The sequence below is a fragment of the Biomphalaria glabrata genome, chromosome 17 (assembly GCF_947242115.1).
Source record: "Biomphalaria glabrata chromosome 17, xgBioGlab47.1, whole genome shotgun sequence".
Taxonomy (NCBI): Eukaryota; Metazoa; Mollusca; class Gastropoda; family Planorbidae; genus Biomphalaria; species Biomphalaria glabrata.
This window is the reverse complement of record NC_074727.1, coordinates 9,262,970-9,335,058: the sequence shown is the minus strand read 5'-3', so window position 1 is coordinate 9,335,058 and position 72,089 is coordinate 9,262,970. Positions and strand designations below refer to the sequence as shown.

The following is a 72,089-nucleotide window of genomic DNA, read 5'->3' as shown; positions in this document are numbered from 1 at the left end:
GTAGTTCTTAGAAAAACTCTGTTCAATGCATCTCTAGCACCAATTTTGAATACAAATGAACATTTTCGTCATGTGGTTATATATTAAGGTATTACATTTATATTAAACCTTCATCCCGTGATAAAATATTATCCAGTAACTTAATACTTTTCAAAAAGTTGAAATTAATTAACCAATTCTAATCTACATGTTTCAGAAATTAGACTTATAAACAATGAGAGATTGGCAATACAAAACAAGGTACAATTAGGAATTGTTAAAAAAGTCTTTTGAACAAAGAAATAAAATATATGTCTGTTATGACAGTTACAACTCCTTATTCAAATCCATTTCAGTAAGAATAATCTTTTTCTAATTGTATAGGTGACTTCAACAACAGTACATACTAACAACAGAAAACGATATGTTTACAAATGTACTAAATAAAATTAATTTCTAAAACAAAGTTAGCATTACCGAAATGTCTACTCAAAAAAAAAAATCAGGAATATGTTATTAGCATGTTTGAGTTACATCAGACTTCACCTTGCCTCTTACATAGCTAAGTAATGACGTCATACATGTAGGGTTACTCTCTAAACAGCGTCTTCATTTACATAAACTGTCCACGCTAAATCTTGCCACCTAAAGATTTATCAATGAAGACTTGTACTTATGCTAAATAGTTGTTGTGTTTCTAGCCAGAGATATAAAGATTGTGTACATATATTGCATTGTTTACACCGTCCTATGTCTGTTAGAGTCAGACAAGCGTTTATATCTCTCTCGCTATTGCTACAGCGTTCTTCCTTAGCATCTTTAAAGTTGCTTAGCGACACTAAGGACTCTTCAAGCGATGACGGGATGGTAGGTTTTTAACAATTCTTGATATATCAATATATCTGATAAAAGAATCCTGAAGGCCATCAGAGCCTTCGTGGTCAAGAAGATCTTCAGATTAATACAGATTGTCTCATATCATCCATATAAAGTAAAGTTTAAAAAGTTCCCTTTCAGATCTTGTTATCTATAGGGTAGATCTGTTTCTGGGCCCACAGTTAACGAGGGTGTCATGTGGCCAGCACAACGACCTTTTATTTTTCCCTAATGTCATGTACCCATTAGAGCTAAGTTGACTCAGAGGCGCCCATAATTTAAAATCCTAGTCCTCACCAGGTTTCGAACCCGGGACCTCCGGTTCAGAAGCCAAACTCTTTACCACTTAACCACCGCGCTTCCATCATCCATATACCCGTCGATAAAAAACTCCCTCCACTAAAATCTTCTAGATCCGCCATTGTGCCAAGTGGCATCTTACGTTAGAGCCATTACTTAAGCACTATTTCTGTAACATAACATAAGATATAATATATAATATTATATATAACATTTAATCCGTAACATAACATTTAATCCATAACATAACATTTAATCCGTAACATAACATTTAATCCGTAACATAACATTTAATCCGTAACATAACATTTAATCCGTAACATAACATTTAATCCGTAACATAACATTTAATCCGTAAAATAACATTTAATCCATAAGATAACATTTAATCCGTAACATAACAAGATGCGTTTGAGTTAACGTTGTTTACAAGCCTGAAACAAACGTTTGATGTCTAGAGGCGGTTAACTCTCTGGTTGCCCCAGGAACGGGTGCCCTCCCAACGCACCAGTATTATCTACCACTCCCCATTAAAGACAATTCCATTGTTTCAGGCACCTTCCCCGTTCTGACGACCCCACAGAGCACTTTCACCTTGCTGGACTGTTTAGGCCTAGGGCGATAGACGCTTTCTTGTTCCTGCTTGCGGGACGGACCAAGCTCTGGTGGCAGTCTAGCCAATGACTTAACGTCAAGATGTTATGTTCTTTCTCCTTGGAAACCATGTCACCGGCGAACGGGAAAAAACGAGTGGAAAAAAAACAACTTATTCCCTTTCTCCGAATTGTTAAACTTAGAATTACCACAATATAAATAACGTGTTTCAGATAAAGAATATATGATTTAAGTTACGTTAACCTATTTTCTAACTTTCCAAAGGGATTGAGTTCGAATCCAAGCTTAAGAAGAATTGTGTTTAAATGAACGCCTAAGGACAGCACTCTCCCATTTCTGTCCTCTCCTCAAAAATGTCCCCAGAAAAGATTGGACTACAGTGCAAAGATCAGGCTATTAAATAAGAACATTAGAATGGCCCATGTAAAAAGAAAAGCCATCATGTTTTTCCCATTGTTTTCTACAAGTCTGATATTTCATTATAAAGAAAGATAGGCTCCAGAGTTGTTTTGAGATATGCACTTCTAAAATATTAGACTAGACTTAGGTTCTCAATTAAAAGATTCTAACAACTGGCGTAGGACAAAAAAATGAGATAGAGAGAGAGAAAGAGGGAAGTAGGGAGAGAGAGAAAGTGAGAGAGCGAGGGAGAGAGAGAAAGAGAGAGAGAGCGAGGGAGAGAGAGAAAGAGAGAGAAAGAGGGAAGGAGGGAGAGAGAGAAAGAGAGGAATGATTTTTGCTTTTTCAGCTGTTATCTGCTTTCCGGCATTCTTTCTGACCGAATGGAAATTTGAACAATGTCGCAATACACTTCTTTTCTTATATTATTTTCCAATATAATTTAGATCCATTTTATTTAACCCATTTCACTTCACATGCCCGTAAAATCATGAACTTGACTTTATTGTGTAAAGACTTCTTTTAAATGACAAAGCACTTTATCAGAAATCAATCAAATCAGAAAGACCAACCCCCCAGCTTCATGAAGTAGACATTAATATTCAGTAAAAAATTTGATATTTCTTTTGGCTATTATTGTTGCGCTTCCAAAGAATTATCTGGAGTTGTTCAATAGATATGTTCAATACATGTGTTCAATACATGTGTCGGAGTTGCTGTTTTACAACGATTATCGTAAGTCACTCTGTTTCTTTCTTTTTTCTTTATATTTTTTTAAACAGATTTTTCGACCACTTCTAATGATTAACTCTTTCTCTCCTAACTGACGATACCAGCGTTGATTCCACCAGAATGTGGTAAATAATTACGGAGAGAAAGAGTAAAATTGGCATCAAATTTTGCATCTGAGCTTATGCTCGTTCACAACACATGAATCTACAACCCCCCCCCCCATCCCCGAAAACTAATTAGTTAATTTTGTTAGTATACAGAAAATGTACTACTTTAATGGGGAGATAAGTCCTTAATGGCATGTGAGCAATAACACTAAACCCTGTGTGACTACTCTTGGCGAATGGTAAGGCCAAAGTGTGACACACATAAGTTCAATGTTTGACTCACAAACATTCTTTCGGACTGTTAAGTTGTTGGAAACTTAAGTAGCAATATTCTTTGTTCAGGCCTTTTACCTTGTATGTCTCTTGTATGTCGCTTGTATGTCTCTTGTATGTCTCTTGTATGTCGCTTGTATGTCTCTTGTATGTCTCTTGAATGTCTCTTGTATGTCTCTTGTATGTCGCTTGTATGTCTCTTGTATGTCGCTTGTATGTCTCTTGTATGTCTCTTGTATGTCGCTTGTATGTCTCTTGTATGTCTCTTGTATGTCTCTTGTATGTCTATTGTATGTCGCTTGTATGTCTCTTGTATGCCGCTTGTATGTGTCTTGTATGTCTCTTGTATGTCGCTTGTATGTCGCTTGTATGTGTCTTGTATGTCTCTTGTATGTCGCTTGTATGTCTCTTGTATGTCTCTTGAATGTCTCTTGTATGTCTCTTGTGTGTCTCTTGTATGTCGCTTGTATGTCTCTTGTATGTCTCTTGTATGTCGCTTGTATGTCTCTTGTATGTCGCTTGTATGTCGCTTGTATGTCGCTTGTATGTTTGGCTTTTTTATTTTTTTTTGCTGTCTCAACCAATAGTCATAAACTTTTGCACACAAAACCCTCACTCGGTAGCAATGCATTAATTAATTAAAAGACATTTATATTAAATAGCCCAAAAAAGCCGAAAAATAATGTTTGGCTAGACATCACAACACATTAAGCCAAACAAACAAAAAATGGCAGTAAACGTGAAACTCACCCCCCCCCTTTTTTTTTTCCAAATATCTAAAACTAAACAAAAAGGCGTTCACTGTTACTGATAATGACGTCACACAATGTAAAACATTACATGCAGTTAAAAGAATTGTTAAAAAATGAAAGAGATTGCTTTTATTGTATTAAACCAGAAATGCTTTTACAATGGCAGCTTACTTTTATTCATATTTTAGTTCTAATATTATCAAATACAACATGATATAGCCCAACACAATACAGATATAACTGTTCTGCTCACGAAAACGTGTTTGCAGCTGGTGAAGTAACATAATGAATTCAAATGTTGAAGTAGAGTCTAAGGATGAAGCAGCGGATGCGAGTGTAGGCGGCTTATTTTTTGTCCTGAAATAAGATTAAATTATTTATTATATTTTAGAAACTTAGTCATTGGTAGGCCTAATGTTATGATACATATTTGATAGTTATTCGTGTAGTAATCTCAGGACTATAAAAGTAGACAGAATAAGACAGGAAATAAGACACGAATAGAGACGCTAGAAGGAATGGACCTCATTCACCAATCGTAAACAAACAACATTTTTTGTTTTCATGGTCCAAAACGTCTTAACTTCCATTGTTTCTTCATGACATCTACTATTATTGGTCTAGAAATAATAATTTCATTAATCTGTATCGAATTTGTTTTGGATCATTGTAGATCTAGCTATTAACTAGAAAGGCATGCCTTTACTAAAAACACTAACTTTTCTGTAATTATTTTTTAATCAAAATTTAAAAAAAATAAAAATGACAAATTAGAAGAACTTTGCTAAAAAATTACTTCATTAAGATAAATAATTAAAAAGCAGCTCAGTAGATTACAGGTCAGTACGACGTAGCAACGAGCTATTGGTTTCAACTGCCCACAGTTTGTGAAGTTGTAGGTCAGTGTTCAGGCCCTTTATAACGGCTCTAGGTATTCGGGTGAAGGTCACCCTGTAAAGACTGACGTATTCAGCAGTGTGCACGTGACTTCATAAGATGCTAATATTTAGCGTCTTTTATATCAAATACAAAATAGTAACTTGGGATTATTCCACTTACCCAATCACTGATGACTGCCATCTGGATAGCCCAAAGTGGCAGGTAGTCAGATTCAGGCTATAGAAAGAAAAAATTCAAAAAAATATTTCATAAAAAAGGATACTAAAAGTCTAGGTAAGTCATTTTTACAAAATAAATCAAAATTATGGTTAATGATGTGTAAAGGAAACAAGTCACCTGATAATGGGAGGAGGGTAGATATATTTTGTTGCGACACAGTTACTTTACGGAATGTGTGGCCAACCGTGACACACAGTCAAGTGTTGTGTAGCTGGACAGTTAGTAGACTGGAGGGCAGTCATGAGTGTGTGTGGTCAACAAGGAGAAAGAAAAACATCTAGTCGATTCGTTTGAGTTGAATGTTAACCTTATGTGCATATATTGTTATTAAATTCTTTGCTAATAAAAACTTTATCGCCATATATATATATATATATAAGTGTTTTTGTCGTGAAAATAAAATCGATACCATTTTTTTTTCAAAATCAAACGTTTTGCACATCAACTACCTATGTTTGTTTTTAATTCAGCAAATGTGTCATTCGTTACTAAAGTTGAGTGGTTAAGCGCTTGGCGTCCGAACCTGGGGTCCTGGGTTCGAATCTCGGCGAATGGGTACCTGACCAGAGTTGGTTTCAAAAGAAACAGATGACATTAACATAATAATAATAATAATTTTTATTGTCCGTGAGGAAATTTGTCTTACAATTTGTGCATTACACCAAACAAAACATTGTAACTATAAAGAAAATGTACATTCATACCTGACTCACTCATAATTTACATGTGACAAAGTTTATATCAGATAGTTTCTATTTAATGATTTGATTGCCAGTGAAACAAAAGAGTGTTTGTGTCTGTTTGTCTTTGCTATCGTTGTCTTGTATCTCTTTTGTGATGGTAAAATCACAAAATCCTGACCCAATCCTGCTCTATATATCGCAAGGTCTGAAAGGGGCGCTTTACTTATTACTAAAGCAAAATGTCCACTTCCAAAAAGATATTTTGTGCAATTATATGAAGGTTTATATCCATTTATCAGTTTCATTTATCATCTCAGTTCTATAGAATGTTTTCCTTTTCTTTAAAAATTCCTAAAGCTGTTAACTGGGAGATTGTTTGAAGTTCTTTTTTTTTAACCTTTTGTGTAGTCATTTGTTTAGTATACTACAATTATCTACCATGTTATCTACCGTGTTTTCCTGAGTAAAAAATTATTGCTAAATTTATAATTATGTGTTAAAGGAAAACTCCGATGGCTTTGACAAATTTTAATGACAAATGTTTTTATGTACAGATATTGAATATAATAATACCTCAGTATTTGATATTTTTTTGTCTGGCGTAATTTTTCAGCGCATCCAAAACTGTCAGATTTTCACTGGGTTTCTAAGTGACGTCAGTAATGTTGATTACTTAATAGATTAGGCTTGGACTAAATGTGTATGTATATCTGACCAGAGAGTCACAATCAGCCTATTAATTTTTTTTTGTTTGGGGGGGAGGGATGTGAGGAGGGGGGAGGGTCAGAGATAAAGTTAAAATTAGAGTCTAGATCTAGACAGTTATCGTCTTTTGACTTTTAAAAATAAAAGGTGTCAAACTACATCAGTGACTATCATAACAATCCTATGGTCTAGGCCTAGCTGTCACTGTAGATATTAAGTGTTACGACACAAGACTCTTTGAAATAATAATAGACTCTCAGGTTATTACTCTATAAATACTTTAATATTACAACAAGTTATGTAAATACGAACAGTTCATTTCTCTTCCTGTCAATTACTCCCGGCTTCCCCTTTTCAACATCACTTCCATTCATTACACAAATTCGCACCATTATCCATGCACACCGTGCTGCGCTACGACCGTAACACCCCCCTTGTTTGCTAAGTTCGATGTACATCGAACGTCTTTTAAATATCAAATAAAATTATAAATCACTGTTCAATATAATTATATTATCTTCATTAATTCTCATTCTTTTAAACCAGGTAAAAACCAACGACAACAACAAAACCCTCCAACAGCAAAATTAAATATCATTATCATTCTTTACTTTATTATTTTAGGTTCAAAATTACTTACATCTATCCCAATGTATAATGTCCAGACTTCCCCAACGAACCAATTAGAGTAAATCTCATAATTCACAATTATAAACTATAATTAACTATGTACCTGTAATACTATATTTTACATTTCTAACAATGGTTTCATCAAATTCTCAATACAACACCATATATTAATATCTCGACACCTCACACATGTAACAAATCTTCGTCAATCCATAGTCTTCGAATACATATACATGTAATATGTGTATATTTACAAAATGTTCCAATCTGTTATAGATGTCTATTCATTACACTGCTATTCATTGTGTTCTCACCAAAATGATTTTACTGACATAATTCTTTTGACCAACCAACAGAAACAAAATTGACGTGGCCAAGCTCCTTTCCTTACTTCCATTTCTTTTCCTTCTTAGGTACACCGTGATAATGTGTCAGCTATCACATTGTCTTTCCCTGGTATTGTCCTGACCTCAAAGTTATAATCCATAAGTTGCAATGCCCATCTGGCTATTCTGTTGTTCCCTAGTTTATTTGTATTAATGAAGGCCAAGGGAGCGTGATCCGTCCATAGTTCAAATTTAGCTCCCATTAGGTAGAACCCTAATTTTGTTATACCCCATACAATGGCCAGTCCTTCCTTTTCAATGGTAGCATATTTCAAATCAGATGTTGTCAGTTTTCTACTCACATATAAAACAGGATGTGGGACACCATTCCATTTTTGCATTAGACAGCCTCCTATTGCAATGGCTGATGCATCTGTAGCCAAAATAAATTCCTTAGTATTGTCAGGTAATTTCAAAATCGGTGCCCCAGAAAAGAAAGTTTTAATTATGTCCAGTGCTTCTTGACATTCCTCCGTCCACACTATATTGTTAGGTTTTCCTTTCTTTGTTAGATTTGTTAGTGGTTCAATTATTTCTGAAAAATTTGCGATAAATTTTCTATAAAAGTCGCATAACCCCAAAAGGCTTCTAATTTGCTTCTTTGTCGTTGGTACCTTAATGTCCAATATTTTTGATACAGTTTCTTCCAATGGTCTAATGTACTCATTTTTAATCTTATACCCCAAAAATGAAATTTCACTTAGGCCAATTTTTATCTTTGTTGGTTTCAATGTTAAATTGTTTTCTTTGATAATTTTAAAAACCTCTCCAAGGCTTTGTATATGCTCATCCCATTGCTCACTAAAAATGCATATATCATCTAAATAACAAATTGTGTCTCTTCTATGGCTGAATAATTTGGCCATCATTCTGTTAAACGTGGCTGGAGCATTTACCAAGCAAAAGCTCATCACATTCCATTGATATATGCCCGAAGGTGTCTTAAATGCCGATAATGGTTTAGCTTCTTGTTTTAGAGGTACTTGCCAATATCCTCTTGACAGATCCAACGTGCTAAAAATCTTTGCATTTTATAGCTTAGTAAACATTTCTTCTGCTTGTGGCATTGGAAATGGATCAAATTGTGTGACTTTATTCAACTGTCGATAATCCACACACAATCTTAAGTTGCCACACTTTTTTTTAACAAGCACGACTGGTGCAGCCCATGGTGAACTAGATGGTTCTATCACTCCAAGTGTTAGTAGCTCATCAATTTCCTTCTGAAATGTTTCTCTGTGGTGTAATGGGATCGTATATTGTGGCAGTTTATTCGGTACTTTGCCAGTTAACTTGATATCATGTTCTATAATACTTGTTTTCCCAGGTAAATCCGAAAAAATATTCTTATACTCCTCAATTAGTGCCTTGATTTCTTTAGCTCTATCAAGAGAAACTCCATCCACCATGACATCCTTCCATGTTTGCCTACTTTCTGTTGCCACTGTCTCTATTGGTCTAAACTTTTCCTCTGTCTCCGTTTCTTCCGTCACACAGGCACTCATTGTCATTGACTCATCCTTACTCCTTTCTTCACTTCTTTGTCTTGGTGTCAATTCTTTTAACAAATCCACATGAAATATTTTTAATATCGAATCAATGTCTATTTCATAATCCATATCGCTAATTTTCCTTGCTACTTTGTATGGTCCCAGCCAATTTGTGCCCGAAGCATTATTGTTATCCTTATGTAAGACCAAAACATCTTGTCCTACCTCTAATTCCGTCATTTTTCTATGTTCATTCACTCTGGAATGTGTTAATTCATTTCTCTCTAGTATCTGTCTATCCGCTTCTTCACATGCCTTTATAATCTGATTTCTAGTTTCTGTCACAATATCATAACTGTCATTAGTTACTACGTGATCATGTGGAATTATCAAATCTTTCAATATTGTCATTGGACCTCGTGGATTTCCTCCATAAATCATTTGAAATGGTGAAAACCCTGTTATTTCATTACGACTCTCCCTGTATGCAAATAGTATTGACGGTATTGCCATATCCCACTCTTTGGGTTTATCATCCATTACTTTATATAATGATTTCTTTAGATTGACATTAAAACGTTCACAAGTGCTCTGTGAATAATACGAGGTTGTAAACCTTTGCTGGATCCCAAACATGTTCAAGAATGTAGTAGACAATTGACAGTTGAATTGAGTGCCCCTATCTGACAATATTTCTCTAGGAAATCCAAATCTTGTAAACAACGTATATAATGCTTGTACTATATCTCTGGCTTCAATTCGTTTGAGTGGGATAGCTTCCGGCCATCTGGAGCACACGTCTATCACAGTTAGGATATAACGGTGACCCCTATTTGATACCACTGGCATTGGACCGATTAAATCAATCGCTATTTTACTAAATGGTCTATCTGGTACATCTACCCTTTGTAATGGTACTTTTATGTTTCTTGCTCCTTTTCTAGAACATAGTTGGCACGAAGTCACATAACTTTTTATGTCCTTATTAATTGATGGCCAATAAAAATTCTGAAATATTCTTTGTTTCATTTTGTGTAGTCCCAGATGTCCTGTGTGTGCTATATCGTGTCCATTTTCCATTACAAGCTGCCTGAATTCTCTGGGTACCACAAACTGGATTACTTTTTTTCCATGCCATTCAATCTCTCTAACAAGAGTTCCTCTTTCTACATAGAATCTTCCTCCTCTACCTCCTTTCTTTGCTAATTGGCGTAACTCTGGATCATTTTTTTGTTTTGTGATAAATTTTTCTTTGTTAAATCCTATGTCTTTGATTTCAATTGTTTCTGTGTTTTCATGTTGTTCTTCATCTTGCTCTTTTTCCTTAGTTGATAACTCGAACAACTTTGCCAAATCTCCTTCCTCTACATCTTTACTACAGGATCGAGTAGTGGCCATTCCACAACAATTTTTCCAAACTGCTATCTCATTTTCCGTGCACTTCTTTATGTTTGGTATATTGCCAATAATCAAATCAATTTGATCATGGTCTATAACACATGCCTCTACGATCCCGGTATAATACGGTGTTTTAATGTTCACTCGGGCTACGGGTAATCGAACTGTTTTACCATCAAACATAATACATGCTTTGTTTTTTCCAGTATATTCATGATCTTCAACCAATTTTCGGTTTATTCCAACAATAGTGCTGCCCGTGTCCCTTATCGTTCTTGCAGCCTTATTTCCTACAAATGTTTGAAAACAGTCTAGACCTCCCGAACTCGACAATAACGACAAACTTTGATCTCTTCCATTTCTTCTGCTATCATATCTTCCCTGTCTGTTTCCTTGATATCTCCCTCTGTAGCTATTATACTGGCCTTGTCTACTATCTATTTGACTCCTTCCTTGTCCTCTAAACCTATTCTGTCCTTCATATCTAAATCTTCTATTGTTGCTATAACTGTCTTGTGTTTCTCTAGCTCTATTAAATGCTACTATTTCTTCAATATCGCTACCTCTGTTTAACTTTTTTTCAGGATGTGCCACTTTGTAAGCCCTTATTAATTTTAAAATCTCATCTACAGATTTTGGCTTTCTCTCCAGCAGGAATATTTTTAGTTCGTCCTGACTCTCATAAATGACTTTATCCAGCATAAGAAATACCTTTAGTCCATCAAACGTCTTCTCTATTTTTGATGACTCTGTCCAATTGTCAAAGTAGCTATTCATCTTGTCTAAAAATGTTTGGGGGTCCTCATTGGTTTCAATGGTGCAATGAACATATTGTTGACGATATTGTTGCCTCAGTTTTTCCAAATGTTCGTAGTAATTGCTCCTTTACTATTTGGTAATTATTCTGATTCATGCAAATCTTTGACGGTACCTCCGCTGCAAATGACTTCGATAACAAAAATGTCCATTTATCTTCAGGAAAAGCCAATTCTTTCATTTCAATTTCAAACTTCTTTAAGAAAATATCAATGTCTATTTTATTCTCATCAAACATTGTACCTTTATATTTTGCCAATTTATTTCCAGACACGTCATTTTTCATTCCAGTACCTTCATCTTTAGCTTTTCCTTTTTTTATTTCCAACTTTTCTTTCTCTATGGCTAACCTTTCTTTCTCCATAGCTAGCTTCTCTTTCTCAATTTCTTTATCCGTAACTAATTTCTCTTTACTGATAGCCAACTTCTCTTTTTCTATTTCCTTTTCCATGACTAACTTCTCTTTCTCTCTTTCTTTTTCCATGGCTAACTTCTCTTTCTCTATTTCCTTTTCCATGGCTAACTTCTCTTTCTTTATTTCCTTTTCCTTGACTAGTTTCTCTCTTTCTATTAATCTTTCTTGTACATATTTTCTCAGCTCTGCTCCTTCTAATTCCAATAGTCTCCCTTCTTCTTTCAAAGCAACTATTTCAGCTTTATCCGCCATTTGTAATTTTTCTTTATCGAGTTATCTGGCCATATCCATTAAATATATTTGATTCTCCTATACTTAATGCCTGGAAACAATGTTCATATCTAAATGTAATGTAATGAACCAAACGTTTAATGTTATTCGAATACAAATATGTATGTACTTCCCGGAATACTCTTCTTCCTGCTGGTATAACTTCCAATGCTAGTGTATATTCTCCGCCGGTGATATGAATCTTTCGTTGTTTGTCTATATGCCGTGGTCAGTGTATATCCGTTGATCCTAAATGGGCACTGTTCTCGACCGTAGTCAAAATTCACTAGTGTTGCCCACAGCAGTGCTAATAATCGTACAAATTTCCATTAATATTGAATGTTAAAGGTTATTGTTGAGAACTATGACCCGCCAGACCAATGAAGATGTACGTTTTCACATTGGTGAATGTAGAGAATGGGCCGTCATAATAATTATAATGATATAAATCTAGATTTAAATGTTAATCTAGTTGATTAATTCAGCAATAATGTTTTTAGTTAAGTTTCAACTAAAGGTTTATGTTTACCAGTGAGTCTAGTACATAGCTTTAAAGATTTAGATGACTCTACTCTCCCAATCTTAATAGATCTAGAGATCTAGAGATTTTGTTCCACTAGTACTAGTAATACCTCAGTAGACAGGAATTAGATACCGTTATAACGCAGGTCTTGCCTTTTCCGTTGGGCGCCACTTGTTACGACACAAGACTCTTTGAAATAATAATAAGACTCTCAGGTTATTACTCTATAAATACTTTAATATTACAACAAGTTATGTAAATACGAACAGTTCATTTCTCTTCCTGTCAATTACTCCCGGCTTCCCCTTTTCAACATCACTTCCATTCATTACACAAATTCGCACCATTATTCATGTACACCGTGCTGCGCTACGACCGTAACATTAAGCAATTATAACCTTCGCGACCTATTTGGAAGATGCTAAAGCGATGCGACTGGTTAGATCTAGAGACGAATGACGTAGGCATGTATAAAAATAAAATCTCATCCCCCCCCCTTTTTTTTTGGGGGGGGGGGGTAAATAATTTAATGTCTAGTTTATTAAATATACCTATTTCTAAGCATCTAATTTAAAAAAAAAAGCAACAGATGACATCATCAGCCCTATAGATCTTTTTTTTTAAATCTAATTTAAGAAATAATAAAAGGTTTGATACTATTATTTTTACGCAGAATTAGTAACTCGGAGTTTCCCTTTAAATCTCGTCATTGGAGAACATTGCGCCTGCCATTTTGAATTGCAAGGTCAGAGACTTACGTAGCAGTAGTATCTGAAGTTGACCGCCTGCAGGCACCTCAAAGGATTGTTAGGATTAGAGCAGCACTGTACCATCCAACTGCATTCCTCGTAAATATTTGAGCACTTTGCGAGAGAAGCAACAGATTTTAAAGTTTAAATCTTAAAAAATAGAGGTACTAGATATCTGTAAAGATAAGTTTAAAAATATAGATCTTACAGAATAGCGATATGCGAATACACAAATAGAGATTTAAGAATCTGTGGCTATTAGACAATGTAAATGTTATATTAAATACAATTCGGATAATACATTAGACTACACATGTGTAACAAATAGTGTACTACTAGACACACATTCGACTGTTCGCATCTTTGTACACACTATACATTGACGATTTTCATACCAGGTTATTAAGTCATAGTGCAATTATGTTTAGGTGTAAGTTAGGTGTAGGTGTAAGTTAGGTGTAGCTGTAAGTTAGGTGTAGCTGTAAGTTAGGTGTAGCTGTAAGGTAGGTGTAAGTTAGGTGTAGGTGTAATTTAGGTGTAGGTGTAAGTTAGGTGTAGCTGTAAGTTAGGTGTAGCTGTAAGTTAGGTGTAGGTATAAGTTAGGTGTAGCTGTAATTTAGGTGTAGCTGTAAGTTATGTGTAGCTGTAAGTTAGGTGTAGCTGTAAGTTAGGTGTAGGTGTAAGTTAGGTGTAGCTGTAAGTTAGGTGTAGCTGTAAGTTAGGTGTAAGTTAGGTGTAGCTGTAAGTTAGGTGTAGCTGTAAGTTAGGTGTAGCTGTAAGGTAGGTGTAAGTTAGGTGTAGGTGTAATTTAGGTGTAGGTGTAAGTTAGGTGTAGCTGTAAGTTAGGTGTAGCTGTAAGGTAGGTGTAAGTTAGGTGTAGGTGTAATTTAGGTGTAGGTGTAAGTTAGGTGTAGCTGTAAGTTAGGTGTAGGTATAAGTTAGGTGTAGCTGTAATTTAGGTGTAGCTGTAAGTTATGTGTAGCTGTAAGTTATGTGTAGCTGTAAGTTAGGTGTAGGTGTAAGTTAGGTGTAGGTGTAAGTTAGGTGTAGCTGTAAGTTAGGTGTAAGTTAGGTGTAGCTGTAAGTTAGGTGTAGGTGTAAGTTAGGTGTAGGTGTAAGTTAGGTGTAGCTGTAAGTTAGGTGTAGCTATAAGTTAGGTGTAGCTGTAAGTTAGGTGTAGGTGTAAGTTAGGTGTAATTGTAGGTAAAGGTGTAGGTGTAAGTTATTAAGAATATACATAAATTATTCAAGGAAATTAGAACGGAAAAAATATAGTAAAAATATTTCACCTACCAACTGTGAATTCACCAGGTTAAAGGTCAAGCAACAAGCCAGGAAAAGAATACGGAGAAGCATTGTTAAATAATTCGGCTGTGGTTAATCTTTTTTTAGGGTTGTTTGCAAAACCTGAGAGTTTCAATAATGACACAATAAAATTAAACTATGATTAAAGGAAAAATTAGGAAAATTCTAGATCAATATTAAGAATCACACAAATATATATATGTACATACCCAGAAGGGAAAAAAATATTTTCCTAAGTCAGAAACAATGGATGATAAGCTGGAGTTATATAGATCAGTCCTGACATTGCCTCTAACAAATTTAGATAAAACATGCAGATTAGCCACCATGACATTAAATTATTCACTTAACGTGTTCAGGCTGAGAGGTTCGAAGCTATAACTTTCAATGGAGCTGTTTAAAGTAAAGTGCTAATATTAGATGATTCAGTTTGTCTGCTGTATATAGAACGAATGTCTATATTAAATAATACATGTACATGTACAGCATGCATCGCAGCAAAAATATTTTGCAAACTATTGTGTTTTCTTTTATAGATTTATACATTGTTAAACACTAAACACGTGTGAGGTACAACGTTTTCAACCTTTGAATTTATGAAATAAAAAAGGTGAACGATTCGTATGATTCATTTACTACCCTTGAATTTAAAGTACAGACCTTGTTATACCCGGAATGGATCTTCTCTTTCTGTATTTAGCATTCAGTCATTCAACTTAGATTTATTTGAAATATACGAATAAAAAAACATAAAAAAGAGTTACTATTCTTAATGCAAAGTTTTATATTTATTTGTAACAAGATATTGATTGTAATCTCTTAGAAGTATGGTAGCGCGGTGGCTGAGCGGTAAAGCACTTGGCTTCCGAACCGGGATCGAATTCCGGTGAAGACTGGGATTTTTTATTTCTGGATCTTTTGGCGCCTCTGAGTCAACCCAATCAACTCTATTGGGTACCCAACAGTTGTTAGGGAAAAGTAAATGCAGTTGGTCGTTGTGCTGGCCACATGTCACCCTCGTTAACCGTAGGCCACAGAAACAGAAGACCTTTGCATCACCTGCCCTATAGACCACAAGGTCTGAAAGGGGAACTTTACTCTTTCCATGGACAGACGAGCCACCACCACACTCCTGACTTATGCGAGATCCTTTGGTTACCTTACAGCTCGACCTTGTCTCATCTTAATTTCTTCAATATTTGTCTTTAGTTGAGAGAGAGAGAAAAAAAAAGGACAAATAAAAATTCTCTACAAATGAACTGCGAGGCATTAACCTACAGACAAGGGGAGAGAAATGTTATCTGAAACAACACGATCCGAATGAAGCCTCTACTTCTCATCAATGCCCCCTGCTTATTTCCCCTCAATTTCTCGATCCTATGGGCACATAATTAACACTGTTTTCCAAACAAAACACGGGAAGAAGAATATAAGGACGTGTCATGGACGGCAGATATTGATTCCTTCAACCACGGAAAACACATTATACTTAACTAGAAAATGAAAATTCTTCATCTGTTCTCCAAGATGGTATTGGACATTAGACTGAGATAGTAATTTAATCCTTTGAGAGCAATTGCTAAAAATTTCAGGGTATAAGGAAAAAACAAATGATTTTTACTTTTATAAGTCAATACTCAGGATTTCAGAAAGGAGAAACTCCTTCATCAATACTGCAGAGAGATGAACGCTGGTTCTGTCAAACTATTAGACAGGATTCGTTCTCAAAAGTGATCCTTCAATGCAGAGTGGAGGAAGTACGAAGAATGTTTATTACAAAGGACAGCTGGCTGGACAATGCTAGAAAACGGACCGGTCTCTCTCTGGACAGCTGCTGACCGGAACGGGTGGAACAATTAGCTGATGCGAGCTGTGACAGCACCCCTACGACGAAAGTCAAGCGAGAGATAAGAGGTTAATTGAGAAAATATAATTTATATGAAAGAAAGGTAACGGACTCTCTTGGGAGATTGTTTCAACACAACAGCTTGATGTTGTCCTGAAGAACGTCACATGGTTCAAATCGGGAAATACAAAACTTTGAAGCAGGGAAAAATTATCTCTCTTCTGACACCAAACTTAAACACAGCAGTGACCAACTTTATTTCCATCTGGATCTCAATGTTTCCTACACTCGTACCACTTGCCTCGTCACCGTTCATAGATATTATGTAGGCAGAAATCTGAAGGAATAAAGAGCACTTTAAAATGTTCATGACAACTATTTATTTGTTCAACTCTTTATTGAATTGCGGGAATTCCCTCTAAGCTGTGCTCATCACAAGACAAAAAAACTAAATTTTTAAGATGATTACATGTTTACAATTATAACGGTCAGACCAGTGTTTGTACAGTGTGGCCAATGAGTAGTGCTTTATTTCTCCAAACTGTCACATTTCGCCGTTTTAATGCATTTTAAAAAGTTTGTAAGGCTTGAATTTGCACTCAGGGCTCAGGTCTCCTCAAGGGGACCAATTCAACTCATACCACAACATATGTCAAGAACGATTTCTTTCCCTTGTTTGATACACGTTATTTCTGACAAAACAAGAATTAATTTAAAAAAAAAATAAACACAATTTTTAAATTAATTCTTGTTTAGTCAGAAATAACTTGTTTCAAACTAAGGAAAGAAATTGTTCTTAATCACCTATAGTTAATTAACCAATTTTTGTTAAAATTAATTAATGTTTTGTCAGAAATAACGTGTACAAACTTTTTACCAGACAGACAGAGTTAATAAAAGCTTTATAAAAAGACTCATAGAAGGTTAGTATAGACATACTGTCTCAGACCGATACACAAGTGTAATAAACCTTTGAGAAATGTCTATTGCAAATACACATGGTTTCAGAATAAAGACTTGCTTTAAAATTTAAACTATTATCATTCTTGTTAAGTTTTGTTGTTAAAAGTCTTAGAAAAAAGCCATGAAATGGAGCAATGCTAACGTCTTATCCTTTCTCTTTCTCTCTCTCTCTCTCTCTCTCTCTCTCTCTATCTATCTATCTATCTATTTTAAATATTTCTCTACCACTGGCTTTGAAAAGCTACATCCAGAACTCAGACGAACGAGTATGTGATTATGTCAACACTTTTTACCCCACCCCCAAAGTTAGTCTTTTATTAGAGCAGTTATGAGCAATACTTTGTAAGCAATTCTCTTTCCTATAATATGCAAATGAGCAGATGTTATCATTTTATTGTATTTCTCCACATGGAAATGCATTGACCTTAACCTTGACATGTCCAGCAGAAATGAAATTTTATGACATTTTTGGTTGCAGTTTCTTCTATTAGCATGATAACTCTTCACGGGTTAAAAAAAATAGTCTCCAAACTAGAAACTGGTAAATGAACGGCGCTAAAGATTTTTCTTGGGGTAGGATGGGGAAATAATTAAAATAAAATAAATAAATAAGGAAAAATAATAATTAATGCTGTGATAAATTTGAGTGACTCTGACAGCGAGTTTTTGACTTGTCACAACCGGCAACACATGTCTTGCTTTAACTGTGAATATTCTCAATACATGCGTACGTGTGATAGTAACACTTTAATATTACGTTGCTAAATTGTATGCTGTAGAGCCTAGCGATAAGCATATAGATGACTCGGGACAACGCTTGACTCCGTAGCTGGGAAATGTGGTTTTATCGTTTATTGTGACATCTCTGGTGGAAAAGATTAATAAAGACTAAGTTAAAATGTTTGGAATGAATCCTGTATAAGAATATAAAGTTCGGGCTTAGGGATTTGAAGTATGTTGTCCAATTGAATTGGAGCATACAGTGCGTCTAATGCACCAGCGCCATAGTAAGGTAATTGAAGAACTGGGTTAAGGTGTGTCTTGGATAGTGGAGGGGCTTCCTTAAGTTAAGTGGAACATCGAGTCTTCCTGTATGTAACTGATCTTGTACAAAAACAAGCCAAATAAAAAAAAAGGCTTTAAAAAAAACACCAAAGCTTATATTAGGTGTATCAATTAGTTTGAATCAGTCATGTCATTAAGTTTGAACATGAGGTCCAAAAGACAATCTATAAAGGGGACTAATGCAGCTTATACCACCACTTCAGTCAGGCACTTATTCTTTCCATTGGAAAGGTGACTAATTCAGCTTATACCAACACATCAGTCAAGTACTATTTCTTTCCATTGGAAAGGGGACTAATTCAGTTTAAACCACCGCTTCATTCTAATACTATTTCTTTCCCTTGTTTGAGATATCAAACAAAGTAATTTATTACCAATAGTTATTTAACTAATTGGTTAATGTTTTTTTTTATTGATTCTTGTGTTGTCATGTTAAAGGAAAAATTGAGCGAAATTCAGCTTGATCCGAGGTTGGGTGTCTGAAGAGTAACATATACAAACTTTTGACGAGACTGACTTCTTGAGTAAAAGCTTTGTAAAACAAAAAATAAGCACCATGTAACTTGTTAGTCATTGAAGGCAATAAACAATTTTATAATGTAAACCTTTTTATGACTTCACCTTTACCTATGCCTTAGTCTGTGGGGCACCACACAAGATTTATCAACCAATTATCTTCATTCCTCTCTTTCTTTTGACTTGGATAGAACCTCTTTCAAAGGCTGGCCCGTGCATTTTTTTAATGTTTTCTTCTCACCGATATCTCGGTCTGACTCCTCTTCTTTTTCCTGGTACTGTTCCCTGAAGGAAGGTATTCGCAAGTCCCGAAGACCTTGTAATATGGCCATAGAGTTTTTTAGTTTCCGTGTTTTACACTAGTTATCAGGTCATTGTGAGGTCCAATCGCTCTAGTAACACTGTCTCTAATCTCTTCGTTTGTGATACAGCTTTACGACTTCTATTTTTTTTAAATTAATATCATGATGACACTTACCGAAAGTACAATTATCTACCAAAGCACTAAACGAGTGTTATTGTTAATGTTATAATGAAGAAAGTTAAATCTTTACCTGCTCGAACTAATTAAACATTTAACGTTTTTAGAGCATAGCTTTATGCTTATCAATTTTTTACCAGTCGATATTGAGTACTTATTTTATCAGTGGGCTTGATTGATTTATAGATCTCCATATCCGGACCATCTTTAAGGAGCCATGTCACAAACAAGTGCATCTATACTTTTTGTTTGTTTGCTCAGCTAGACCAATAGCTCGTTGACACGTCTGTACAGACCTGTGACGTAGGCGGCATAGTCGTCGACATAAACGATGAAACAGATGTGCCTATAATAAGAGGTAAAGGAAGCCGTTGCGGCCGGTGCCGAGGCTGAAGTGGACCAAGACCTGCGCTAACCTGGATCTTGAGGATGAACGACAGGCATGGAGGCTCCCGAATGACCTTACAAGGGCGAAAGAACCAAAGGTAGCAGCGCCCATACTAACGGCCCAAGGCATGGTGGTCATAGAACGTAAAAAGTCGGACACTCTAAAACGTGCCTTCGCGGCTATCTCTAAGTCAGCGAAAAGGAGTGACGTGTCGAAGGCCCTAGACGGCCTCAGAAAGGCCAAAGCTAAACGTAAAATGGTCTATGGCAGTGATGCTCAAACTAATTCGACCTGCAGGCCATTTTAACTTTCGAAACGCGTGTCGCGGGCCACATCAACAAAAAGGTACGAAAAATGAAATCAAAATTCACCTGAAACTATTTGAAACTATTGTTTCTGGTACTTACATTTATTAATGGGATAGTTAAAGTCTATAATTTTTTAAGCGTCTTAAAATGGTTTCATTTCTCTACTTAAAATGTGAGCAACATTTTAGCCACCTTTACCAACAACTTATTTTCATGTCTCTTTTCGGCAAATATTCTCCTCAGTCCTCCAATCTCCAGGGCGTAGTTGAACCAATCTTTTAGACACGGCTCAAACCAAGAAGACCTTCATATTTGTTTTATAATGCCGTTGTACATGTTTGTTTGTTTTTTGTTTGAAACAGCCAGGCTGTTGTGACACGGTTGCTATGTGTGGTCAACCGTGACACACGGTCAAGTGTTGGGTATCGGAGAGTTAGGGGACTTGCGGAAAGTGACGAGTGTGTTGAAAATATTCAGAAGGAAGTCATCTAGTGGAGTTGGTTATCTGTAGATAATGTTAGCCTTGTAAATAGGTTATGTTTGAATGCTTCACAATAAAGGGCAGTTTATACTTAAAAAGGACTTGTTTCTTCACAACGGGCGACCCCGACGAGATTTCTTTACAAAACAAATATGTTGGCTTATTATCATGTTCCACAAAAAAAAAAAAGATCCATTCCCTTTTCCTGGTAGATTCTACATTCAGAGTTCCATTTCATAAACTCATAATCGCACACTCGTTAAAGGTCATGTATTCATCCATCACAGAAAAGTGAGGGCCCTAACGAAGGTAAAAATACATATACAACTATTTGAAGGGGGGAAGATTATCTACTTTTTGTGCCGACGTTTCGGCGGGCCGGATAGAACCACATCGCGGTCCGGTTCTGGCCCGAGGGCCGTACTTTGGGCATCACTGGTCTATGGTGAAGATGAGGCGAACACGTTGACCAGTGCATTCACCCACGGAACCTGTTGGAATTAGTCAATCGTACCGTTTCTCGAAAGCTTGGCGAGTGGAAACCATTGTCCTCCTTCTCAAGAAGGGGAAGGTCAAAAACGGCTCTAACGATTTTCCTAGAAATTTAATGATATTGCTGAGAAAAGAATTAACAACTCGTTGCCCACACGGAGAAAACTCTAGTTTGACTGTTCTCATTTTATTCAAGTAAAAAATTCAATAAATTTAAATTTGGCTAGAGATCTATATTTAGGATTCTAGGACAAGATCCAACATCGATATTGAAAGGACTATCGCGTTCTTGAAAGGACTATCGCGTTGTTGAAAGGACCATCGCGTTGTTGAAAGGACTATCGCGTTTTTGAAAGGACTATCGCGTTCTTGAAAGGACTATTGCTTTCGGGAATTTCCGGTTGTAAGTTTTTTATATATTCGAGAGTTTCATAAATTAATTTTCCAGGAAGTAAGTCTAGACTACTCTTAGATCTAAATGCTTATGATTGGAGTGCTATAAAGTGGACTGATTCTATACATTCCCTTGAACAGGTTTTTTTTCACGGGAAAAGGGGGTAAGAAATTGTTTTTAATCTAACATTCATTAATTTTAAAGAGAAAAACCATCGCTCTATATCTGCTTAAAAGAGGTATTGTATTTTTTTAAAAGTATTTTTAACGTTTTAACGGACAAAGAAAAACAGGATTTTTTTTCCTTTCAAGGAATCGCCAAAAACAAAAAAATAAAAAAACACATTAAAACATAAAACAAAACAAGAAAAATGAGTGGACGTATTTTATTAAGCCTAAAAAAAATTTTTTTTCAAATATGTCGTGATAGTGTTTCATATTAATTATTTAAAAACCTATCCTTTAAATAAATGTTATGATTCTAGCAATGGTTTTAAAAAATATGTGACTAGCATGTCCAGTCTGTAGGTCCAGTCTGTAGGTAATTCATAATGGACACATTTACCGTTACAGCGGTAGCAGAAGCTGATTAAGACGAAACGCTAAGATTCAGACTTGGATGTAGACCTATGTTGCTAATCATTTCATCAACAAATAAGAATATTGACTAGAAATAGAGAGAGGGAAAACAAAATGAAGCAAGTAAAAAAATAATAAATGCGTTTAAAAAAAACAAAACTTATATAAAGTGAATTTGAATCAAGTATTTTGAATCTATCATTGTATTATTTTTGTTATAGCTTCAGACTAACAATTACTAATTTGTTACTAGTTGGTTTCGTTTCACTGAATAGTTATACATATTGCATACTCAGTGCGCTATGGTCTAATCACTTTTGTTGACCGTTGGGGTACGAGGGTAATTACTGCAATTTATCTAAAATTACAGGATTTAGCTCCATTTCCGCTCTATAAAAAAAAGAATTAATTAATAAGTACTAAGTGGTGAGTATGTTTGGATTGATTCGTGTATTGTCATTGACTATGAATAATAATGTTAAAAATCGCAACTTGATCTGAGAAAGGGAAGTAGGAAAAAAAAACATTCCAAAACGTAATAAGGGGATTAAATCCATACATACATCCACATCTCTTATTAAGTAGCATTTATTTTCCCTATTTCGATATCGTACAAAATAATTAATCCGCAGGTATTACATAGTAAATTGGTTAAATTTTGTGATTGATTCATGTCTTGTCAGATTTAATGATATATAATTGGGCAAAGTTGTTTTTTTTTACAACTTAAGGAAGTTTTATATCTTTCGGGTGTTTTTTTTTAGAATTGAAGCTAATCTAAATCTTAGTCCAAATCTCCCGCCTGACGACAGTGGATGGCATCGGTTGTCATTATCTTCAGACTTAAATTCTTTTGTTTGGACTCTACTTTACTTTTGTCATTTATGACCTCCTCAATTTTATTTAAGCAACACTGTACTCTCATTTGGGGGCCCCTCTCAAGTGGGGTCCCCGGGGGATTTATAAATTCTCTCCCCCCCTTCCCCAACATAGCTACGCCACTTATTCCTCTTATTTAGATATGAAATAAAATAATTAATCACCAGCAATATATTAATTAATTGGTTAATATTTGTGATTGATTTATGTCTTGTCAGATTTAATGATATATAATTGTACAAAAACTCCGCCATATGCCGGTCCCAAGCCCGAGTGAGAAAGGAGGAGGGTTTGGCGTGGGGCTAGCGACCCCACCCTGTAAAACCACTATTGCTACAGAAACAGCAAACTCGACACATAATGAAAACTATATATGCGGCGAGGGCGGCCAAACCCTGATGACGGTGTTGGATCAAAGCCAACTGGAAGTCCAATACCCGATACATGGCAAGCCTTTCCACGCAAGGAAACCGACTCTTATAGGCACGTGGAATGTAAGAACCCTGAATCTGTGTGGTAAACTGGCCCAACTTTTAAGAGAGTTTGACTCTTACCGGCTGGACATCCTTGGGATCTGCGAGATGCGGTGGACATCAAGTGGACAAATAATCAATGATGGCAAGACAATAATATATTCAGGACATGACAAGGAGCACATTGGTGGTGTAGGAATCATCATGTCTAAAATAGCAGCTTCAGCGCTAATTGCTTGGAAGCCGGTCAGTGACCGCATCATTACAGCTCGACTCCAAACAAAGCAAATTAAAGTCACTACCATCCAAGCTTATGCCCCTACAGAGGATGCAGAAGATACCATCAAAGATCATTTCTATAATCAACTACAAACCACTCTTGATGAAACACCTACTCACGACCTAATTCTACTGATGGGAGACTTTAACGCCAAAATCAATCCCAACCGAACTGGCTGTGAATATGTAATGGGACCATATGGCTCTGCAGAAAACATCAGTGATAATGGCGAGCGCTTGATTTCTCTCTGCGCATCCAACAGCCTTTCAATTGGAAACACATATTTTAAGCACAAACAAATACACAAAAAAACATGGCGATCACCAAATGGAGAAACCTTCAACGAGATAGATTACATTTGCATCTCCAAACGACGGAGGTCATCTCTGTTAGACGTGCGCACCCGCAGAGGAGCTGATATCGGCTCAGACCATTACCTTGTCAGTGGCAAATGTAAGCTCCGATTGAAACGCCAACCAAAACGAGCCACATGACCCCGCCCATTTAATGTAGAGAAGCTTAAAGACGGCAATACTGCAGCACAGTTCCAATTGAAACTAACGAACCGCTTTAAGGCTCTTGCAGATATATTGACCCTTGAAGAAGTGTGGGCCAACTTCAAAGATACCACTATTGGGTGCACGGAAGAAGTTATCGGAAGGAGGCGAGGTTCATACAAGGAACGGTGGATACAAGACAGAACATGGAAATTGATAGATGAGAGGAAAGAGGCCAAACGTAGACGAGATCAAAAAAAAGGAAACACAGGATCGCAGCCTAGTGGAAGAAGCCTATAGGGAAGCAGATCTGAAAGTACAGAGAAGCTGTCGGCACGATAAACGGGACTGGATTGAGCAGAAGGGACAAGAGGCACAAGCAGCTGCAAGCAGAAATGACACAAAAACCCTCCATCGTATTGTCCGAGATCTCACTGGAGCAAAGAGTGGACATGGGGCACCAATAAAAGACAAGCAAGGCAAAACTTTGTTAACCAAAGAAGAACAGGATGCAAGATGGGTAGAGCACTTTAAAGAGACCCTTAACCAACTGTCGCCAGACCTAATTTACATATTCAAGGACCCCTCTCCAGACAATGATCTCAAGGTCAAGACAGACCCAATAACTGCTGAGGAGGTTACCATGGCCATAGCAGTGCTAAAGAATAACAAAGCACCAGGACTAGACATGATATCAGCAGAAATGCTAAAATATGGGGGACAGTGCATTGTTAACAGAATGACTGATCTCTTAAATCTCTGTTGGCGAACTTCAAAAGTCCCAGAGGACTGGCAAAAGGGAGTGATTCTAAAGCTTCCAAAAAAGGGCAACTTGGCAGACTGCAACAACTGGAGGGGCATTACTCTCCTCTCTGTCCCAGGCAAAGTTTTCAGCACTGTTTTGTTGAGACGGCTTCAACAGTCTGTAGATGAAAGGCTCAGAGAAGAACAAGCAGGTTTCCGAAGAGGCAGATCATGTACAGAGCAGATTTTCGTTTTACGAAATATCATAGAACAAAGTCTTGAGTACCAACAACGGCTAACGATCAGTTTTGTGGACTTCAAAAAAGCATTTGATAGTGTACACCGAGAATCACTATGGAAAATAGTTAGAGAATACGGTATCCCAGAAAAATTCGTCCAGATCCTACGACACCTTTACAGTCAGTCTAGTTGCTGCATTAAAACAGAAGAGGGAACAACATAGTTTTTTACAATCGAGACAGGTGTGAGACAGGGGTGCATCTTATCTCCCTTCCTTTTCCTCCTAGCCATCGACTACATAATGAGGAGAGCAATGAACCAGACTGCCTTTGGTATTCCATGGCATGAACAACTCCGATTGACGGACTTGGACTTTGCTGATGATGTTGCACTACTCGGGGCTACAAATAAATGCATTCAAGAAATGACGGAGAGCCTAGACAGAGAGGCACCCAAAATTGGCCTCCGCATAAACTTGGATAAGACTAAAATTATGCGAGTGGAATATAAGGCAAAGGGTGTCCCCATCAGACTTGGCGAGTCAAAGCTTGAAGAGCTGGACAAGTTCACGTACCTTGGCAGCATCATAACAAATGATGGAGATGCTTACCATGATGTAGCATGTCGAATAGGAAAGGCAGGGAGCATTTTCCAAAGGCTGAAGCCTATTTGGACTAGCCAAGCCATTGGACTCGAGACAAAAATACACCTTCTCAACACAATCGTCATTCCAACTGCTACATATGCATGTGAGACGTGGAAGTCATCTGTCAAAATTGAGAAAAGACTAAATGTGGCTCAACAGAGATGGCTGAGATTGATTTTGAGAGTCAGTTACACAGACCGGATCTCAAACAAGGAAATCCTATGCCGAACTGGGAGTCGAACACTTAGTGAGGTTGTGACTGAGCGTCGCATGAGGTTTGCGGGACATGTTCTACGTCAAAATGAATTACGCACACCAAGAGTTGCGATAACATGGAAGCCAAAACGAGGAAAGCGCAAACAGGGACGTCCTCGTATTACCTGGCGACACACCTTCATGGAGGACCTCAGAACAGTGGACACCAGATGGGAGGAGGCTTCAGACATTGCCAGTGACAGATCATTATGGAGACAGCTTGCCGCCCAATGCGCCGAACGGCGCGGGAGGACCTAAGTCTAAGTAAGTAATTGTACAAAGTCTTAATATGATCCAAGAATGGGAAATGGGAGAAAAAACATGTTCAAAACTTTTACCAGACAGACAGACAGACAGAGCGAGTTGATATAACCCTAAGCTTTGTATAAATAGACAGTTGCCCGAGTCTCGATCCGAGGCCTCACGACTGATGGCCGACTTATTGCTTAGTTTTAAATTTTTAGCAGACGAATTTACTTTCAACATAGAGCTTATCTCCCTTTAGCTTAGTACATTATCCATATAAAGTTGAAATATTAAACTATGGCTAGCACAATATAGTTATCTGGGATTGTGATACTTACGATATTATATATTACGAAATAAAAGCTACATGCTACATACAAGAATTGATCATAAAATGAAATGTCTTGAGTCCAGTCATGAATACAAAGTACAAAGTATCATTTAAAATTGCCAATTATAATTAAAATGTTGTAAAGCTAATCCAACACATGTCATACTAAAACTACGTAAATACTGTCATGCTCATGGTAAATTGGTACCTCATTTTGTGTTTCTTTTTTTTTTGTGAATCCTAATATCTAATGCACTTTCTCCAAAGTCGCCCTCTGAAAACGTCATTTTTTCTGGTGTTTTTTGTTTGGGTGGCTGAACTTGCTGCAGTTTCTCTTTGTTGTTCCCCAATATGATACTTTCATCTTAAGCTCGTTCCTCCAGATAGTTATCATTATGATCATGTTGAGTGAAGATCACAAGGAATTTATGTTTAGGGACTCAGGCTTTTGCACTATGTAGAAGTCAAGATTGATCTGAGCGTGATCTGTTGTAGTTATATGGACCCTACTTAGCCATTGTACATAGACCTTTTTTTGGCTGTGGGCAGCGTGAGCCCGGAGTGTATCGCTGGCAATGTGTCTACGGTGTACCGTCAAGTCACTTATGTTATACATTTCTGTAGATACAGTAGGCTCGCTGAATTATTAATCAATAAGTTATATTAACTACTCTAGATCTAATTGATATGTATAACTATCATTCATGTCATGTCAGATCATTAAACCATTTGTTACATAAGCAATTGTTCTTATCTATTTTTGGGATGCTTTACATGTTTTGAATATTCCTCTGTGGTTGAAGATAATCTACCTCCTAGCCTGACGTGGTGGATAGCAGCGGTCGACATTATCTTATTACTTAAAAATGACTTATTCTTTAGTTTGGACTCTACCGTTGTCATGGATGACCCATCAATTTATTATTTATTCGTGGGAATGACCAATTTGTAGTTGAATGTGTAAGTCAAAAAACAATAGCATTCTTCGGTTGTCTTATGTAATTTAGGATAAGTGGATTAATTCCATACATACATCCACATCTTTCATTAACTTATTACCATTTATTGTCTTTTTTTTATTTCAAGCAAAATAATGGCCCGTACAAGACACTGGCTCCAAAATAGGCTAATAAAAAGAAAACTATATGGATAGCTTTCTGATTTGGAAACCTCTGCGCTGTTCATCTCATGTATTGGTCTAGTAATCTGAACGCTCCGACATAAAAATGAGAACGAGGAAGAAGAAGTAGCATAATTAAGTGTCAAAAATGAAATGAACTAATTAGTTTTGTTTTTCTGATATTGATTAATCTCTTCTCAGGTTTAATGATATATAATTGGGCAAAATTTTAGCTTCATCCGAGAATGGGAAATTAGAGAAAAAAAACATGTTCAAACTTTTTTGTAACCAGATAGACAAAGTGAGTTGATATAATTATACGCTTTTTAAAAAGAAAAAATTGCCCCAAGCCTAATTTGAGTCTTCACGATTGAAGACCAACCTATTGATTTAGATTAGAGCACTTAAGTATTCAATCCTAAGTTTAAAGTTTCAAACAAACGACCTAATTCGCTACACAGGGCTTATCTCCCTTCAGCTTAGTGCATTATCTATATAAAACCAAATTATTTAATTATGGCTAGTACAAAATAGTTATCTAATGTTGTGATACGTACCCTTTCTATATAATCCAATTCTTCTTCAACAGTCTATAAGACAAAAAAGGTTTAAATGTAAAGCTACATGCAACATACAAGAGTAGATCTTAAAAATAAATGTCTTGAGGCTGTACAAATATCATTTTAAATTGCCAATTTAAAAAAAATTGTGATACTTACCATTTCAATGTAAAATGGTTCTTCATGCGTGTATAATGGGGAAAAAAATTTAAATAAAAAACCCACATGCTGCATGCCAGAACAAATCTTAAAATGAAATGTCTTGAGTCCAGTGATTGATGCAGTCAGTACAAAATGTCATTAAAATTTTCCAATTAGAATTGAGATGTTGTAAAGCTAATTAAACACATGCTATATGATGAACTACGAAAAGAATGTCACCCTCAAGTTGAGTTTGTTCTTTCTTCTATGTTTCTCTCTTTTGTGATCCATAATATTGAATGCGGTGTTTCCAAAGACGCGCTCTGAAAACGTCATTTTTTTTTTAGTGGGGGTGGCTGAACTTGTGCAGTTTCTCTTTGATGTTCCGCAGTATTGGGTAACTTCAGCAATATGATACTTTCTTCTTAAGCTCGTTCCTCCAGATAGTTATCATTATGATCATGTTGAGTGAAGATCACAAGGAATTTATGTTTAGGGACTCAGGCTTTTGCACTATGTAGAAGTCAAGATTGATCTGAGCGTGATCTGTTGTAGTTATATGGACCCTACTTAGCCATTGTGCATAGACCTTTTTTGGCTGTGGGCAGCATGAACCCGGAGTATATCGCTGGCATTGTGACTAAGGTATACCGTCATGTCACTTATACATTTCTGTAGATACATTAGGCTCGCTTAATTATTAATCAATAAGTTATATTAACTACTCTAGATCTAATTGCTATATATAAATATCATGTCATGTCATGTCATATCTGTGTTACATAAGCACTTGTTGTTATCTATTTTTGTGGATGCTTTACATGTTTTGAATGTTCCTTTGTGGTTAAAGCTAGTCTTATCTTAGCCTGACGAGAGGTGGATGGCAACGGTCGTCATTATCTTCATACTTAAATATGGCTTATTTTTTGGCTTGGACTCTACTTGACCGTTGTCATGGATGACCCATCAATTTATTTTTATTCGCATGAATGACCAGTTAGTAGTAGTATGTGTAAGTCAAAAAACTCTGTACTATAAAGGTTGGCAATAGTATCTGTCTGACGCCATATATAATTTAAGATAAGGGGATTAATTCCATTTATACATCCACATCTTTCATTAACTAGCATTTATTTCCCTTATTTTGATTGAAAGCAAAATTATTAATCGCCAACAATTAATTAACTAATTGGTTACATTTTTGATTGATTAATCTCTAGTCAGGTTTAATAATATTATAATTGTGCAAAGTTTTAACTTGATCCGAGAATGGGAAATGGGAGATACATCATGTTCCAACTTTTTACCAGACAGGCAGATAGACAGAGTGAGTTAATATAATTATAAGCTTTGTAAAAATGAAAACAGCCGGAGCCTCAATTCAAGGTTCCGTGATTAAAGGCCAAAGTATTGCTTTAGAAGACTTGAGTAGTCAATCCTTAAAGGTTTTAGCAAACGACCTTATCCTGTACACATCTCCCTTTAGCTTAGTATATTATCTATATAAATCCAAATTATTAAATTATTGCGAGCACAAAATAGTTATCTGGGATTGTGATACTTACCATATTGATTGGAAATGCGTCTTCAATATTCTATAAGGAAAAGAAAAGTCTTAAATGTAAAGCTACAAGCTACATACAAGAATAGATCTTATAATGAAATGTCTTGAGTCCCGTCATGAGACAGTAGAGTACAAAGTGTCATTTAAAATTTCCATTTAGAATGAAGACTTTTTAAAGCTAATTTTAACACGTAAATACTGTCACGCTGATGTTGAGTTGGTTCTTTGTTCTTTTGTGTGTGTGTGTTACTTAATACCTAAAAGGGGGGGGGGTTGAGGGGGGGGGGTTCTGAAGTTTATCTTTGCTGTTGATATATTACATAAAAAATGTCTATGTCAAGCAACTCTGTACTATAACGAGTAGTTATAGTATTATGTGATGTTTTATGTTTGTATAATGTATGGTGTTAGTTGTTTAGTTGACTGTCATTTTTTTTTCTTTGAAGATCTTGTCTAAGGTATTTAAGAAGCTATAGCAAAAAAAAAAGTAGAATTAGACTATTCGTTGGCGTAGCCAGGTACTCGTGACCTCGGGTTCAAGAATATGTTGGTGGACCCCCCACCCCCAGTGAAATTTAGTGTGTAGTAAATAAATCGAGTGGTTCAAATGCAGATAGTTTTATTAATCGGGTCATGTGGGCCATAACTTGTCACGAGCCCAAACGCAATTAAACCTACACTTGCCAAGGTTGGTACGTCATAGGCTTTGAGCCTCTTATTGTTGTAGGCCTGATGGATGGCCGCCTGATAGTGTTGAACACGCACTGGACTGTCGTTCGGTCTTCTCGATAGTCCTAGCAGTGTTGGAGCCATCCCAGAATTTCACCCATTTTCCATGTACCCACTCTCGTATAACTGTGGTAGCCTGTTGAAACGTACTTGGTGACTCGAAAGTGGGCACGGCCAGCGCTCCTTCTCGTGCTAGACATGTAACCAAATCTTCCCCCCGTTGAGGAACTATCAAAATCATGGCTATCGCAACATTTCTTCTACAAACTAAGTTTGGGCATTGCTAAAAAAAAAAAACAACTTTCTACTCGTTGTGATTGAGTCTTTTGGCTAAAAAAGCAGGTACCAATAACAACGATTCTTCTGACTATAATATTAGGTCATTGTGGGAATGATAGAGGAATCTGATACGTCTAAAATCAGTGTTCCTTCATGAGATGTCAAGTGTCGCTCAACCACCAAGAGTTACTGCACAACTCTTGCTGGCTCGTACGGTTAAAACAGCTTCACAGAGGCCAAGAACGATGCTCTGCTCGATCTAGAAGGTCACTCCTATGTCAGAACCACCTTGACGGAATACTTCAGTGCTATGTCTCAAACATATTGTTGTAAAGTAAATGTCCTCTGAGGGTGCTAACTGTTCGAAATATGCGACGGATCCAAAGTGATTCTTTTTCAGGATGCTGATTATCCCCAACCCCCTAAAAAAAAGTTGGTCCATACGGGTCACAGAGACTCTAACCTATTGACATCGACGTGTGGCTCAAACGAAAAGTGTGGCTCAAACGAAAGTTATTGTTAAGAAAAATTGTCTTCCAGATTATATCCAGAGAGGCTGACATTAATTTTAAGGATATCGATTATAAGTAAGGACTCTTTGAGAAAACTATCTTGACAGCCTCTCACAAAGCCATACTGCACTGCAGACCAATTGCTAGTGCTGGTACTGTTCATTCTGGAGGACTATCTTAGAACTTCGGACTGCGAAAAGCCGCCTACAGTCAGATGCCCTCTTCTATGTCAGTTAAAGCAAGTTTATGCCTAAGTTGGTCTACCAACTTTCAGAATTAACAAAAAAAGACTACCTTTTGCAAACGTTCGCCCCCCCCTCCATCTAGGGTAGTACCTTCTCCAGCGTAACTGTCAGACCATAAAAAGTCCTATACTGTTTTTACCGGCGTTTGATGAAACATCGCTGTTTGTAGTCTTGCCACCGTATTTCCTTGAGTGAAAACATCTCTGGTGAAAGCGTTCAAGAAGTCTTAGTTGTTTTCTGTAAACTACCCATGTGTCAGATAAATATAGTAGACACTGATTTTTTTAGAGCGATCTATTCTTCCAACTCATTCCTGGAGGCGTCCTAAAGCACTACTGACTCGGGTATATATACTTCCTTAAGACATTTTTCAACCGAGCGAGCCTCGGTCAGCTGACACTATATATATATAACTATATATATATATATATATATATATATATATATATATATATATATATATATATTCATTGTTCCTATCATAAGAACAATATATACTATCTTAAAAAATCAGAAGAAAAAAAAGAATTATTTGCTCCCTATTATTATCAAACCTTTTAGCCTACCCCATTGAAATATGAATGCGTACAACTTACCATACCATTCCCTTCACCGTTGATTTTTTGATAGCACATATCATAATAAAAGCAGCATGAAAAAAAAACGCTGCAGGGCTGTGAATTGTTGGAACACTGTACAAGAAACAAGAAACAAGAATAGTTTTTAAAACCTAACCTTATCTAAGGGAAAGAACTTCTAATTATTGCCATTCACTAAAAATTACAGGGTTTAGCTCCATTTCTGCTGTATAAAACAAAATTAATTAATTAGTACTAAATAATTAAATAAATGGTTATAATTTGGACACTGGCGGATCCATGTGTGTGTGTGTGAGAGGGGAGGGGGGGCGGGCGATCGCCATCGGCCGACTCGGACGAATTTAAGTAGAGAAATTACACAATTTATATACGAATTCTATACTTATGTTATTAATATATAAAATTATTTATGTTTTAACCTATTTTTGGATTATGTCGCCCCCACTACCTCTAGCATGTAGGACTATTTGGTGGGGTGGGACTATTACATTAATTCCATCACCCCCCTTAACTTTCGATTGGGGGGGGCGATCCATTTTTTTTAGCAGAAATCACAGTTTGTTATCATAATTAGTAACATATCGATAGGATGAAAGCTACTTCTTGATATTTGAACTAACCTATATATTATGAAGTTCCACTTCTGTCGTGATATTTGAACTAACCTATATATTATAAAGTTCCCCTTCTGTCATGATATTTGAACTAACCTATATATTATGAAGTTCCCCTTCTGTCGTGATATTTGAACTAACCTATATATTATGAAATTCCCCTTCTGTCGTGATATTTGAACTAACCTATATATTATGAAATTCCCCTTCTGTCGTGATATTTGAAATAACCTATATATTATAAAGTTCCCCTTCTGTCGTGATATTTGAACTAACCTATATATTATGAAGTTCCACTTCTGTCATGATATTTGAACTAACCTGTATATTACGAAGTTCCCCTTCTGTCGTGATATTTGAACTAACCTATATATTATAAAGTTCCCCTTCTGTCGTGATATTTGAACTAACCTATATATTATAAAGTTCCCCTTCTGTCGTGATATTTGAACTAACCTATTTATTATAAAGTTCCCCTTCTGTCGTGATATTTGAACTAGCCTATATATTATAAAGTTCCACTTCTGTCATGTTGGCCGATTAGGTGGGATAGGGAGGGTGATTGCATAAATCCGTCCCCCCCCTGAACTTAACTTTCGAGGGGGGGCGGCCCAAATACTTCGCAGAAATCACAGGTTGTTACTTGTTAACATAATTAGTTACATATCTATATGATGAAAGCTACTTATTGATATATATTACAACTAATCTTTATATAATATCGTTCCTCTTATGGTATCTTGGCCGCTTCTGTGCCGGTGGGGAGGGGGGGGGCGATTACAGTTACTGCCCTCCCCGCCCTAGACTTTTGACTGGGTCAATTTTTAAGCAGAAATCATAGCATATGAACAAAATTAGTTGAGAATCTTTATAATATAAGAAGCTACTTATTGATATTGGAACCCATTTGTATTTGAAATCACTGAAATCTCAAAACAAATAATTAGTAAATATAAAATGAAAGAGGGTTTTAGCCTATTCACTATCTTCCTACCGGGCAGACTAATACTTTTTCTTTTGTATTTTAGTTTCGAAATATATTTTACAAAAACATTTGTAACTAATACAATTTATATATGCTATAAACTGCATTCTTATATCAAGTCGCCCCTACCCATACTCTTTCATTGCCATATGCAATCATTCGCACTAAATATAAAAAGAGAGAGGTATCTTATTGTCTTCTGCATGATCGTATCGGCCACGACGAAAATATAACGCTTTAAAACAGAATAGTTAAATATGGCGACAGAGTCTATATAATTGCGCATAAATTTAAAATAATTTTTGAAAGATTTCGCTTTGGTGAATGTAGAATTCATTAGAAATTTTTAAGTAAAAGAGTAACAATTGAGATGTGTTCTAAACCAAATATATTTTTCCTAGTCGCCTTATCCCAACCTTTACTCAATCACCCAAACTGCACACATTTAAAGGCACATTCCTCGTCCTATATGCTAGGACAAAGTTGTACAAATACTCCTTCTTCCCTAGTGCTATTAGAGCATGGAATGGGTTGCCTGAGCTAGCCAGGAAAACCAGTGACTTGACAGAATTTAAGTCATTGGTTAATATGCATGACTAAATGCATGACGCGTAGGACATAATCATCTTCTTTTTTGAAGTAAAGTCTGTATTATATAAGATACGATAACTGAAATTTTATATTGCATAAATAACTTTGTAACTATAACTTAATTTTTATACTTGAATCGAAAATTTAAAAAAAAAAGATTAGAATCCAATTGGTAAAATTGATTTCTTCTTCGTCTTCCATTTTTTTGTTTGCTTAGTGCTTTGTATTCTTGTTCTTTAACGAAACGAAGTTACAAACAGGAGTAGTGAACAAAGTTAATAACTTATATATGCATTTTTTTGAAATTTTATTTTTCAATTTTTCTTATTTTGCGGCGACCCTCAAACCTGTGAAGTATCTTAGGCCCCATAAATATATATAATAATTATTAAAACTAAAAATATTATTCAAAGGGTTCTTAAAATTTAGAAATTTTGCGCGCGACAAAGCAGCCGAATATCTAAAGAGCGTTTAACCATCGTTTTTATGGCGTCTTATTCTGACCAAAAAAAAAAAAACAAACTTAAAGAGGTCTCGCTTAACATGACGATAATATTACGATAAAAATCGAAGCAGACAAATATACATACACTAATTGTATCTCAATTGTCACTCACACTTCAGTATCGGCCGTTGCCCCCACGTTACTTTATTTTGCTAAATTTGACCTGCGTTTTTAAATCGAATAAATAATAAGCTGTGGATGTCAGGAGAATGCGTTTTTGGCAGTGAAAATTATTCAAGAAAGAATGAAAAATAAAAACTTATTCCCGCCAACGCCAATGGGGTTTCATGCGTCGAATTTGAGCAGACGAGATTAAAAGTGAAAGAACAGGCCAGGAAAAGAATACAGAGTAGCATTGTGGACGTGTTCGTCTGATGTCCTAGTGTTTGTAAGAGAAACAAGCTAACAAACTATCACTGAGACTTAACCGTAGCACGCTCAGATATACAGTGATTTATATAGAAAACTTTATGGCAAAATCTAAATGCTATTGGTTGCCATAAGACGATAGTTGCTGGGGGGGGGGTGAAGGTGGCATTCATCTGCCCCCCCCCCAAAAAAAACAACAACATGTTTACTAATCAAAGGTTCTCAAAAATTTCTGACTAAGAACTGGGTATTATTCGAAAAGAAATTCAATTGCCCATAGCCTTTGTTCCCAAAGTGCCTTGCGCTTCATCAACAGTAGCGTGTCTGGTGCGGTGTTTGGTTGGTACTGGGCTATTCACTTTCTCGTCTTTGAGGGAAAATGCCGCTAGATATGGAAACAAATTTTATTTCGAAACGAAACAAATATCTAATCATAAAGTTTTAACTTTTCTTTAACGTCTGACTAAGTCTTAGCAAAAGAGTGATAGTGATTATGCTTGGAAACAGCGAGGCCAAACTGTAGCCCACATTAAAGAATGGACGGGCCTGTCTTTATATCAGATTATATTCAAGGCAAAATACAGGCGATGGAGAAGGATGGTCGACAGATCGTATATGTTGCCCCAACAGCTCAACAGACTAAGGGGTAGGGGAAGGGGAAGTACTACTTGGTGTGTTGGCAGAAGATAATAAAATGAGTCACACAAATACTCTGGCAGATGGATCTAGTTCATGGCGTAGCAACCAGGGCACTAAAGAGTTCAGTGGGGCTAGACCCAAAACTAAGAACTGCCCACGGGGACTATTTAAGGACAAAAAATAATTTTAAAACAATTAAATATATCAAAAGGTGTACATAATCAAACCAGGTATTCATTGTGTATTTTTAAAACAATAATCTTTATTTTCCTTAAGAAAATGTGTCTACAATCAGTGCATTACACCAAACAAAACATTACAACCATAGGGAACCATGATGTACATTTATACCAGACATGTTTGTATCAAATTATTGAATTTTATGTAACAAGTATAATATTCCAGGAGTTCACTTTATCCGATGAATTTAAACTAGACTTATAATAACGTGACCAAAAAAGCAATTTTTATCATGTGTCGAAGTGATCCGACAAGCACAATATAAACATTCTTATTAAAAAAAATAAAATAAAAGCCTATCTGAGGGAAAGAATCCATGCTTTCAACTCTATCACTCAAGAATGTAGAAGTAATTTCCCCTTTTCGATGAAAATTAAACTAATTAATTACAAAGAATAAATTGACTAATTGGTTGTTGTTGTTGTTGTTGTTTTTTTTGTTGATTCCTGTATTGTCTACGACACTGAATAATTTTGTAAAGCTTCAACTGGATCCGAGAATGGGAGAACTAACCTGTTCCGATTTTTTACCAGACATGCAGACAGAAAGACAGACAGAGTGAATTGATATAAACTTTGTAATTATCGATTACTTATCCTGCATATTTCAACAATATCAAGTAAGTGGGAGTCCGATGTGGTAAAAAGTTCCCCTTTCAGACCTTGTGGTTTATAGGGCAGATGATGAATAGGGTCATCTATTTCTGTGGCCTACGGTTAACAAATTAACCGACCAGCCTAACTAATGTCATGTACCCATTAGAGCTGGGTGGACTCAGAGGCGCCCGAAGATCCCGAAGTTAAAAATCCCAGTCTTCACCAGGATTCGAACCCCGGTCCCCGGTTTGGAAGTTAAGCGCTTTACCGCTCAGCCACCGCGCCTCCCATGTGGTGATGACCGAGTTTGGCTGTTGTCAAAAGATATCCATGCACGTGTAAACGTTTAACACGTGTTTCGTTTCATCATCCCTACAACCTCCATTTCATAGACATAATAACTTGAGATTATGATGCAATTATCAGCACAGTGTAAAGACTACATACTTTGATATATAATTTTTCACATTTGGCAACTGGATACGTTCGCAGGGCACCTGGGACTATCTAAATGTCATATATTATACATTACTTGAAATAAAACTCTAAGCTTGTAGTATTCAATGACATATCTGAACTATATCTAAATTTAACAAAAACCTGTTCATCACCGTAACCGAGGAGTCTCAGGTTCGAGTCCTGGAGGACTGGGGTTTTTAATTCAGCTCTAATGGGTACCTAAAATAAGCTGGGGAAAAATGAAGGCGGTTGGTCGTTGTGCTGGCCACGTGACATCCAAGTGGACCAGCCCTGGGCCACAGAAACAGATGACCTTTACATCATCTGCCCCATGGATCGCAAGGTCTGAAAGGGGTACTTTATTTTCCACATGAACACAAAGCCTGTTTTCCCTTGCCTGTTTCACTAAACTATAGCTTAGGGCCGCATAGAAAATATTTAGCACTGACTTATAATATCTGGACGCTGTATAGACATTTGGACTAATGCTCGGTGGGCCTATACCCAATATGAGCCGGTAGGGCCACCCAAAGAACCGTATGGATGTTACAATGTAATGCTAATTAAATCGAACACATTTTCAGAAATAATGTAATGGTATGTACCTGAAGACAAGACGCGTGGTGGCTTGAGTGGTAAACCGTTTGGCTTCCGATCCGAGGGGTGCTATGGGGTGAGTGTGTGTCTCTATGGTAACGGTGGAAAGATGTTAGCGATTGGTTCTGAATGATGCAAGATAGGTGGAATTGTTGTCAGAGGCTTTTAGGACAGACGACTCTAGAACGTGAGACTGAAAAGAATTTGTATTGTAGTATGTTTGATTTCGTTAAAAAAATATTATTACTAAAGTCTAATACATTTATTTGATCAACTTGATTTCGGTCTATATTTTAATGAAAGTTATATTTAGTTTTGTCCATAAAGAAGTTACTAAAGTTATTTCAAGTAAAGCTATATAGCGCCTACATCAGTTAAGTTATCTAACAACAATTTCGGGCTATAAGTCAATGACCGTCAACAACTCGGAGTCCTGGTGCAGATTTTGGATTTTTAGGGCTCCTTTCAGTTTTAATGGGTACCTGACATTACTTGGAGAAAAGTAAAGGCGGTTGGTCGTTGTGGTGGGCGCATGTTTCATTGGCCTCCTTCAGTCGTAGAACGACTATGGTTCAACTCAGAGCACACTTCCTCATGTGGCTGTGGAGCCCTATTTTGGAGAGACACTCCCGTCCACAGACAGCGCAGGTTAAGGTGGCTTTTGCTTCGGTGGTAGAGGAGCTGGCCGTTTTTTGGATTGTACGTTTTTCTTCCTGAGCCGCATGAAACCCTCGTTAACCATGGGCCACAGAAGCGGATGACCTTTACTCCACCTGCCCGATAGATTTGCAAGATCTGAAAGGGCTACATTATTTTTACTTGTTATTTACTTGTCCTATTACTGAGTGTTTATTATATTCATTTCGTATATGGCCGCCCCGTGTAAACGGAAGGCAGCTGGATAGAGCAATAAACTCCATAAGTTTGGGTACTGAGAATAAGAATACGTTTTGCTGCTTTCCAAAATGCATTAATATTTTCTCCGTACGGCTGAAGTGCACGGCTTGTCCAAGTAAAAAGAAACTATAAAGAAGAATCAATTTGAAATGTTTAATAGATGTTAGGTGCCTCCGCGCTGTGTCTTCTGTAGATAAGTCAAACGGAGGTAACACTCAAATCACTAACTCAAATAACACAGGCAAAAGGCCAACAATAGAAGATAATCGACGCTGGTAGTTAATGTCGAATAAGACGTTTAATAATAACAAAGGGAACTGTTGAATGTCGTCAAGCTTAAGCTCTACATCCATACAAACTGCCTCTCTCTAAAGCCGTCAAAAGTTGCCTGTTTACATTTCGCTATTCTTCCTAAATTCCTAGTCTTGTTTTTTAATTCGTCACGTCATTGTCTCTAATTCAAAACAAATCCCTAATCGTGCCATAAAAAAGTTATTAGAAATAGTATAAAACAAAATATAAGTAAATAATTTTAGTCATTTAAACATTATTATTATTATAGCTTTTATATAGCGCTACTTTCATGCTTATAGCATGCTCAGAGCGCTTTTGGTCCAATCTCATTGGTGGACCAGTGGGGGGAGGGGGTATCTAGGAGAAGGTTTTCCATGCCGCCTAAGTATACACAACTCTGCCCGAGTCGGGTGTCGAACCTCAAGCCCCCTTCTAGGTAGCCAAGCCAAGCCAAGTTCAAGCGCACTTGGCCTCTCGACCACGCTTCCCACCGTTGGTAAGTATGAGCCATGATAAATTTAGAAAATATTATTAATACTGCCATTTTTCATACTCCCATATCACACTCTTTGCTAACATGTTGTAGTCAAAAATCTTAGAGAAGGCTTCCGTGCTACCATTCAGCATCTCAGCAAACCCAGCTCACATACAGTCTGATTTTAGGTTAAGCATCTCTTGTCTACACCTGGATTCGAACTCGAGCCCCCATCAGCTAGGTCACCCCTCTGTTAGGCCACACATCCCAGGTAATAAGATAATAAATAACTGATTTTCATTAACGTTTAAAAACAGACAAACAATATTACAATAATTGACTTATTTTATTCAATGAACTAAAAACCTCATTAATTCCTCAAATAAAAGAAATAAGAAATTCTCTTGGGAAATCTCCATAGTCGCGTGACGGTACAGCAATGTGACACACAATAATACAGCTCAAAGGAAGTGCATTGTGTCGCTGTTCATGACACGTCAGCTGATCTGGATGCCTATCCAAAGAGATCCGCCATGTCATGATCCTGTAATAATGTGTGAAAGAAAAATGCTTGTATTAAAATTTCAGCTATCGATATTAATGCTGTACAGAAGCATGTAAAAACAAAGAGAATATTAAAGTCTTACTTGATATGTATAGAAATATGTAAAAATAAAGGGAACTAGATCCAGGTCCATTTTATGTGATAAGTTCAGAACTATGGGACCAAATGTATTTGATGCGATATGTATAGAACTGTGTGAAAACAATGAATAAAAAAGTCTACCCGATGTGATATATCGCTCTTGATCCATCAATAAAATAAATATCTTTCACGAGAAAAAAAAGTGGCTTTGATTTACGATATATTTGAGCGAGCGAAAATGTGCATTAAAATTGTGAAATGGTTTTAAAAATGAATATTTTATCAATTGGCCATGATGTTGCTGCCTAACCCAGCAATGGTCCCATAAGTTCAGGACCCTTCTGATAGAACTAGGAATGAAGAGGTCGCGGTACACAAGCCTTCTGCATAGAAATATCCTTCTCAGTGTCTGATGGAGTCATGTGACGCGATGATCTCATGCTCTAAAATTTAAATTGTATAATTTGGGAGGTTACGAGAAATGGTTAATGCTGAAAATGTTGGTTTACATTACTATGTTGTTGTTTTTTTTGTTACACTACCTGCGTCGTTGTGTGTGAGACCTAAAACCAGTGGTCTTCACCGACGTTGTTATGTATTCTCGTATTCTTTACTTACAATACAGAATTTTCCACCTGGAGTTTTGGTGCAGACTTGAAGTTTTGTCAAGTTGGCACAACATCTCAAGGAGTCACAACTTTCGTAGCTTGCGGCACACTGTTTGTTATTAAACAAAACGTAACAGAAAATAATGATTTTGTAACAACATAATGCAGTCACTTCTCGCTCTGATTAAACAATGTTAACCTTTCTGTGTGCAAAAAAAATTGTGTACTTATAATGACAGTTTCTGCAAAAATGTATTTGCCTTTAATACTTCTGATTATTTTGTAAGTAAATGTGTCGGTGAACGAGAGAGATGTGCGCCGGCCAGGAGGTGCACTCACGGTCGCTCTCCTCTCTCGGTACAGTCTCGTTCAACAATATAGCGCTCCCCTTTACACGTGAATTGTTTCGCTCGTCTATTGTAGAGGACAACGAATAAATATGTTTACTTTGTCTCCTCACATAGAACAGTGGGAGATGAATACCAACTTTCTCAATATAAGCCTCGCGTACATTCATCTTGGGTTCGACGGTTATGGCCCTTAAGGCTGAAATAATTTCATTCAAATATGCTAAGACGAATTTATACAAATGCTCCTTCTTCCCTAGTGCTATTAGACTCGGAATAGGTTGCCTGATTCAGCCAGGAAAACCAATGACATGACAGAATTTAAGTCGTTGATCAATATGCATGACTAGATTGACCTAGATCCTAAGGATACGAGTAGGACGTAATCATCTTCTTTTTTTTTGAAGTAACGTCTATATCTAATAAGATAAGAGGAAAAAATATTTATGTTTACTAGAATGCAATAATGTCTAATGTTTATACTTTTAAAAAAAAATATCTATGCAGTATAATACTTAACTTCATTTTCAAATTTCAAATTTTCATTTACAATAAAATACGAGTATGCTCAATATGAGCATTAAAATATTTACATTAAATACTTCTTCTTCTTCTTCTTCTTCTAGTCAGCTTTATTGCTGCTGAGCTGTGAGCTCTTTTGCAGACTGTGCCAAGGAAAAAAAGTGTGCTGTTTTCTTCAGCTGTTCAGCACTGCCGTACAGGGTGTTGGTTATGTTGGGCTGTAGTGGAAGCAGGGTCTGCATAAGGTGGATTAGGGAGGGGCATTCAAAGAGGATATGGTTTACGGTTTCAAAGGGGTGGGCACAATGTCTGCAAAGGGGTAGTTGTGTGGAGTTTATTTTGTACCGGTGGCAATTTAATAGTGGTGTGTGTCCTGCATTAAATACTTAAGATATCATATCTCTAACTAGTTTGCTAAACTTTGAATTATTTCGTTTTATATAGAAAATTAAACTTATTAAATTGAAACTAAACTTTCCGAAAGATTGAAACACTTCAAGACTGCCTCAGTCTATTAACTTAGAATGCATAAATTCACCAGAGTTGTGTACTTACCCATTTGTTGCCGGACGTGGTCGCTGAAGTTGTAAGGGTTGTTGAGGTGGTTGGTGTTGTTGTTGAAGTTTGAGGAGTAGATGAAGTGGTGGTAGCTGTTGACGTTGTTGACGTTGTTGGGGTCGTTGTGGTTGTTGAAGATGTTGATGTTGTTGGTGTTGCTACGGTTGTTGAAGTCGTTGGTGTTGTTGGTGTCGTTGTGGTCGTTAAAGTTGTTGAAGTTGTTGTTGTCGTTGTGGTTCTAGGAAATGTGGAAACAAACGAAGTTGCTGGTGTTGTCTTCTGACGGACAAAATAGCTGATATACTCAGATTGAGGCTTAAAAAAAAAAACAAGAAAAAAATAAAATTCGCTACATTAGCTTTTTGCTACATTTGCTAAGACAAAACACAAGAGGAGAGAAAAATGCTTGGGTCATTTTGATACCTAAACATGGACATAGAGTAAATGGTGCAGGACCAAATAACATGTCAAGCTACTTAACTCTTTCTCTTCGTAATTATTTACCACATTCTAGTGGAATCAACGTTGGTATCGTCAGTTAGGAGAGAAAGAGTTAATAGCTATAGTTAGTAATTTTTATTTTATGAAATTTAATACTTATTGCATTAGAAAACTTTAAACCCAACTTCTCCTTCCCCCCCAAATTAAAATAAGCTTAGGATTGTGTTATCCTGATCGGATTGTAGATGTATGACACTATAATGTTCCGCCAAAATATATATTAACTTTCTGTTATAAAATAGGTAAAATGATATTTTCTTATAATTCAAATAGATGTGACATTTTCCTATAGCACATACATTAGTTGAAGTACTTATTCTGTGTGTTACTTGTATATTAAAGTAAAAGACTTACATAACAGTAATATCTGTAATTCGTGGCTCTTAAGCACAAGAGAACGTCGTTGTAGCCTGGACAGCACGATGACCAATACGAACATTCTTGGTACTTTCTTGAGCACTGCTGAACACATACAACAAAAATATTTCTTAGGTGGCATTGTATCATTAAATACTTGGAAGAAGAAAAAAAAAAGGAATTAAGCTTTGTGACGATAGAGGACAAGCATGACAATGTTTTTGGGTATGGCAGACGGGGCTACTCGTGCTGATGGTCCTCCCCCTCAGAAGGCTTCGGCACATCATAAGAATAAAGAGAGTCCCCGGGGTGCTCGGCCTCCGACCTTCGCTTAAGAGGAGGAACTTACACCGTTGGCTCAAGAAGCCGTGTCTCATGAAAGACGGGTGTGTCAATACATGATCCACTTGTTATTTTTTAGTTATTTTTTGGGGAGGGAGGGTACCTGACAGGGCGGTCGTTGATGCGCAAATCTCTCATCCTGGCCTTGGGGTCAGGGCCTTTCCCAGTTCAAATTTTCATAAAAGGCACACTTCGACCAGGAGCTATTATCCAAGTGAATGCATGAACAATAAGTCAGTATATTATTTTGGGCATTATGTGCTTGTGCCAATTCGCAATTAGGTTAGACTAGGACTACATACTTGATTACATTATTGTTGAAATAACAAAAATAGTACTTGTTTGAGAAATTCAATTAACATTTAAAATGAACATTCACACTCTAAAATGCAAAACAAAGGGGAAAAACAAACAAACAAAAAAACTCAGATTAACATTTACTTACATATTGTGAGTGGACCGTGTGAAGAATAAAACAGTAGAGCAGGGAAAGAATTCGAATTCGAAACAACATTGTCTTATTGTCTGCCCCTTGTTTACTTTGTTAAGAAGGAAAAAAAATGCATTTCTAATTTAAAATTCACTGCATTATAAAATGTATGTAAACAAGAGATTAACATTGAGAAATTTAGATTTAAAATATTTAATATGCTAAACTCATCAATCTATGTTAATTTGTTTTAGTAAATGCACACCACAATGTCTATTCTTCGCTATCATCATTATGTCCTATATAACTATGACCCCATACTTTACCTATCATTTATATAGAACATATGTACACTCTAATATAATATCTTAATAATCTTATGTCACGAATTACTAGAATACCCCTTTGCAACTTCTCTTGTGACAAATGAGGTCATTTATTGATACTAATCCACAGTCGCTGGTTAGGGGGAGGCGCGGTGGCTGAGCGGTAAATCGCTTGGATTCTGAACCGGTGCTCCCGGGTTCGAATCCTAGAGATGACTGGGATTTTTCATTTCGGGATCCTTTGGTGGCCTCTGAGTCGACCCAGTTCCAACGGGTACCTGCCATAAATCGGGGAAAAGTAAAGGCGGTTGGTCGTTGCGCTGGTCACATGATACCCTCGTTTAACCGTAGGCTACAGAAGCAGATGACCTTTATACATCATCTATCCTAAGCCTAAAGCTCACAAATTCTGGAAGGGAAATTTTTTTACCGTGTACCCTACTGGAATACTCCCTTATATTTCCTTCCATGTGCTCACAGCCTGTGATTTTTCTCCTTCCAACTGTTGGTGTCTATTTTGAAGTGATTCATATCTTGCTTACACACATCAATGTATCTTTGGAGCAGACGACCTGCAGCACTCCGGCCTTGGGTATAGGCAAAGTAGCCAGCCGTCCAGGGCCTCCGATTGTTGGGGGCCTCGCTCAGGACAATTTATTAAAGGTCAATTAGCGAAAGTTGTGCCCAATATTATGGTGCTGTACACTAGGTTTCATATTGATTGCGTAGTTTTAATTTTTAGCTTTTTATTTTTATTATTTATTTCATTTTAGGCCACCAAATTTACTTCGCCTAGGGCCTCTAATTATCTAAGACCGGCCCTGCTGCCCTCTACTAGATCATCAACATTTCCTGTGTCTTCTGGAAGTTGTACACTTCCATGTCAGTCAATGCGTCTACTGCTGATAACATTTCTTTGAGTTGTGGCACCATGCTCTCCAAACGACTGCTCTATATATTAAACGCTCTAATTTATCTTGCCACCTTATTCTTATGGATCAAGAATTTATCCCCCATTCTTCACCCACATTTTTCAGGTATATTTTTAAAATCTTTTTTCTTCTTTTGTTTTTATTTATTTTGTTAATCAATATATTGTAACGGGTATTGAAACAAAAAAAAAGGTCTATTAAATAACAGAGTGTAATATAGAATGAAATATTTAGTCATGTTTAAGCATCACAATAAGATAAGAAATATGTACTTACATTTATTTAAAAAATCCCAAAGCTTTATGAAAATGTTATTGGAATTTAGTTGTGTTGTCTCTAGTACATGTAAAGCTCATACCTAAACCCTCATTGCAACAAGTCCATTTGAATAAAGAGTAAAACTCTTACCTAACGACTTTTCAAGTCTAACTTGTTATTATGCAAACTCCTGCATTTCATTATACAACACTTCTGCAGCATATAAACAGAAGACTCTTCAACTAGGAGCGTGTATAGTGAGGCCTTAGTTTCTCCCATAGTATTATCAAATAAAAATATTCTTTTTTTTTATCCCTATAACTGATAGTTTATTTTACCTCGATCTGGTTAGCTCGTCATCAAATTGTAAGTTTTGCATAAGTCTGTAATAGTTCAGATATATTTACCTACAGAAAAATATAACCAGAAGTGATTATAACTGCTGTTAATTGAAAGTTTCTTTGGTCCACTGTTAACAAGAGTGTCATGTGACCAGCTCAACGACAAACTACCTTTACATTTCCCCAACTAACGTCAGGTACTCATTAGATCTGGATGGAATATGAGGTGCCCTAAAGATTCCGAAATAAAAAAAAAATCAAAGTATTCATCAAGATTCGAACCAGGGACACCTAGGTTTGGAAGCCAAGCGCTTTACCACTCAGCTTGGTTTCCGAACCGAGGCTTGGGTCTATGGTGAAGAGTGTAGTCTTGAGCTCGCCTGTTTCTAGAGTTTTATCATAATATTTAGAATCTGCCGAAATGGAGTGTGTAAGGTGTGTTATTTAATAGCTTGACTTGTAAGTCGATCCGGGAACAGGACTTCTATGTATGAAGAAGAAAGAATCATTTTAAGAGGAAAAAAAAGGTTTATGGCAGCGGTGCTATGGTCCCTGATAGCAAAGATTTTGGGCCCAGTAAGGGCCCCAACTGGACAAGCCCATGCTAACCATATTGTCCCCAAGTGGGGGATGAACATTGGCCCAAATGGGTGCCCTTAGGGCTGAATCTGGGCTCAGTCAGGGGGCCCAGAAAATCCCCGTGTTTAACCCTTGTGGGGCCAGTAAGGGGAAGGACATTTGGGCCCCAACAGGGCAAGAGATACTTGCCCCTTTGGGGACAATTAATGAAAGCCCAATTAGTGCCCTTAAGGGTCAAGTCTGGGCTCAGTTAGGGGGCCCAGATGAAACCCTGACGGAACCCTCATGGGGGCGGTATGGGCCAAACATTGAGGGGCCAGAAAGGGCTAAACACACGGGCCTCATTTGGGGGATGAAGCCCTGATGGAACCCTCGTGTGTGGGTGGGTGGGTGGGGGGGGGTGCCGGTGAGAAGAGGTTAGCGATTGGTTGTGACTGATTCAAGATATATGACATTGTCGTCAGCACTGTTGTGTAAGGGAGACGACTCCAGAACGTGAGATTGAAAAGACATGTTTTTGTAGTGACCTAGATTTTGTTATAAATAATAGTAGTAGTAAAGTCTACTACATTATTCTTTCATATCAAGTTGATTCTGTTCATATTGTAATAAAAGTTCACAAAGAAGTTATCCAAGTTATTTCAAGGTTTACAAGTTCAGATATTTTTTATCTTATCTTATAAGATATAGACGAGTCATTATAAAAAGATGATTACGTCCTACGCGTGTTCCTCTGTCAATCTAGTCATGGTTAACCCTTGTGGGGCCAGTAAGGGGAAGGACATTTGGGCCCCAACAGGACTTAAATTCTGCAAGTCATTGGTTTTCCTGGCTGACCAACCCATTCCATGCTCTATAGCACTATGGAAGAAAGAACACGTGTACACTTTTGTCCTAGCATTTGGAACGAGGAATGTGCCTTTATCTTTGTGTCTTTCTGAATATTTTATTAGGTTTTGTTTTTGTATTTGAAGATTATGGTTCAGTGTTTTATGTACGATTGCTACTTTATGGCTACAACAGTTTAGTTGTCTACCAGTAGTTTGGTGCTAGAAGTTACCATCCACAGCAAGCGGGAAGTCTACAGGGTCGTATAAGATTGGAGCCTCTCCCTTCTCTTAAACCATGTCAGTGTTTCTCAGTCGTTCAAGGGGAAACTTTATTTCTCTCCCTGGCCATGACACGTCTTTATCTCGCCCTAATTCAATGAACCATGTCTGTAATTGTAAGCATTGTATCATAGCGCAGCCTTTATATATGTAACATGTGTGTTTCATTCACAGGCTTCGCTTTGAGTTTTACATTTGTTTCTCTAGTGCATATTACACACAACTGAGTGCTATAACCATTGTAGCCTGTGGAATGTTAATTCGCTCAAGAAACTAAACAGCTACTGATTACCTCAGAGGACTATTCACAACTGTAGACTATTCACAAATCATCATTAAATTTAAGCTTGTACATCAATTTATTGATGCATTACATCATTGACTTTAGCATGAACATCACAGCAGGCTATACAACAATCTAATATATAAAGCAGAAAGTAAGGTGTACATATGTAGGCCTACGTATATATTTAATGTCCCGCATAGAAATCAAAACCGTTTGACCAATCTTGATAAAACTTGGCATAAATGTCCCTTAGATCATGGCGGAGAAAGTAGATTATGCCTTATGTCCCTCCCATAACTGGAAGGCCCTAAAAATTAAAAAGACACACTAAATTTATCTCTATTAGAAACAAACGAAACTTTTTAACAAATCGGGTAAACCCGTTTACACAGTTTACTTTTATTTTTAGGACAGAATCTACAAAATGTGAAGGGAATATTCCCAATGCTAGACATAGATAACAATCCATTCCACTGGATCAGTAATACCTAAACTTACATACGCAGGCCGCGGGTCATATATGGCTAGTATAACTTAAAAACCAAGTAAAGGTTACACACCAATGTAGCACTAATGTAGCACGGCAACACAAAACACTTCTACAGAACACTTATAAATGAAGCAGACAAAGTAAACAAACGCATGAACAAGGTGCCCAGACATAAACAATACCCTACGCGCTTTAACCGAGCTCTAATCGAAGGGAAATAACCAAAATAAAATAAAACCAATTTACTATGGTTGTAGTTAGACCCCTTTGGCACACAAGGTAATGATACCTTAGTGATTAGTGGCATGATTGTAAAAGATATCCATTGAAACCTCCAGAATAAATATTCATTACTTAATTTGTCTTTTTCAAGTTAAAAAGTTATATGACTTATAAATTAGTGTTTCGTTGGACTTTTTAGGACCTCTTCTTGTTTCGAAACAAAAATTAATATAAATCTGATACACTATGTAATTAATTGGCACCTAAATTTGATTCTCAAACTTTTTGCTAACGGAACACTTCACACATTGTAAGTGATAACGCAATCACACTTACAATGTTAATTTTTTTTAGAATGAGTCATTCACATGGTGGCCTACCAGTTACTTCTTCCAGTAGTTCGTGAAACACTAAGGTTCCTTGAAAAAATGTTTGAGAAGCACTGACCTAGACAATATGGAAAACGTTGTATAAGTAGATTGGTTAGCTAAATGTTTCCAAACGACAGGTATAATAGTTGGCCTGGATTTAGATCGCTTTCTAGAGCTAATACTAGTTTTGTTTTATTTTTTTAATGGCTGAGTCGTTACTTTGACTCTAGAAACTTTTTTTTGAAATTTAAAGTTTATCTTAGTTGAACTTTTTTTTCTTGTCTTATTTCTTGACCTTCAATTTTAATCTTATTATCAGGGACGGACTGGGTGTCAAACTCGGCCCGGGCATTTCTATACCATTCGGCCCATAATTTGTATATCATTTAATATGATGGGCATCCAATTCTACCTGTAATCAAAATCATAATTTTATGTTTGATAAAATATCCCTTTCAGACCTCTCGATGCATAGGGCAGAAGATGTACAGGTCATCTGTTTCTGTAGAGGTCATCTGCTTTTCCACGGCTTACGAGGGTGTCTTGTGGCAAGCACAGCGACCAACCGCCTTCACTTTTCCTCCAAATAATGTCAGGGTACTCATTAGAGCTGGGCGGATCCCGAAATTAAATATCTCTTCTATATGTCTTCACCAATGATTTGAACCCGGGATCCCTCGGTTCGTAAGCCAAGCTTTTCCAATCAGCCACCGTGCCTCTGGTCTACGGATGTAGGCTATTACATTAATTTGGAAAATGTGTTCGATTTAATTAGTATAACGCTGAAGAGTCTGTACAAGATTTTTGTTTTAGACGCCGCTCTAAGGGGTCACTTTTAGAATTCAACACGTGTCATAGTGACATCCATGTGGCCAATTCGATGGCCTTACCGGCCATATATCCAGTCAGCCCATGCTTATTATATTATCTTATTCAACCAAGTCCGGATATAACTGACTTTGTTTTAAATCATCCAATATGGCAAATGATATAAAGTCATGTCTTAAAGTCGGAGGTTAAAGTGGAGACCAGTATTTCACAATGGTATTTGGACCCACGTGTGACCTACATACTTTGCAATTTAAATAAAGCCTTTTGGCTGCTTGGGGGGGGGGGGGGGGGGTAAAATGTATCAAAACTATTCACATGTCTGTTCTTTTTTAATATTTTTTTTTCTTGTTGTAGTTTACTGTTGACTACTAACTATCATTCCTCACAATCATCATGTTTTGTGTGTGTGTGTCTTTGTTTTAGTTTTCACTGGCTCTTCTCCCCTTACTGTGTTAAAAACCTTGATCAGTTTAACTCTTTCTCTCCTAACTGACGATACCAGCGTTGATTCCACCAGAATGTAGTAAATAATTACGGAGAGAAAGAGTTAATAACATGGTTTTTCCGTCTTCTTGTGTATTATACACAAATTCACATTAATTAAAATAAATAAGTAAAATAAACGTCTAGACTAAACCATATTTTAATAATTTATACATACAGTGTGATACTTAATAAAACCTCGAGCAGGCTATATATAAATTAAAATCTCTGGTTATGTAGATATACATTGTACATTTATAAGTCTTGCATCCGATGTATAATAATTTACTTAGTTGTTGTAGCATTTACTGTTGTTGTAGCTGTGTCTGTGGTTGTTGTAGCACTTTCTGCTGTTGGAGCTGTGCCTGCGGTTGTTGTAGCTGTTCCTGTGGTTGTTGTAGCACTTTCTGCTGTTGTAGCTGTGCCAGCAGCTGTCGTAGCTGTGCCTGCGGTTGTTGTAGCACTTTCTGCCGTTGTAGCTGTGCCTGCGTTTGTTGTAGCGCTTCCTGCTGTTGTAGCTGTGCCTGCAGTTGTTGCAGTGCTTTCTGCTGTTGTAGCTGTGCCTGAGGTTACTGTAGTGCTTCCTGCTGTTGTAGACGTTCCTGTGGTTGCTGTAGTGCTTCCTGCTGTTGTAGCTGTGCCTGTGGTTGATGTAGTACTTCCTGCTGTTGTAGCTGTGCCTGTGGTTGTTTCCGTTGGATTAGTTCTTACAGTAGTGGTCGAATCTTTTACTGTTGTTCCTGGGGTTGTGGTCGATGTCGACGATGCGGCAAGAGTAGTTGGCGTTTTTGTAGGAGTCGTTAACGTGGTAGTTTGAAGTGGCGTGACCTGTGATGTTGACGTCATGACGGTGGTACTTGTAGTTATGGGTGTAGTAGTTGTAGTGGTCGTGGAAGTTGTTGCAGGCGTTGTCGTTGTTGGTAGTTTTTCAGCAAGTGATTGATCCTAAAAAACAATTATTTTTAAAAAGTAAATATTTTGAAATTAAAACTTGTTGCAAATAGTTTTCACTAACTTGGGGAAAACTCTACCATTCACATTCATTGTTTTATGAAATTATGACATTATTTCTAGGATGTGTAACTCAGTGTCCAAAACCGCCTGGCTATCAAACTGAAGAAACTCGAGTTCCAAACCCGAAGAAAACTAATAATTTTTAGTGGCCCCTGGAAATGAAAGGGGAAAAGCCGCTATTAATTTTGTGTGGTATGTCTGTCCGTCCGTCCGTCCTGTTTAGATCACAAAAAGTAGAAAGATATAGAAAATCCAATGTCATATTTTAGATCCTGCATTTACTTCTTTGTATCACGGGACAAAAGTCTGAAAGTTTCTAAAACGCCCAAACAGGAAGAACGAGTGGCAGGGCAGCTAGACAGAAAGGATCAGGCAATTTTAACACATTTTGGCATGGGACACTGTCCGGTAGGAACCTCTTTCTCTAGGATTCGAGAGAACCTCGATCTCAGATGTCGACACTGTTACACAGAAGACGAGATAGTAAATAAATAAATAAAATAAACTATAGCTTTTAAATAGCGCTACTTTCATGCTTTCTCCCATGCTCAATCAGCTATGATCCAATCTCATTTTTGGACCAGTGGGGGGGGGGGGTTTCTAGGAGAAGGTTTTTCCGTGCTCCCTTTAGGCGCTCAGTAAACACAACTCTGCTCGAGTCGGGTGTCGAACCTCAAGCCCCCTTCATAGGTAGTCAAGACAAGCTAAGTTCAAGCGTACTAAGCCTCTCGACCACGCTTTCCATTGATGTAGAACAGATCCTCAACCACTGCAGGGTGCTCAGAAGCGTTATCGAAGATACGGCTAGTCTCTTAATCGATAAAACTGGTGCATGCACGGGTAAACAAAGAAAACTAAAACCATCATAAGACCAGTAGCCATGTATGTAAGTGAAACCAGGACGCTGGCCAAAACAACAGAGAATCTGCTAAATATGTGGGGAAAATGAAAATGTTCAGAACAGTTTAAGGTGCCATACAAGATGTAACCAGATGGAGGCCGCGCACTAACCGTGGAGGACATGGAGACGAAAGCACAGTGTAGATTTGAAGAGAAAGGTGTGTTAAAGCTGGTCAAGGTTGTAGTGCCGCTGAGATGGATGGATGACTGAGTCTGCAAACATCAACTTAAATTGTTGTTTTTTTTTTCTTACACCGGAGAAGCAAGACATATAGTAAACATTGAGTGACTCAATCAAATTGATCTGGATATGAAACCAGATAAAGACATGATTTAAGTGTCCCGCATTAGCTGTCGTAAGTAGCTATATAAATTAACTTACAAAACAAAAGTTTCCTCCCGGGGTCTTCAGACACGTCTTCGGAAATAATCCGCTAGAGCAGCATTTTCTGAAGTCACAACTTTGGTAGATTCCAGCGCACTGCGAGAACAAAAACAACATAGTTTTAAAAATGTCAGAAATCAATAAATGAGTTTTAAAAACTGGAATATAAGTATTTAGTAAGAATAGTGACTACCTTTAAACATAAAGTTAAGTTTTCTATTAATAATTCAAGATGGGGGCAATCTTTTTTCTGTGTAGACTAAGAGGATTAAGAATTTCTATTTTTAGAAATAGAAGATAAGTCCAAATTTAATGTTTTTAAAACTTTTACTGGTGACAAGCGCTAGAAGAAAAAAATTTCGTTCACCTTTCCCCCCCCCCCTCCACACACACACATAGCAGCTGGAAAACCACTGTACAAAATATTGAAGTTTTATTTTTCATTTATATTAACACGGTACACAATTTAAAAGATCATTATCAAAATATGAAATGACGTCTATTAATTAAGGTATTTTAATTTTTAACAACGATGTCATTTTACAAATACGCTCCAGAGTTTAAGAACCTGTGACCTAATTTATTTAGATTTAGTTTAGCTCTGCTTGTACTTTTATCTTGCAATGGAATAGTTTCATAATATCAGTGGTTCCAAACCTTTTACAAACTGGAGGACCGTATGCGTATTCCTAGAAATGTAACGGACCGCATAACATAAAAGAATTGTTCGGTCGCGTTTTTGAGAGACTCTGGGTTTTATTATGCAGACTGGGCAGAAATGTTGATTGGCAGGATATGGCCAGCGGGCAGTAGGTTGAAGGGCCACTGCTTTAGATGATAACTTCAATGCTTAACATACTAAACCAAAGACCATATTTTGCGGCACATGACATAGTTTGAAGCATGCCTTAGTCTGTGGAACATGCCGTAGTCTTTAGCACATGCCATATCTGTAGCACATGCCGTAGTCTTTAGCACATGCCATATCTGTAGCACATGCCGTAGTCTTTAGCACATGCCATATCTGTAGCACATGCCGTAGTCTGTAGCACATGCCTAAGTCTGAAGCACATGTCTAAGTCTGTAGCACATGCCTAAGTCTGAAGCACATGTCTAAGTCTGTAGCACATGCCTAAGTCTGAAGCACATGTCTAAGTCTGTAGCACATGCCTAAGTCTGAAGCACATGTCTAAGTCTGTAGCACATGCCTAAGTCTGAAGCACATGTCTAAGTCTGTAGCACATGCCTAAGTCTGAAGCACATGTCTAAGTCTGTAGCACATGCCTAAGTCTGTAGCACATGCCTAAGTCTGAAGCACATGTCTAAGTCTGTAGCACACGCCTTAGTCTGTAGCACACGCCTTAGTCTGTAGCACATGCCGTAGTCTTTAGCACATGCCGTAGTCTGTAACACATGCCGCAGTATGTTGCACATGTCGTAGTCTGTCGCACATGCCGAAGTCTGTAGCACATGCCATAGTTTGTAGCACATATCGTAATCTTTAGCACCTGCAATAGTCTTAGCACATGTGGTAGTTTTTAACACAATCTGCAAGTTTAGCTACGACGATGTAATTAAAATTATGATTATGTATTGGATTACTTTAATATACATTCTACTACTTCTACTTTTGCTGATTCTTCTACTGTTTACAAACTCTACGTCTTGACTTCATTGATTTAGTCCTTTTGACTCCCAGTGGAGCGTATGGCCACAACAATTCCTCGTCAGCGGACTCTGCTCTGGGCAGGATAGATAAGAACATTGACATACTTAGAGGTATTCTATTACATGAGCATATTTCATGTTTACGACACATTCTAATACTTTATAAGACTAAGGCTTGCCTTCGAGTTGGAAGATTAAGGAGGAAGTCGGCATTTCACGTGGGTAAACAGTCGTAGCTCTGGTCTGCATTGTTTTCTGAATCTAGCGCAGTTAGTTAGACTTTTTGAACTCCTAAATTATATCGACATATCCTTTGACCTGAACGTATTCTACTGCTCACAATTCAATGGAATGATCAATGCACTCACCGTTTTTCTTGAGGCTTCAAGGACTTTGAGCCACCAGATCAAATATTGCAGGAAAGGCTGCAGGGGAGATAAAAGTGGAAAAGTTGAAACAACAAGCATATTGATACTGATTCTCAATACGATATAATTTTACTATACATTAATGGTTTTGGATAGGATATACATTTACGATACCATATTGATCTTAGAGACCTTATTGATTTTAGATATGATATTAATTCTTAATACAATATTATTTCACGATACTGTATTGATTTTTCGATTCAATACAAATTCTCGATTTGATTATGTTTCTTAATACGAAATTGATTTCTGGTACGACTTTGTTGTTGTTGTTTGACGTTGTTTTGAAAATGTATTTATTTATTTATTGTGTGCTTTTTACATTTACAATCAAACTAGAGCAACCTCAGAACAGCACTTACAAAGCTCAACAACAACAGCAAAAAAACTGTTATTCAATGGATACCAGCACATTGTTCGATAGCTAGTTGAGTTAGTTGGGTTTCGCACTTTGTTAGACCGACAGTGAACGGACATTTATTAGTGACGACATAGACTTTGGGTTAGAGATTAGGATAGACTTTTAATTAATTAGTTACCGCTAGATTCTCAAGGGGATAACATCGTTCTATAGTGACAGACTAGACTGTGGCCCATTCTGTAATAAACGTTTGTTTGAAGTTCACCTTGAGTCAACTTGGTCATTAAGTCTGTGTTCCTGTTTAGTACCGTATCTATATTTGTAACGTGTGCATGAAGAACTCGCAGATTTAAAATACATCATACAAGGTACGCACGCGATTAGTCTTCATACTCATTTTAGAAATACTTCAGCTACATCTGACAACACATGCATCCGTTACATCACATACAACTAGCAGGAAATGAGAAGGCTGACACACTCGCCAAGAGTGGGATAACTAACTCACAAATAAACTCTGCACTCTATCCAGAAGAATTGAAGAAATTAATTGTAGATAAAATAAATGAGAAATGGACGATCTCCCAACCAAATCACAAGAAAGATGACGCTTACTATAAGCTATCCCGACAAGACCAACGTCTAATCTTTCGACTCAGGACCGGACACAACAGAATGCAACAACACATGTACAGGAAGCTTAAAATTGGAACCAGTGAAATCTGCCCATGTGGAGTATCACCAGAGAGTGCCGACCACGTCCTCCAAAACTGCTCTCTCTACCAAGAGGCCCGTATAAGACATTGGCCCCATATCACCCCAATAGAAAGAAAACTATATGGAGAGCTCCCTGATTTGGAAACCACTGCGCAGTTCATCTCATGTATTGGTCTAGTCATATCTAGTCTTAATATGAACACTCCAACATAACAATGAGAACGTTGAAGAAGAAGAAACTAGAATAAGAAACTGTAGTCCGGGGTTAAAACGTTTGTTCTCTAGTCAAGGATTTTTTAAGTTCGAATCTTTTATGGTGGTCGAGATTTGTATTTTAAAAATCGTAGTACTTCCAAGAGTGGAATAAACTAAAGGCTGTACGTTGTATTGTTCCATCTACTTGGAGTCCTCGTTTTTTTAAAAACCTGAAGAGCAGACAAACAGGTGCGCGTACTTCTACATCGTCTGCCCAATGACCGTTGGGTTCATGACATAAATAGTTCTGGGCGTGTCACCAACATGTCATCACTGAACACATCAACTTTTTATTTAACCCTTTCATATTACTCTGAGGCCTTGCGTTGTACAAACAACAATAACAGTGAAGTCGTCCCATGTATATGAATAATTGCTAAGAGCTTGAGTTTTCAAGTTTTTTACGTCCGAAAGACAATGAATATGCTAATCGGGCTTTTTTTCCCCCAGGCATTCATCTCATTTCAATTAGATGATCCATGGTCGTTCCGCCACTGAAGAGCCATACTATATACTGTTTAAATAACACCAGGCCAGGTCTTTGAATGACAGCCCTGTAGATATCACTTGCTTTTAATTAGGATTGCACTGGAGCTGAACTCCGGCCGAATATCAGGCCAATTTTAACTATACGGTTATATTCGGCTCAAGCTAGATATGATTTCAGGGGAGATGGCCGGTTAGGAAAAAAAGTATACTGTTATAACCCTAGTGGCGGACTGAAAGGGTTAATGTGTGTGCGGCCTACTGACACACATGATTCAGGCCAATCACAGGTCAAGGGCTGTTGATCAAGGGACATTACTGCTAATGCACGCAATATGACCAATGTTATGGTCATGTGACCAAAAAGCCTTTACAGACGAGAGACAGTGTGTTAGAAAAGACAGTAGAGTCCGGGACAGCAAGCAGTAAGGACTGTGTGCTACGAAGTGAGTCCTCGAAAATGTAGCTGTACGAGCTAGAGAGACTTGTAGTGATTAGTTAGGCAGTTCTGTTGTGTAGCAAAGCATTTGAAGTTAATGTAGCCAATTGTGTTTATTGGCTGTTGTTGATGTAATTGTAAATAAACCACCACATTTTTTGTTGAAGCTCTTGTTGTCAAGTTGATGTTTTAGATGTGTTGTGTTGTTGGGCAGTGTTTGCAGAAGGCCTGATAGAGAAGATCGTAGCAATACATTAGTGGCTATATTTTTTTTTAGTATGGATGTCTTGACCTAAGAAACACTAACTATGCGTCTTAATTTTTTTTAACAAACAAAGCTTATTTTAAAAAAAAAAACTTTATCTTTACAGCTACATCTATCAAAACTGTAAGATTAATTTCCCCTTTTTTGATATCAAACTAAATTAATTAATCACCACTAATTAATGAACTAACTGTATTTTTTTTTTGTTGATTTTTTTTGTTGATTTTTTTTTTCATGTTCTGTAACCTAGAGTAATAGTGTAAAGTTTCAACTTGATCCGAGAATTGGAAGTGGGAGATATAACGTGTTCAAAATTGAAACCAGACAGGCAGACAGAGTGAGTTGATATGAGCTTTGTAATCAATTTAATACTATTTTAGTTTTTAAAAAAAAAGAAAGTGAAACTTACATAACAATAAGACTTGGCATTGCTCGCCTGTTTGCATATCAGAGGTTCAGACCGGACAGAGCAACAAGAAAAGGAACGACTGCATTGCTGATATTTGGAAGCACACTGAGGAACAAATTAGGTACCATTATAGTATTTGGTAATACACTGAGGAACAAATTAGGTACCATTATAGTATTTGGTAATACACAGGGGGTAGAGGGACAAGACAGGTACTATTTGGTAGTACACTGGGGTAACAAGACAGGTACCATTATACTACTATAGTATTTGGTAGTACACTGGGGTAACAAGACAGGTACCATTATACTACTATAGTATTTGGTAGTACTCTGTGGGGACAAGACAGGTACCATTATAGTATTTGGTAATACACTGGGGGTAGAGGGACAAGACAGGTACTATTTGGTAGTACACTGGGGTGACAAGACAGGTACCATTATAGTATTTGGTAATACACTGGGGGTAGAGGGACAAGACAGGTACTATTTGGTAGTACACTGGGGTGACAAGACAGGTACCATTATAGTATTTGGTAATACACTGGGGGTAGAGGGACAAGACAGGTACTATTTGGTAGTACACTGGGGTGACAAGACAGGTACCATTATAGTATTTGGTAATACACTGGGGGTAGAGGGACAAGACAGGTACTATTTGGTAGTACACTGGGGTGACAAGACAGGTACCATTATAGTATTTGGTAATACACTGGGGGTAGAGGGACAAGACAGGTACTATTTGGTAGTACACTGGGGTGACAAGACAGGTACCATTATAGTATTTGGTAATACACTGGGGGTAGAGGGACAAGACAGGTACTATTTGGTAGTACACTGGGGTGACAAGACAGGTACCATTATAGTATTTGGTAATACACTGGGGGTAGAGGGACAAGACAGGTACTATTTGGTAGTACACTGGGGTGACAAGACAGGTACCATTATAGTATTTGGTAATACACTGGGGGTAGAGGGACAAGACAGGTACTATTTGGTAGTACACTGGGGTGACAAGACAGGTACCATTATAGTATTTGGTAATACACTGGGGGTAGAGGGACAAGACAGGTACTATTTGGTAATACACTGGGGTGACAAGACAGGTACCATTATAGTATTTGGTAATACACTGGGGGTAGAGGGACAAGACAGGTACTATTTGGTAATACACTGGGGTGACAAGACAGGTACCATTATAGTATTTGGTAATACACTGGGGGTAGAGGGACAAGACAGGTACTATTTGGTAATACACTGGGGTGACAAGACAGGTACCATTATACTACTATAGTATTTGGTAGTACAGTAAGGTTTAGAAGCTTTTGTTTTTTTCATCCCTTATTATTAATAGTCCGCTTAATGTACTCTACACATTTGTGTAGCCCAGAGGCGTAACGCTCAAGGGAGGATACATAACGTTTGGATTATTAAGGTGCATGTGTGTGTGCACGTTGATTCCAAACAGAACGGAATCAAAGGTCAGAAAAAACTCTTGGTGAGAAAAGTTGTTGTTTTTTTTCCTTCTTGTCATAGCATTAATTAATTGATACTGTTTATGTTGTTGTTTTACTTTACTTGTGTGTGTGAAATATGAATAAATCAGAAATAGAATAGAATAGAATAGAATAGATAAATAGATAGATAGATAGATAGATAGATAGATAGATAGATAGATAGATAGATAGATAGATAGATAGATAGATAGATAGATAGATAGATAGATAGATAGATAGATAGATAGATAGATAGATAGATAGATAGATAGATAGATAGATAGATAGATAGATAGATAGATAGATAGATAGATAGATAGATAGATAGATAGATAGATAGATAGATAGATAGATAGATAGGCAGGCATACAGACAAAAAAACATATATATATATATTCAGTGAGACAGTGAGAGAGAAAGAAAGAATTCTTATCTTACACCCCTAGATTATAACCTTAACTCTCGAAAAAAAAATTTGTCTTACTCTTTGAGTGTTGACTGTGCATACTCCCAGTATACAGAGAATAAAGATCAGCTGAGACCACATGACTTGAATTAAACACCTTGTAAAAAAAGGATTTCAAATGTTAACGAAACGAAACATTAAATCAACCAAGGATTTTTTAGTCAGTTAATGCCCCTCCCCCCTTTTCATCCTTTTTTGTTTTCTCACAAAAAAAGTGTACATGTAACTATTACAATTTTTTTTTTAAATGCAAGGAAAGACCTATATCGCAATAATACAAAACAAAATGGGAGGGTGGGGGGATACGTGAAATGTAATGTCAGCGTGGTCGTTTTCAAATTTTCAAATTATTGTTATTTATTATTATATATTATAGCTTACTATAGCGCTACTTTCATGCTTATAGCATGCTCAGAGCGCTTTGGTCCAATCTCATTTTTTGGACCAGTGGGGGGCGCTCAGTAAACACAACTCTGCCCGAGTCGGATGTCGAACCTCGAGCCCCCTTCTAGGTAGCTAAGACAAGCCAAGTTCAACCGCGCTTAGCCTCTCGACCACGCTTCCCACCACGAAACAAATACATGGGTATAAAGATGTATTTTGATATCCTATCGACCTAATCACATCAGAATGTTCAAGCATTCATATGAAACTTTTTATTGTCAGATTTAAACAAGAAAAACATACAAATACTTTTTTAAAAAACAAAGCTTATTTTGAGAGTAGTTTTATCAATTAATTTAGATCAGTCATGTAATAAAATTTACATTAGATCTAAACTAACAAAAAAACAAATATATGCGATTACAAGTAATTTGACCGTTTCTGGCGCTATGATGCTATCACTTGCCTGGACCAGTTGGAAAGGTGTAGGAGGAAAACAACTAGGTGATCGCTTTTTTTTTAATGCTTTGATGAAAAGAAACAGTTAAACGATCTGAATTTGAATTCGAGGGCTAACGCACTAACCAAACTGCGAGGGAAGTGCTAATGAAAATAGAAGGTTTTACAGTTATCTATTGCTAGGTTCAAAGTTTTCTCTCTTCAAAGTATAAAGGGAACTCATTCAACGTTTACCACCTTATCAGTGAAGTACAATTTCATTCCCTTGTTCGAGATACCAAACAAAATAATTAATTACCAATAGTTGATTAATTAATTTTTTTTATTATTGATTCTCTTAAATCAGGTAAAGAAGTAATTTTACAAAATTTCAATTCCAAGATTGGATGTGGGAGAAATAGGTTGTATCATACATTTGACCAGAAAGAGTAAGTTGATAAAAGCTTTGTAAGATAATAGTGCAGAGGAAATACAGGAAACAACAAAGACCTAAATAACTTTAAAATACACTTGTGTGAATTAGCATTATGATACAAACACACAAACACAAATATTTATGTAACGAGTTTGTGAAATATCAGCAATAAGATGTTAAGGGTTGACGCAAACAACCCGTTTGTTAAACATCAGCTGGAAGATGTTTATGGTTGTCAAAGACAACCCGTTTGTTACACATCATCAGGGTTGACGCAAACAACCCATCAGCAGGAAAATGTTCTTTCGGAACCAGAGTTACTTACCCTTGTGGTAGATCAATCTGAGCACGTCCATAGGGCCTGTATACTTTCTTAGAAAGCTAGGAGAAGATACTGTTTTAGAGAGAAACTCTATGCAGAACAGCATGAATTGAAAACAAAGTTCATATCATACAAAACTAGTCATCTGACCCCGGCAATGTTACGAATAAGGGGAAACAAATATGTTCGTGTTTGAATCAGCTCATTATTTCCATATCGTAAATGTTTATATTTTCATTCTTTTACTCCAGACACATAGATTATTACTTTAGAAACTTTAAATGTAGATAGTATGTCTTATGGTGGGAAGCGTGGTCGAGAGGCCAAGTGTGCTTGAACTTGGCTTGGCTTGGCTACCTAGACGGTTCGACACCCGACTCGGGCAGAGTTGTGTTTACTGAGTGCCTAAAGGCAGCACGGAAAACCAACTCCTCGATACCCCCTTTCCCCCCCCCCCCCACTGGTCCACAAATGAGATTGGACCAAAAGCGCTCTGAGCATGCTATAAGCATGAAAGTAGCGCTATATAAAAGCTATAATAATATGTAGGTTCCACTTGGACACATGTTCGAAAACAATATTTGAACCAAAGCTAAAAAAAAAAAAAAAGATAGACACATAGAGACCATCATTCGGGGCACGAACTCCAATTGTCACCTCACAGAGAAGAAACAAGTCACCAATCACGAAGCTCAACAAAAAATCTCCTGTTCCCTTAGCAATTAATAAATCATCACATGGCAAGCAAGATTTATGTATTCATTTAATGTTTTGTTAGTTACAATAAACAATTGTGGAAAGTTTCAACTTGATCCGAGAATGGGTGCGTGAAAAATAATTGGTACAATTATCTAATGTGGCGAAATCCCACATATTTAGCCATTTCTCTTAGTATAGTTAAATACATTTCCCTAATTGGTATCAAATAAACTAAATGGTTAATTCTTTGATTGATTCGCTTTTTGTTGGGTACAATAAATAATTATGCACAGCTTCAGCGCGATCCGAGAATGGCTGTGGGAGAAATAATGTGTTCAAAAAGTGTTTACTACCAGACATACAAACAGAGTGAGTTGAGACAAGCTAGGTACAAATACAAGGCAACTTTCTGATCCAAACTCCACGTGTAAGGTTTTCGTGAGACTTTTGTTTGTATGTACATGACTTGATGTCGTATTATTTTGCCCTGTGTTACCCGGTGTAAAACAGTTCTAAAACAAATTTCCTACATGATTAAAAAAATTATTGTTATATAAGTACATTCGGTACATTGTAACATGTAGATATAGCATTTTTTTTTGAAGCTATATATTATCAATATGAATGAACACTTAGTAACATGTTCTTAAAAGGCAGCTATTGCAAAAGGTAAGGGGGTTATGAAACTGTACTGTAATAATATTTAAAAAAAACAATCTAAACTGACCAAATATATCTATTACTTTTTGTGCACTTAAGGAAAAGAAATATCCTCTCTCAGACGTTACGCACAATGGAGGTAGATGGTTGGAAGGTGATCTGTGACCAACACAACGACAAACCGCCTTTACTTTTCCCCAACCAACATCAGATACCCATTAGAGTCGGGTTGACTAAGCATCCCAGTCTTCACCAGGATTTGAACCTGAGACCCCTGCCCGGCACTTCGCCACTCTGCCACCTCAAAAAGAGATAGAAGTTGGACTAGATTATTAGTTAATATTCAATTATCATTAATTCTAAAAACAGACATTCTCGGTAATTGTACAGAACTTTAAAAACAAATGCATGTCTTTGTCTGCGTTGCATTAATTGTTTTAGATTAACATGTATATCCGTATGAAATAGGTAATAAAACAGCTGTCACCTGAAGTTTTAAAAGTGTATACAACAATTTAGAAGTACTTAAATTAAATGGCGCGCAGCCCTTAAGTTCCCTTTCAACTTATCCGCTTCGTATCCATTTGCATAACGGGCTACATTTAAAACCGAGAATCTTTTAGTCTCTAGTCCTTAAACCGTTTTTTTTTTTTTTGCCGCAGTGAAAAAAAAAAACTGAGGCCCTTAAAATGACAATTTTCATAATGTGTTTATCGCCAGACGGCGCGCTTCGTTATGACCGAAGAATGTCAACACTTGACAGTGGTCCTTGGTAATGTATCATATCACTTTGTGTTCATAGACGAATAGAAATAGTAACAATTAACTCTTTCTCTCCGTAATTGTTTACCACATTCTGGTGGAATCAACGCTGGTATCGTCATTTAGGAGAGAAAGAGTTACGTCAGTTTTGTGAATTGTATTTAAGTATGTTTGGCTTGTTAGGTGAAACGTAGGGTTAGGGGGGGGGGAGAGGTGTGTGTGTGGGGGGGGGGGGGGCTCTTGATTCTCTTCTGACACAAATGAAGGTGTTGTTTTTTTCAAGTTCATTCCGATGAGTTTTAGGACGAGGCTGAATTTGTATATCACGTCCCTACTTTTTATCTTCTACCTCTACCTACACCTTAGTCTGATGGACCGTTGGGGGATCCATGCAAGATTCGTCCACCGTCTTTCTTCATTTCTTTCTGTCTTTTGCCTTAGAACCTCTTTCAGTGGCAGGACCGTGAATTCTTTCATGTTGTCCTCCCATCGCTTTCTCTGTCTGCCTCTTGTTCTTTTTCCTGGTACTGTTCCCTGAAGGAAGGTCCTTGTAATATGACCATAGATTTTCAGCTTGCGTTTTTTTACGATAGCAGGTCATCATGGGGTCCAATCGCTGCAGTAACCTTGTCTCTAATCTCTTGGTTTGTGATGCGGGCTTTAAATATGATTCCTAGGATCCTTCAGAAGCATCTCAATTTCATTGCTAGGATCCTCCTCTCTAACTCTGCAGTCAGCGTCCAAGACTCACAAGCATATAAAAATGTGGCCATGACCAGGGAGCGTATCAGTCTGATTTTGGTGCCGAGAGCTAAGTCTTTCCATATTACTTAAAGTTTTGAAAGGGCTGCTGTGGACTGTGCAATGCGGGCCAGTAGTTCAGGTTTCGTACCCTCACCTGAGACAATAGCTCCGAAGCTGCGTCCCTACTACCACAACTTGTATTACTCCGCCGTTTTAAAAGAGTGTATTGTGTCTAGTGCTGTAAATGTTTAATGTTAAATGAATATAGGAATTTAGCACCAATTGTTCACATTAAACCGCCATGAGGCGTAGCGAGCATTACTTCTATACTATAAAGTAGAGATGGGAATCGAACCGAACTTTTAAAGTTCGGGTTCGGTTCGGTTCGGTCAGATTTAAGTTCGAGTTCGGTTCGGTTCGATGACGAGTATAGTTCGGGTTCGGTTCGGTTCGGTCAGGTCTAAAGTTCGGGTTCGGCTCGGTTCGATGTTATGAAATTATGTAATAGCAAAATTAAGTTATAAGGTTTAATACAATTAATCAGATAAAACACTTTAAGTTTAATTTTTACATAAAACAAATACTTTGCAACATATAATAGGCCTATGGGCAATACATTTTCCAAAATAATGTTGCCTACATACATTTTAAGCGTTGTAAAAATTTCTTAATGGAGATAGAATTGAAGATGCGGCAGGTTTTTGCTCAAGTTGGCAAATGGTTTAATTCTGGGCATGACTCGGCGCTAAGCGTATTCTAACCTTTTTCTCTTAGTAAGAAGAGATATTTTTTAAAAGGTTAATATCGATGTGCTTTCTTTCAGAACGCACTATTCATCATAATAAAAAAACTAATATTTTTCGTGTAAAGACGTCTCTAACGAGGATTTTTTTTTCACACATAAGTCGTCACTATAATAAATTGCAATATACGGAAGAAATTCGACTATTCTGAGACAAAAAATGCAGAAGAATCTCAATAGCGGAGATGTTTTAAAATATTTTCTCCAAAACGTTTTGACCCATATTGTGCATACGCGCCTCGCAAAAAGCAGTCTACATTTGACAAGGTCTTATTAGAAGATAAAATGAAATCTCCTACTTAATATATTTTAATTTTTAAACATGTAATTATACTAATATTCAGATAAGTTAAACTGAAAATAAAACTTTTTTTCGACGCCCCCTCTCCTTGTTAGTTGGTCGTTGGTTTGTCGCTTACAAACAGCTAGTACAATTGAACCAATAAAGGCGTTTTATATTTTTACCGGTAAGGATAGTATAGAGGGACTTCTTATAATCCGTCAGTTACGCTGGGTAGGGCACGTATCCCGTATGGGAGACGAACGTATGCCAAAGACAGTCTTTTTTTTTTTTTTGTGAGCTAAAAGGTGGCCGCCATAACATAGGAGCCCCACGGAAACGCTTCAAAGACCAGCTTAGGATTAAATTTTACTTAGCTGACATAGAAGAGAGCACTTGGTTACATGCGGCCTCAAAACGAGTCAGTTGGAGTTCACTCCCGAAGGCCACGGGATACACATTTGAGACCAAAAGAAAATCCGCTGCCGAGGACAAACGCAGACGCAAAAACAAAAACTCAATGGACCACCTGCAGACAGTGGTTATGCTTGCCCTGGATGTGGCAAAATATGTAGGTCACATCTGGGACTGCGCAGCCATGGGAAAAACATTCCTCACTAATCTTCGGACTCGAAGACAAGCCTTATAATAACATATAAACTTAATAAACTTTAAAATAAAGTTCTTATGTGAACAACTCAATATAGCCTAACTGTTATTACAATATGCACATATTTAACTTTTGATAGAGATGTAATATTAATGAAATATACTGATATTTAAACGAAATCTAGGTCTCAAGATTGTCTGCCGTTTCACATTTGCATTACGCTAATTTCATCATACTCAATGCATAAACACAAATCAATCGCTTAACATCTTCTTATTGCCACCAGACACCACACACACACACACACACTCTATGACACCCCTTTTTGTCAGGAAGTTGCGTCTCCCCATCCCCCAATTCAAAGTACTCGCCATCCCCACCCACGGGGGAGGACCCAAAGTTTGAGAAACGCTACATTAAAAATACTGATGATCAATAATGCAAAACAAAATAATAGTAAAAATATTCAGGGGCGTTGCTAGGAATTTTTCATCCTTTGGGGGCCCGGGAGGGGCTGGACCTCTTTGGGGGCCCCTGCATTTTGCGTAATATTGAATATTGTAAAAAAAACACTCATTTGGGGCTCCCCTCAAGTGGGGGCCCGGGGAGATTTTCCATTTCTCCCCCTCCTCCCTCACCCTTGCTACGACACTGATAATATTCCAATATGGAATACGTCACAATTTAGTAAAAATAATTCACTTAATAGAAGATAAATAAAATTTATTTTAAACTAGAACACAAATGAACTTATTGTAGATTTAAATCTACACTCTATAATCAGCAAAAAATATTCTACTCTCAACTAACAGCCATCTCAAATAAAAGTGACAATATTTTAATGTTGACTTTCTACTTACTAGGAACTAGTGTCTAGATCTAGATCTAATTAGAGGGCGCCTATTCAACTCAAAACCAATATTGCAAACAGCCCGAGAAAATTCAAGGCCAGGGGGGAGTCGGCACATACGGAAACACCCATGGGAACCCCAGCGCGCCGCTTTTTTTTTCTTTTTAAAGTTTTCATACCCCCCCCCCCAAGTTTTCAAAGTATAATGGAATCATTAGAATTTAAATAAAATATTTAAGTAATTTTTTTTATTTTTTTTAAACCAAAAAAAAAAGGATGTACAAATTGCAAAATTAGTTTGGTTAAGATAAGGAGGGTTCGTTCGGTTCGGTTCGTACCAAGCAGTTTCAAAGTTCGGGTTCGGTTCGGTTCGGTCATAAGTGAGGTTCGAGTTCGGTTCGTTCGGTTCGGGTTCGGTTCGTTTCCCATCTCTACTAAAAAGTACATGAGTTTCTCGTGCTTAAAAGGGTCACAATTGTGACAAGTCAAAAACTCGCTGTCAGAGTCACTCAAATTTATCACAGCATTAATTATTATTTTTCATTATTTATTTATTTTATTTTAATTATTTCCCCATCCTACCCCTGAATTCTCCACCCTCACCACCTTTTCCGCTCCAGGCTAGACTTAGTTGACCACATTGGAGATAGCTAAAGTGCGTCCTTTCATTCATCTGCCCTTGATCGGGGAAAGGTAAACACACAATCTCTTTTATCTTGCCCGCCGGATGTCTGAAGGACGGTCGCGGTTGACACCACCTTGGAGAAAATTAGGCCAGTCCTTTCATTTATCTGCCCTTGACCGGGGCAAAGATAGACACGTTCTCTTTAGTCTTATCCGCGGATGTCCGCCGCGATTGACCCCCCCCTTGGGTGGAATGCAGGTCACTCTTCCCCCCACGTCTCTCTTTGATCTGAGAGATTACACGGGTCAATACACCGCGTGGTACTCCAAGGTGTGACGCTTGTCGGACTTCACCCACGTGTAAGCTAATTCTTAGCCTAGGACGCTTCCTGTGTCCGCCCACATTTCCCAGGCATATATAAGTAGATTCAAATCTAGCCAGACCCTTTCACTCCTCTATCGCTGTCGATCGAGTCTGGACTATATCATTTATTCTCCCTCCTAGAGGAATACCTGGTGGTAAGCCCAACTTAATCACAAGTTCCATCTTAATCTGTGTATATTTCCATTGGATTTTATCATGTGTATTTTGCTTAGTTCATTTATATTTACTTAGTGCATTGTGTATTTCTCACTGGCGTAAGTAGAAAACATAAACCTGTGCTATGTATATATTTTAGTATTGCATTAATCTATTAATGCTACGCTGCTCAATTGATCATTGATGCAACCATGTATATATTTGTACACCTTATTTTATTTCCTTTATCTCGGTTGATCGCCTTGATGATTTTACTATCGCACTAATGCTGCGCTTAGAAAGGAGATATGAGTTATCTCCCCTGTATGAATTATCTCCTCTTTACTCATTTTACTCTAATGAGAGTTGCGCCGCTTGAAGGGCCATTCAAGCACGCTCCATTGTTCTCGACCCACGGTCATATGTAAACAAACCATCGGGGTCGCTGACCACCGCCCATTCAACCCCCCCCCCCTTGTCTTTCTCTATCCACCTGTGTTGTTTATTTGAGATTATTATTTCCCCTTCTATGTACATTTTTATATTATTACGTTCCCTTTTATGTACATTTTTATATTGCTACTATCTGCCATCTATTTTCCAAATCCCATTTGTCATCATCTCCCCTTTATGCTCTAAAGCAATTTTACCAATCTGACGAATGCACCTCAGTCGAGGGCATCGATAAGATGTATGAGAGACATGTCCTAACTTGTCTTTATTTATCCGCAGCCTCCCTCAGGTGTCTGCCTTTTATCTATTGGATTAATCACCTATTTGCTATCAAGAGTTACCTGCCTATTTAGGTGCTTAGTGCTATTCAGCACTGTATTTGCTATCAAGAATCACCTATCGCCTATTTGCCTACTGGCCTATCTATGTGCTTAGTGCTATTCAGCACTGCACTTTCCTATTGAGCATCATCTACCGCCTACGGAGATCTACTCAACTCTACTACTTGGCGCTATCGGCATTGCCCGCCTATTCGACAGCCCACCTGTCAAGCTATTAGGCGCGACGTCCCTATAGAGTCAGATCTGTGCGAGACGTCATAGCTACGCCAACCCTCTGCAACTCACTGGACATATCCTGTTACCTACACTGCCCACGGCAGATCAGCTCTGCCCACAGTAACCTTGTGCCCACGGTATCCGGCCACCCGCCATACTGTGCCCACTACAGATACTAGAACTTGGGACTGAGACTCCACAAGAACTATATCGCCGGCGTCCCTCTATCCGCTAGAGGCCACCTCCAGCTGCAGAACCTCAAGCCAGGACACAGCCAGCTGCGACATCAACAGGACAACCAGCTAAGTCAGAGGACAAAGTGACATACTCTCTTATTATGTGCAAGAGTGATGATTAAACATAGAATATACTAGAGATAGATGCAAACCCTCCCCCTTTTTATTATTATATGTATATTTATGTAAATAAATATCCTTTATTTTAACTTTTGTATCTATCTTTCATTGCTTTGTCTCGTTGCGTGTCTGCTCCCGATTCATATGCTGATAAGTGGGGGTGTGATAGCTTTAAAAATAATCATCCCCTAGACATTAAACGCGCCAAACACACGTCACATCTCCCCACCTGTCACAACAATAAGTATTTGTAGTAAAGAAAAAAAAAGTAAAGTTTCCCTTTTAGACCTTGCGATTTACAGTTAAGGTCATCTTTCTCTTTGGCCAACGGTCAACCACCAGGGTGTCATGTGGCCTGCACAACGATTCACCACAATTACTTTCCCCAACTAAAGTCAGGTACCCACTAGAGTTGGGGGAAATCAGGAGCGCCCTAAAAAAAAATTCAAATTCCCAGTCTTCACCAAGATTCAAACCCATGACCACATGTTCAGAAGCCAAGCGCTTAATTACTCAACCACTGCACCACGTTCTGCAAGAATAATCGCGTTTAAAATGTCTTCTTCAAATTATTTTGAGTCGATATTGAAGACGCATCAGGGGGACATGGAATATATTGATTTACAACTACAATAAGACTAAACAGTCTTAGTCCTTAGAAAGGTCAATTGACAACCCTCCCCCCTCAGACGTTGTTGGGACGTAGCCCCGTAGGTAGGACGTCGCCCCCATCCCTCCGGGGGCGTTTGAGAAACGCTAATGTAAATTACAGCATGGGATCTATTTTGAAGACGGCAGAAGTGGTAAACAAAAATCTTATTGTGCCCAACTGGCCACTCGGACATAAGACATTCCCTTTAAAAGGGCTTTTTCCAATTAATTTTATTTGAAATTATCTAATTTTTTTTTTCAACGGTGCCTTGATTACGACAAATACGGTAGTTTCACAAAAGACGTATACATATCTATACATAATACTTATGAGGAAGGTTTATAGCAGAAACATAGCGACTAATAAAAGTAAATTTAACGCTGAACCGGTAAACAGTTTTCTTTTTTTTTTTTTTTCAACGCGTGTTTGTAAGAAGACTATCATTCATTAAGCTGTGTCATGACTTGTTATTTTAGGCGCGCACACGACTACTTTGTTACTGACATGTTTCTATTTTAGAGCATTCTCATCACTTTATATGTTAATAACACAATTATACTTCGCTTATACACTAAAAGATAAGTATGAGTTTTAAGTAAATTAGTACACACTAAATGTAAGACCAAAAAAAATTTACATATTAGCAGAACCCTACTTCCTGTCTCGTTTTTTTTTTATGCAATGATCTGATCATCAACAGATTTGGTTTTGATTGGTTAAATTTTTTGAGTAGACACACACACACACACACAAACACACAAACACACACACACACATACATACATATATATAAATACATTGAAGTTTTCTTGAGAGCTCTCTTTCAGAAGACATCTGCTACCAGCTACATCCTCTTTGCCAGTGAGGACAAAATGGCGCCTGACTTAATCTTTTATGCGCTTATTTTCTATAGTTTGTTTCAAATTTACTTTAAAGCGGCGACCTATAAAGGTTTTGATTGTATAGTTATCTATTTTTCCCTTGTTCGAGATACGAAACAAAATAATTATTTATCATTTGTTAATTAACTAATTGGTTCATTTTTTAAAATTGATTCTTGTGTCGTCAGGTAAAAGAAATAATTGTACAAAATTTCATCTTGATCCGAGATTGGGTGTGGGAGAAATAACGTGTACAAACTTTTGACTAGACAGACAGAATGAGTTGATATAAGCTTTGTGAAAATACAACACGGTCTCTAGCTAGTCTTTTAATTTCTTTCCAGCTTTTTTTTTTTTTGCCTCTCAGCTTCAACTGCATCACAATCTTTTCGTTTTGATCTTCTTCAGCAACTGGTGCCTTGGAGGTTCCAAATTTGGGCGCCGTTCTAGCTCTGTTGTTGGCATCTTCTCTGAATGTATAACCATCCCACCTCCCCTTTCTAAGATCGGCCTCTCTGTCTGTGTTTGGTGTTTTCTGCTTTGTTATATCACTGTATTTTCAGGTGGTTTCCTAAACACATTCTTACGAGTGCTCCTTCTTCCCAGGAAATCCACTGACATGGAGAAGTTAAGTCTCTGATTAGCATGCATTCACGCTAGATTAACTCAATGATACGCGTAGGCCATCATTATCTTCTTTTTAATTAAGGAACTCTATAATCTATAATACACTAATAATAATAAGGCTTGTCTTCGAGTCCAAAGATAAATGTGGAATGCAGTATTTCCCGTGGCTACGCAGCCCCGGCAGCGGACCTACATATTTTGCCACATCCAGTGCATGCATAATCATTGCCCACCGGTTGTCGATTTAGATTTTCTTTTCGCCGTCTACATCTGGTGGACTAGGTGCTATATGAAAGCCAATGTGGCTTTAGTGCCGGTAGAGGTCAATCTGACAATTTATAATATTGGAGGACAACTTCCTACAGAGCCTCAAGGGAGACGGCCATTAGTTTACAAACTGTGGGCCAGATTAGGATATAGTTTTAAAAAAATGTAACAAAAAAAAACAAAATGTGACTTCAGTCAGTTATTTTGTTATTACTACTTAGTAGAGTGTATATATATATTTGCTAATGTAGTCTGCATGTTTATTGATCTGAAATAGAGCTCAAAGTTATTGGGGCTTGCAAGCCGATGCCGTAGTGTTCTGCAATTACTAAGCTATAGTGGCTAATAAGAAAATAGTATTTGGTAACATCTTGTTTATTTTATAGGAACTTAACTACTCTGTGATGTGGCCCTATGCCCCGTGGCGTCACGTGTGCCCCATTGTTTTTAAGTACAAAATTTGAGATCTATAACAGGTGTTTATTCACGTAATGTGCCCTTTTCTTTTTTTTTTTTTTTACTTTCCTCTCATTAGCCTGCAAACTCTTCATAGTTGGAACCTAAAACCTGGACGTGGATCTCGAAAGCATTCTATTTTCATTTTCCTAGAAATTTGACAGTTTTTGTATATCTTTTGGAGAAACGTTACTAGCCAATAGGCCACACTGGGAAAACTCTGGTTTTACCGTTATAATTTTTC

The 72,089-nt window shown here is 37.3% G+C and overlaps 4 protein-coding genes across 6 annotated transcripts in view; all 4 read right to left on the bottom strand.

The window, feature by feature from the left end:
• The window catches only part of LOC106063636 (uncharacterized), an 8,113-nt gene extending 7,583 nt beyond the window's left edge, over window positions 1-530 (bottom strand). The window contains exon 1 of the mRNA XM_056015957.1: window positions 457-530. The gene's annotated coding sequence lies outside the window, so the exon portion shown is untranslated. The remainder of the gene's footprint in view (window positions 1-456) is intronic.
• Window positions 531-21,827: 21,297 nt separating this feature from the next.
• Window positions 21,828-35,517, bottom strand: LOC106063637 (uncharacterized). The gene is made up of 5 exons (XM_013222051.2): window positions 35,333-35,517; window positions 32,372-32,467; window positions 30,012-30,041; window positions 28,303-28,335; window positions 21,828-22,122 (listed from the first exon to the last, which is right to left on the bottom strand). Exons 1-5 carry the CDS (start codon window positions 35,423-35,425, stop codon window positions 22,045-22,047), a joined length of 330 nt encoding a protein of 109 aa, XP_013077505.2. The 5' UTR covers window positions 35,426-35,517; the 3' UTR covers window positions 21,828-22,044.
• A 4,449-nt stretch (window positions 35,518-39,966) lies between these two features.
• On the bottom strand, window positions 39,967-45,622 carry LOC106063638 (uncharacterized). Of its 2 annotated transcripts, none has more exons than XM_056015848.1 (6): window positions 45,481-45,622; window positions 43,962-44,055; window positions 43,172-43,276; window positions 42,314-42,631; window positions 40,900-40,998; window positions 39,967-40,179 (listed from the first exon to the last, which is right to left on the bottom strand). In XM_056015848.1, exons 2-6 carry the CDS (start codon window positions 44,028-44,030, stop codon window positions 40,150-40,152), a joined length of 621 nt encoding a protein of 206 aa, XP_055871823.1. In that variant the 5' UTR covers window positions 44,031-44,055; window positions 45,481-45,622; the 3' UTR covers window positions 39,967-40,149. The 2 variants fall into 2 exon arrangements, with proteins under 2 accessions (XP_055871823.1, XP_055871822.1); XM_056015847.1 differs by having other exon boundaries at window positions 43,172-43,279; window positions 45,481-45,620.
• Window positions 45,623-50,318: 4,696 nt separating this feature from the next.
• Window positions 50,319-63,274, bottom strand: LOC106063635 (integumentary mucin C.1-like). Of its 2 annotated transcripts, none has more exons than XM_056016145.1 (6): window positions 63,255-63,274; window positions 59,484-59,562; window positions 57,505-57,609; window positions 54,510-54,566; window positions 52,471-52,569; window positions 50,319-51,119 (listed from the first exon to the last, which is right to left on the bottom strand). In XM_056016145.1, exons 1-6 carry the CDS (start codon window positions 63,257-63,259, stop codon window positions 50,460-50,462), a joined length of 1,005 nt encoding a protein of 334 aa, XP_055872120.1. In that variant the 5' UTR covers window positions 63,260-63,274; the 3' UTR covers window positions 50,319-50,459. The 2 variants fall into 2 exon arrangements, with proteins under 2 accessions (XP_055872120.1, XP_055872121.1); XM_056016146.1 differs by lacking the exon at window positions 63,255-63,274 and adding an exon at window positions 62,892-63,065.
• Between the last annotated feature and the right edge of the window lie 8,815 nt (window positions 63,275-72,089).

Excerpts from the sequence above, each read along its gene's own strand:
- LOC106063638 (XM_056015847.1), bottom strand. The coding sequence starts at position 44,030 with ATGTTGTTTCGAATTCGAATTCTTTCCCTGCTCTACTGTTTTATTCTT. Across the intron at positions 43,280-43,961 it reads ACACGGTCCACTCACAATAT|CAGTGCTCAAGAAAGTACCA; the intron begins GTAAGTAAATGT and ends GTATGTGTTCAG. Across the intron at positions 40,180-40,899 it reads CAGGTGGAAAATTCTGTATT|GATCATGACATGGCGGATCT; the intron begins GTAAGTAAAGAA and ends ACATTATTACAG.
- LOC106063637 (XM_013222051.2), bottom strand. The coding sequence starts at position 35,425 with ATGCTACTCTGTATTCTTTTCCTGGCCTGTTCTTTCACTTTTAATCTC. Across the intron at positions 32,468-35,332 it reads CCCCATTGGCGTTGGCGGGA|TGTTCCAACAATTCACAGCC; the intron begins ATAAGTTTTTAT and ends TTTCTTGTACAG. Across the intron at positions 28,336-30,011 it reads ACGCATTTCCAATCAATATG|ACTGTTGAAGAAGAATTGGA; the intron begins GTAAGTATCACA and ends TTTGTCTTATAG.
- LOC106063635 (XM_056016145.1), bottom strand. Across the intron at positions 57,610-59,483 it reads GCACAGTCAACACTCAAAGA|TGTGCTTCCAAATATCAGCA; the intron begins GTAAGACAAATT and ends TTTGTTCCTCAG. Across the intron at positions 54,567-57,504 it reads ATGCCAAGTCTTATTGTTAT|CCTTTCCTGCAATATTTGAT; the intron begins GTAAGTTTCACT and ends TCTCCCCTGCAG.